At 43.4% G+C, this 65,221-nt stretch overlaps 1 protein-coding gene across 3 annotated transcripts; it reads right to left on the reverse strand.

Annotated features, from left to right (window-relative positions):
- Positions 1 to 12,946: 12,946 nt before the first annotated feature.
- Clspn (claspin) lies at positions 12,947 to 46,756 on the reverse strand. 3 transcript variants are annotated; one of them, XM_076934194.1, is made up of 26 exons: positions 46,599 to 46,756; positions 45,172 to 45,280; positions 44,090 to 44,523; positions 42,412 to 42,573; positions 40,136 to 40,213; positions 39,262 to 39,334; positions 38,305 to 38,413; positions 37,558 to 38,126; positions 31,911 to 32,102; positions 31,039 to 31,256; positions 29,518 to 29,693; positions 29,136 to 29,200; positions 28,194 to 28,390; positions 27,763 to 27,917; positions 26,433 to 26,662; positions 25,838 to 25,949; positions 23,370 to 23,445; positions 22,870 to 22,967; positions 19,182 to 19,346; positions 18,956 to 19,077; positions 17,447 to 17,574; positions 16,093 to 16,195; positions 15,446 to 15,528; positions 15,080 to 15,241; positions 14,057 to 14,206; positions 12,947 to 13,808 (listed from the first exon to the last, which is right to left on the reverse strand). In XM_076934194.1, the coding sequence occupies exons 1-25, from the start codon at positions 46,620 to 46,622 to the stop codon at positions 14,096 to 14,098; spliced, it is 3,951 nt and encodes a 1,316-aa protein (XP_076790309.1). In that variant the 5' UTR covers positions 46,623 to 46,756; the 3' UTR covers positions 12,947 to 13,808; positions 14,057 to 14,095. The 3 variants fall into 3 exon arrangements, with proteins under 3 accessions (XP_076790309.1, XP_076790312.1, XP_076790310.1); XM_076934197.1 differs by having other exon boundaries at positions 46,611 to 46,753; XM_076934195.1 differs by having other exon boundaries at positions 12,948 to 13,805.
- Between the last annotated feature and the right edge of the window lie 18,465 nt (positions 46,757 to 65,221).

Below are 65,221 nucleotides of genomic sequence, written 5' to 3' on the forward strand. Positions count from 1 at the left end.
TCAAGAGTTGGAGACCAGCCTGGGCAACATGGTAAACAGATTTATATATCAAGGCCAGAGAGGTTAAGAGCACGTGCTGTCCCTGCAAGAGGACAATTGTTTGTTCCCAGTACCCATGTGGCAGCACAGAACTGGCTGTCATTCCAGTTCCAGAGGATCAGACCTCTTCTTCTGGCCTCTACATGTACACCATGCAAGCAGTCATGCACATAAAATAAAAGGAAGTATATCTTTTTAAATAAAGAGTATAGATAAGGGCTGGAGAGCTAGCTCAATAGAAAGAGTAAAAGAAAGAGTACTTGTTGATCTCGCAAAGGACCTGGGTTCAATTCCCAGCACCCACATGGGGTTTCATGATATCCATAACTCCTGTTCTAGGGGATGAGACACTGTCTTCTGGTCTCCACGAGCATCAAGCACACATGTGATGCACATGCTTACACACAGGCAAACACTCCTACTCATGAAATAAAATTTAAATTGTGTATTGATTATGATTGTTGATTTGAAGCCTATATTATGCTTTGTATCCTAACACCCCAACCTGGCACAACTCACTCAATAATTCCATTGTTCTCTGTAGACCAAGCTGACCTTCGCAATTCTGCCACAGCCTCTGGAGTAGCTAGGATGACAGCTCTATGTCTCCAGGCCTGGCTTCTACCATCCTTTAAAGCTAGTTAGACTGAGCTTAGCGCCATATACCCTTAATCCCAGCACGCGGAGGCGGAGGCGGAGGCGGAGGCGGAGGCAGATGGATCTCTGTGAGTTCAAGGCCAACCTGGTCCACAAAGCAAGTTCCAGGTCAGCCAGGGCTACAAAGCAAGACTCAGTCTCAAAAAAAAAAAAAAAAAAAAAAAAAGAGTTGCCACCACCACCCCTACCCCTGCACACCAAAACAAACAAACAAACCTCCAAAACAAAACAAAACACAAAACGAAACCAACCAACCAACCAACCAAACAAACAAACAAAATACCCCAAAACCCTGCCAGTTGCTTCCAAATGACATAGTAACACGTAAGTCAAGTGGATTCCAGAAAGTGGAACTTGGTCAAGGGTGATATTGGCAGGAGACACCCCAGCATTGTATAAATAATGCATACAGCGAATCTGGCTGTCCCATAATTTCCAGAAACATGAGACTGTGGAGACAGAAAGGCTCAGGAAGCCATGGCTCTCTGTGTCTGGAAACAGAGAACATAGCTGGTGTTATTCAATCACCAGCCGCTTCTACAGTCAGGACGCTGGGGGATTAGTCACTCCAAATATAGAAGTATCTTTGACTGTGTTCACCCATCTCCCCGTATACGCCAGAGACACAGAAACCACAAGCTAACCAGGACTCAGCTGCAGGCAACTCATCGTGAAGACCTTAGAAGTGAACATCACGAATACTGGCAACAGGATGGGGACCTGGCTCAGCGCATAAAGTGTTTGCTTACCACACAAGTTTGAGGACCTAAGTGTGGGTCCCCAGCACCCACGTAAGAGCTAGGTAATAGTACCATGCACCTCTAACTACTAGCACAAGGGAGGCAGAGGTGATCCCTGGGGCTCACTGCCTAGGCAGGGTAGCTGACATCAGCTAAGTCCAGGTTCTTGAGAAACTCAAAAAATAAGGTGAAGGTAAGGAGAGATGGCTCAGTGGTAAGAGCACTTTTTGCTCTTACAGAGGATTATGGTTTAGTTCCTAGAACCCACATACTGGCTCACAGCCGAATGTATCTCCAGTTCTGGGGGATCCAGTGCCTGCTAATCACCCCAGGCACTAGATATACTTTCAATGTATAAACATACTTACAAGCCAAACATTCATACACATAAAATAAATCTTAAAAAAAAAAAAAAAACAGGATAAAGTGCAGAGAAACATAGGAAGATACTCAAAGTCAATCTCTGGTCTCCATATGTGTATACAAAGATGAACACACCTGCTGGGCGGCCGGGCGGTGGTGGCGCACGCCTTTAATCCCAGCACTTGGGAGGCAGAGACAGGCGGATTTCTGAGTTCGAGGCCAGCCTGGTCTACAGAGTGAGTTCCAGGACTACACGACTACCCAGAGAAACCCTGTCTCGAAAAACCAAAAAAAAAAAAAAAAAAAAAAAAAAAAAGACGAACACACCCACATAGGGACGCACAACACATGCACGCATTAGCAAAGGACAAATGACAGAGGCAAGAGAGGCCAGCAGTGAGTAGCCAGGTTCAGGCCCCAGGGTCTGGGGTATCAGATAAGGAGAAAAGAGGAGAGGAAATTCCCCAGGCAACAGGGACAAAGATGAGGGTTCCTAATGGGCAGGTGATTTCTCAGTGTCAATATGCCCAGGAGGAGAGGGGTGGATGGGATCTAGGCTTCAGCAACCTTGTCCCTTCCCACCTATCTGCTCACAAGCAGTGCCCAGCCACAAAGTGCTCTGTTTAGTACTGTGATAGGATCAGGGCAGAATCAAGCCCAGTCTTGATAAGCTCCCCTTTTAGAAAGGGAAACAGAAGAATAGCCGCCATACTTGGATGGGCCCTGTGGAATGGGCAACAGGAGGGAGGGAAACACTTTCAGAGGCTATTACTGGAGACTGGGCTTGACCGAATAGAAGTCACCAACACACAGAGGTCCTTGGAGACGGCATGTTCTGAGAACACTGAGAAAGTGGAGTTTGCCAGAATGGCTGGAGCTTGGGGGTGAAGTGGAAGTAGGACATTCAGCTGAAGACTCAGCCCAGGCTTCAGCCGGTCACTGCAGGATGGTAATTGGGAAGTCCCCAGTCACTGCACTTCAGAACATTCTAGTCGTGGAGGACATTCTACTTGCGTTTGCTCTCTTCTCATTTCCTATCACCTGTCCATTTTCTCACGGAGCTTTGGGAACTTGGACAAACATGTCAACCTTTTTACAGTAAGTAAGGCTAACGCGCCTTTAGACTAGTTGGAGAGAAGTTATTTATGAACTCTGTCACTTGAGCTTCAATAGGCACAACACACAAGGACCTTTGACTTAAGCCCGAGAGCTCTAGGGCAGATTAGAAGGAAGATTGCACCCCAGAATTGGCTGTTCTTGGGAAAGGAAGGTCCAGAGAGCCTATGGCCTAGTTTTTTCATCTCTTTTCCTCCACCTCTTAAAGGTAAAGGCCACCTTAGACTGTCTCGAAAGGACTGTGTGACTTAGGTTAAAAGGTTGGCTGTTTTCTCAGATAGGAAGTGAGGGTGATGTCCTTCCAAACCAGAAGTTTTACAGTTGGTTGGTTTGTTTGTTGTTTGTTGTCTTAGGGGCAGAAAAAAAGTTTTTAGTGTTGGGAATGAAACTCAGGGCCTCTCCCGGGGCTGGAGAGATGGCTCAGCCATTAAAGGCTAGGGTCACAATAAAAAACTCAGGCCTCTTACATTCTAGGCAGGAACTCTGCCACTGAGCCGTGGTCCCACCCTTGCTGCTGCAGGCTTCCTGAGTACTGAGACTGTAGACGTGAGCCACTGTGATGCCTGGGGATCACTTTCTATTTTCTGTGAACAAAAAATGTATTTCTAGCTGGGGGTGGTGGCACATGCCTTTAATCTCAGCACTCAGAGAGGCAGAGGCAGGTGGATCTCTGAGCTCGAGGTGAGCCTGGTAAAAGAGCAAGTTCCAGGGTTCCAGGACCCAAGACTACACAGAGAAACCTTGTCTCAAACAAACAAACAAACAAACAAACACAAAAGGTAAGTAAATAAATAAATAAATAGTCCTCCCCCCCCCCCTTTTGACAGGGTTCCATTTCATTATGTAGCCCTGGCTATCCTGGAATGCACTATGTATAGACCAGGCTGGCCTCAAACTCACTATGTAGACCAGGCTGGCCTTGCACTCAGAGAGGTTCCCTGCTGGATTAAGGACCAAGTGCCACCACACATCACCTGTTTGAGATCTTCTCTCTTGATTTCTCCACCCTAAACAGCTCCTGAGAGGATGCCGAGGAGGAAACTTATTTTTTTGTATTTTGTGGGTTTGTTTTCACTTGTGCTGAGGATTGATCTGGGGATATCTTATTTGCTAAACCTTTGAGCTACACATCCGTACTAAGGGAAGGTGTCATTCATTCACTCATTCATTCATTCTTGCGGAGAGGGGAATGCAGACACACATGTACATGGGACTTAGAGGACAGCTTGCAGGAGGCGCCTGTTCCACCAGGGATTCCAGGGATTGAATTTAGGACCTCAGTGTTTGTACAGCGAGATTTTTTTTTTTTAAAACTATTATTCCATCTCTCCAGCCCCAAGGAAGGTTTTTGTTTTTCAAGACAGAGTTTCTCTGGGTAGCTTTGGCTGTCCTGGATTCAAAGCCTGAGGAAAGTTTTTAAACTTCAGTGGGACACAGTTTCAAACCCACTACACCACAAGAACCCAGAAGATGGATATTCTTTCTATCCCTACTCCCATACCCCAAGAGGAAAGGAACAAGGTTGCTTGACACCATGGAGACTCTGTAACACCTTCAAGTAGTGAATATCTTCTCCCAACACCTTCCAAGAGATAAGACAAGCCAAATCCACAGCCTGCGGTTGTGGAACAGCCCAGGGCCCACAGCAGGAGTGACTTAGATGAGAGAATTGGAACAGAAGGAGGAATGAGGGAAGCGGGTGCCTGCTCATTCTCCTAAGCATCCCCCTTCCTGGCAGCTGCTTCTGTGGGCTTCGTAATCCCCTTCCCTCACCTCCGCCCCACCCTCTGGCCGCCCACCTCTCCTCCACCCACCCCATTCATCGGTAGGAGGGGACCATATTAGTGCAGCACTTCAGGGCCTGACAGATCCTTTCTGGGTGCCCCCCACATGTAACCACTTAACCCCTAGCACAAAAGGCCACGCTGAATGGGCTTGAAGCCAGTGGCTCGTGCGGAGGGGGAGGTCTCAATAGGATTTGGGGAGCTGGGTGTATAAAGCGCTCTGCTCCAGCGGCCCTCAATGGAGGAGCTGAAGTCAGGCATGTGCCGAGGGGAGGAGCCCGGCAGCTGCATCCCGCCCCTGAACAATGATTTATTCATTCTCTTGGCACGCTCAGAGGAAACAGGCTCCAGGGAACGTGGCCCCACAAATCGCCCTGGGCCTCAGATAATTCCCACCATCATCACTGAAGTTCAGAGACCTCACTCCCCACGCCCATAATTTATTGTCTAAAGCTTGAGGTTCCTCTTCCCTGTTAGGGAGGCTTCTGGAAGTCCCAGGTGGGGGTGGGATGGGTCAGGCAGGCATCTTCCTTTGAGGGGGCTGCACCCAATCAAGTTTCTTCTGGTGCCCATCTCACAGTCTATAGAAACCCATGTACACACCCCTCCCTAAAGTAAAGCAATAAAATTGCAAGGCACATAGGGTAGCTTGGTGTAGAACTGCCTGCACAGGGTAGGTCAGAGGAAGAAGCAGGGTGTTGAGTGGCTTGTTCTAGACCAACTGATAGGCAGTAGGAAAGCCATAAAGGCTTGGTTGCTGGCCAAAAGTATTGCCCTTGCTGTCCCCACTCATCCAAGCCACATTCCTGCAGAGGAATCTCTGGAAATGTTGGGGATTGAGAACCATAATAAAAATAGGTGCCGGGCGGTGGTGGCGCACGCCTTTAATCCCAGCACTTGGGAGGCAGAGGCAGGAGGATTTCTGAGTTCGAGGCCAGCCTGGTCTACAGAGTGAGTTCCAGGATGACCAGGGCTATACAGAGAAACCCTGTCTCGAAAAACAAAACAAAACAAACAAACAAACAAACAAACAAAAAAAATGGGTAAGCTCTAGGTAGGTACAGTGGTGCACACCTAGTAATCCTAGCATTTGGCAAACCGAGGCAGGAGAATCATAAGTTTGAGGATAGCCTGGGGCTCCATGAATAGAACCTATCCAAAGGGGGGGTAAAAAAAGTCAAATGTCAGACAAGTAGTTTCTTTCTTTAAAAAAAAAATTATTTTGCCTACGTGTATGCATACGCCCTATGGGAGTGCCTGATATCCAGCTATAGCTCATAAAATCAAGTACCCTTTGGGTGTGGGTCAGAGGAGGGTGTTAAGTCCCCTTGTACTGGAGTTCTGGATGGTTGTGAGCTGCCCTGTGGATGCTGAGAATCGATCCTGGGTCCTCTGTAAGAGCATCCAATGCTCTCAACCACCAAGCCACCTCTCTAGCCCCAAGGCCAGTAGCTTCAAGAACAAAATTATGACAAGCGATTATGTCTTCCCGCCTCCATAGCTCATGTCACCAGGGCCAGACATTAAAAAAAAAATCATAATAAATAAAACTAAAAAAAAAAAAATCAATGTTAGCGCAACGGGAGTGTCAGGTTGATGTGACCATCCTCAGACTGGCCCCTGGGCCTCCGAGCTCCAAGCTTGTAATTACCTTGTCACACAGAAAACAAATCTACTATGGGCCTTCCCAGTGAGAGGTGGAGATCCCAGGTCGTCCAGTTGGGAAGGGGAGGGAACAGCAGGAAGACTGATAGATACTCAGTGCAGGAGGTGGAGAGCTTGAAACTGACAAGGCAAAGCCTAGAGAGCTCAGAAAGTTTTCTTCCTTCAGAAAGAGGGGGGGACACACCAGGGGAGAGGATACAGTGACTAGGAAGGGGCCTAAGGAGACTGGCTCTAAGCCCCTTCCAGGAAGCCTCAAGGGGGCAATTACTAAGAGGCTGCTGCCCTCTGGTGGACACAAAAAGAACCATCAACGTCGCCAACGCTGAAATCCCTTCTTTTCAGGTGACCTCCATGGCTAACATCCTCGAAGGTTCACAGGTTGAATTCCTCAGGAACGAAGGTGATACAGAGGGTAGCATTCAATCAGAATGTTTATTGAGAAGTTTTTTTATACATGGCACGGTGACACCAACCTTTAATCCTAGAACTCAGGAGGTAGAGCCAGGGGGATCTGTAAGAATATGTGGTCTACATAGTAAAGCTTTGTCTCAAAAAGAAAAAAAAAGTATCCCTGCTCTCTGGCTGGGGGTGTACCACAGCACTGCCTAAGCCATGCATAGTAGTGCATGGTGCAGAGCAGTAATCCCAGCACTCAGAGAGCAGGGGCAAGAGGATCAAAAGTTTATAGTAAGTTCCAAGTCAGCCCGGGCAACATAAGACCCCGTATCAAGCAAGCAAATGAATAACCCCGGTGCCTTTGAGCTCAAAATCCATGGAAACAGGAAAGAAACAGGTCCAGGCAAAGGAAGCTGAGAGGCAACATAAGTCTGTGCCAGTCTCAGGTCCCCACAAGGAGCTGAGCTTAGAGTGGCTCTTCCGAGTTGTCCCTGCCTGATCTGAGCTGGCCATGCCTTTATACACCTGTAACCACTGCAAGGGAGTTGTGCTGGAAAGAGACCTGGCCTTGCAAGGTGCCCTGTGGCTGTGACAAGTCTCAAAGGGGTGAACACAGGAAGCTGTTCTCATAGTGTTCCCAGCAGCTGGGCCAATAAAGCCTTCAGTGATGGGTTCACCCCACACACCAGAGCTGCTCCTCAAACGTGCTAAATGGACCACAGGTTCAGCTTGGACTACAAGCTCTGGGCTCCAGGTTCAGTGGGACAGTGTTACTGTCCAGCCACTGGCTGCTATGCTCTGAGCCTCATGCTCAGGCCAGCTTAATACTTAGACTGTGGACTCATTCACCCAGCTACCATTCATGGAGATTTCCTGGGCCAGGCCTGGAGGCAGACAATTTCCATTTTCTTTATTTAATCCTCACAACTGTGGGGCGAGCATTAAGTCAGATTATTCAGATGAGATCAAGTTATTAAGTGGCTTTCACAGTCCAATGACACTTTAAAAAATGATACTCACAATGGGACAAGTGTTATTTCTGCTGTCAAAGATTCTTCAGGCCACAAAAGGTCTTGGCTCTGTCCTGCCTGTGTGTGCTATCTGAACTGGATGGCTTGAGGTTTGCAGTCAGAGTGCAGTTTCAATTATAGTCAAGAGTTCTGTTCCACAGCCCCAGCTTCAGCTCGTTCCTAACAGTGCTGCTTCCCAGAGGTATGAGAGCCACAGTCTGTAAAGTCCTGGCATAAGCTACCGACAGCCAAGAGGAAGCAGGGGACTGTGTTCCAGAAACCCCTCAGCGCCCTGTATCTCCTGCTGATCTATCTGTTCTGTAGAAGACAAAGATGGGGCAAAGAAAGGCATCAGCTGCTGCTGTGACAGCCCTGACTTGTTCTCAGCCTTGGTCAATTAAGCCTTTCCCGCCCTGGTAGTGTGCATCTGTAAACCTAGAACTTGGGAAGCAGAGACAAGTGTGTGAGTTTGAGGCTAGCCTGGGCTACACAGTGAGACCATCTCAGAAAATAAAACCAGAACCTTTCAGCACATCCAGGCATCAACACGAAGTAGTTTCCTCATTTTAGTTTAAATTAGAAAGAGGGAGGAGGGGTCCTTGGATATTATTTCTTTCTGAGAATGAATGGAGACATTTACTCAATACTCTCCTCTCCTCCTCACTATAACACACACACACACACACACACACACACACACACACACACACACACACACACACACCATCTTACCTCCTGGGCTCCCAGAACCTAATTTTTCACGTTTAGAAAACCCAGATGATTTTTGCCTGGGTCCATCTGGTTTTCCAAATAACCTGTCTTTTTGATAAATAACGTAAGTTAAATTAGACAAGACAAACAAAGAGGGGGTGAACAATCACCTTTTCCCCCCTTCTCTCAGCCTCTGAGAAAAAGAGGGGGCTGAAAAGCCCAAAGCACAGTCCAGTCCCAATTGGGCCCCAGAACTTTCAACCCTTTGGACTGGGCCCAGTGCTTCCCCAGGCTGGAGCCAGGAGCAGCTCTGTCACCCCACTGCTGGCCCACTAACCCACCAGCCATAGAAAACACCACATGCAGCGTTTCATCTGAACATTAGCAAAGAACCCAAGTGTTCAACCCCAAAGCTTCTTCCAATCACCCTAAGGCTGTGGCTACTTCAAACTCCCTCTTCTCATTATGTACCCACCGCAGGGAAGGACGAAATCAATACACTGAAAATGAAAACCCTTTAAGGTGAGAGAAGATAGGAAGAAAGGGGACTGGTGGGCATGGATAAAACTAAGATGCTACAACTAAGGGACCAAGAGATCTGCTGCCTTGTTCTCAAAAGGTTACGAGGCTGACGCCAGCTGCACACAAAGCCAGGCCTACTTCCCTGGTTCACTTCGAGAGTCCTGACAATACCCACAGGCCTCCATTCCTACAACAGTCAAAGTCTCAGAACAGAACTAACTGCCGTTGGCTGCTGGACTAGTCCCATGGGCTGGGAGGCCGCAGAGCTTTGCTGAGGTGCGGCTTCCCCTACCCACCATGCACCCAGGCATCAGCCCTATCCCCTCCTGAGCAGCGTGTTAGATATGCAGTGTTAATTATGTATAATCAGCCACAGTCCATCATACCTTTAGACCAACCATAACCCAGTGAGCTGCATAAAGTTAGTGTCCATGAGCACCTTCCAGTTGAAGGGTAAAGTCTAGAGAGACTGATTTATCACACCACTTGTAAGTGACAGACAGTCTCACAGCCATATCTACTATTCCATCCTACACTGGGAAACTTTATAAACAAGCCAGGCATGGTGGCTCACACCAGCTCTCCTGGCGCTGTGGAGGCTAAGAGAGGACTGCAGTGAATTTAAAGCTAGCCAAGGCTACACAGCAAAGTCTAGGCCAGCTATATTGGACTAACCTGTAAGTTCTTACCTCAAAAATACACAAATAGGAGGCCTGACAGATGGCTGAGGTAGTTCATAGCTCTAGGGGCTCAGTGTAAGGGAGTGGACTGAGGCTGGGAAGCAGGGTTTTGTACTGCAGGGCCTGCTGGGCTCTGAGGAGTTCAAACTTTATTCTGAGTGGGATAAACTAAGTGAAGAGTTTATTTGATGAATTAAAAAAATATATTTGTAGACTCATTTATGTGTATGTATGTACTGCCTGAGTTACAGAAGGTTGTAAACCACCATGTGGGTGCTGGGAATCAAACCCATGAAGTGTTCTTAACTGCCGAGCCACCTCTCTAGCCCCTAGTTGGTTGTTTTTTCTTTTTTAAGAAAGATTTACTTATTTATGTCTATGAGGACTCTATTTCCATGTATTCCTCCATGACAGAAGAGAGATTCAGACTCAGACAGAAGAGGGTATTATCAGATCTCATTACAGATGATTGTGAGTCACCATGTAGTGGCTGGGGATTGAACTCAGGACCCCTGGATGGGCAGCCAATGTTCTTAACCGCTGAGCCGCTGGGCTGGAGAGGTGGCTCAGCGATTAAGATCACTGACTGCTCTGCCAGAGATCCTGAGTTCAATTCCCAGCAACCAACCACATTGTGGCTCACAACCATCTGTAATAGACTTTGATGCCCTCTTCTGGTGTGTCTGAAGACACCTACAGAGTACTCATATACATAAAATAAATAAATCTTAAAAAAAAGAAAAAAAGAGAGAGAGAAAAACAAACAGCCTATTTTACATAGGGTTTCACTATTACAGCCCCCTGCAGGCCTGAACCAGTCACTCAGGCTTACCTCTAACTTAGGATAATTCTCCTGCCTCTGCATATTGAGTGCTAGCATTATAGGCATTCACTACTACACCCAGCTGTGAAAGCTTGCTTTTGTTGGTAGGGATTGAACCCCAAGCCTTGTGCCTGTTAAGCAAACTCCCTGCCAGTGAACAGCAACCCGTCCCGGGGGAAGGTTTAAGTTAGACAGTGCATCCTCCACACATTATATATGTGTAAAGGTCACCTTCTGGCTTCGTGTAGACTGGATGCAAGGGAAGCAAAAGCAGAAGTGGGGACATCAGGAGACTGCTGTGGTACCTTGGAAAGAAGCTGCAATTCAGAGCACAGCACTGGCTGCAGAGCCGGAATAAGCGAGCTGATTCTAGAAACAAGTTATAAGAAAGAAGCCTGGTAACAAAGGAGAATGCTCTTCATTTTTCCTACTTGAGGGACAGGGGAAGGGTTATAACTATTTTTTTAAGGTTTATATTTACTATTTTAAATGTATGTGCTAGTGTGAGTTTGTGCAGTGCATGTGTCTGGGGGAGGCGAGAGGCACTGGGCTCCCCTGAAGCTGGAGTTACAGGCAACTGAGAGCCACATGACATGGATACTGGGACCTGAACTCACGTCCTCTAGAAGAGCAGCCTCTGAGCCATTAGAAATTAACTTTTCAGCAGGGTGTGGTGGCATAGGCCTTTAATCCCAGTACTCAGGAGGCAGAAGCAAGCAGATCTCTGAGTTTGAGGCCAGCCTGGTCTACAGAGCCAAGTTCCAGGACAGCCAGGGCTACACAAAGAAATTTTGTCTCAAAACAAAACAAAACCCAAAACACACCCAACAACAACAAAGGAAAATAAATAAATAAAAATAATCTCAAACCAGAAAGTTTACAGAGAAGTGACAGGGGATCCTATGGAGATCTGAGAGGCTCGGCCTCTAGAGATTTGGGGAATATAATTAGATATTTTATAGGAAGAGACTACACAGTCTATGGAACTGTGGACTGAAGTGGTTAGATAAGATAGAGACTGGTTTAAATGGCTTCAATACTGTCTGCACCTACTTAAAATGAGGAAGAGACAAAGGAGCGACACTGACAAACAGCGTCCCCCAGACTTAGGCTCTCGTTCCCTCTAATAGGTAATTTCCAAGATGGTGGAGCTGAGTCCTACTAGGAGTCAGAACGACAGATGCTGGTGGCTCGATACTCTGGACAAATGGCATGTGGGTCAGGCAGAAACTCTTCAGTCCTGTTAAAAGGTGGAAGCCGAGCATGACTTCTGGAAGGTATTTCATAGTGAAAAGTGACCTATAGTTAAAGACTACATTTTTCTTTCTCTAAAGTGTAGCGAGAACTTCTTGCTCACTGTACAGAAGCACCACCTGTCAATAAAAAAAACTGATGGCCTATTATCTGAGGCAGAAAATAGGAGGGAGAAGGGAACTCTGGGATAGAGTCAAGCGTGGGAACTCTGAAGGAGACAGACACCTGAAACTGAGGCAAGATAACTATGTGGCAGACATAGACTAGAATAAAAGGGTTAGGTAAGTTATGAGAGAGTTGAGGAACAAGCCCAAGCTTATGGCCTAGGCATCGATTCAAACATAAAAAGCCCCCGAGGCATTATTCTGGGAACAAATAGACTGGATAGAAAAGCTTGCAACTGCAAGCTTAAGAATGTTCTTGGGAACCAGCAAAACAGCTCAGCAGGTAAAGGCACTTGCTGCCAAACCTGAGGGGTTCAATCCCCAAGGCTTATATGGTGGAAGGAGAAAACGAACTTTTGCAAATTATCCTCTTATTTCTACATGTGTGTCCACACATACACACAAACATAAATGAAATATAGCAAGATTAAGAAAATAGAATGCATTTACCCAGAGACTCAACGAAAAGCAATTTATTTCCCAGATTTCTCAAGTACTGATTTTCTTCTATTTAGTGGTCAGTTCTTTTTTTCATTTCTCCCAAAAAGAGCATGTGGAAAGGTTGGTGAGACTGCTCAGCCTAGGTAAGGCCCTCAGTTTGCTCCCAAGTAACTTACCACTCACAAGGCGTAAGAAGGGGGCGCAGGAGGGGATCTGTAGCCTCACTTCTCAGCTTTGTTGCTCAGGGGGATGAAGGGTGCCTATATTAGGTGCTTTTTATAACACGCAGAGAGCAGCAATATCCATCACCTTGGATTGAGAGTAACACTGAAGTACATGGAGGCCAGCTAAGGAGAAAGTATCTCTTAGAGGACTGGGGCAGAAGAGGACTGGGGCAGAAGAGGACTGTATGAAATCTCTCCTCAGGACCAGCTCTGAATTCAGACCACTAAGTGGGTTATCTGATCACTTCCTGGGGATGGAGATGCCAGTGAAGGGCAGCTGCGGCACCCTGGACACACAGTCCCTGGGAGGAAACATACTGAAAATGAAATCCTCTCTCAATATAGGCATTGACGGAAGAATCAACACTGAAGCTGGACAGCAAACCCTGCCCTCAAGGCAATGAGATTTATTGAAAACCTACATACATATTAAAACAGCTTTATACACATTTCTCCCATTACAAGATTACAAATATACAAATGTGTGTTCTGTCCAAGTCAGCATCCTGAATATTAAAAAACAAAAACAAAAAGCCCTAGCACCCAACAGAAAACCTACATCTTAATTTCATCAGTTGAATAGGCTGCTTTATGTCTCTCAATAAAAGACAAACATAACCTCATCCAATGTCCCATGCTCAGCTTTCGACCCTGAAGCCCAACATTCACTTGCAATGGTTTTTGCAAAGCAGCAGTGAGTTCAGTTCTGATGGGAGAGAATTGGTCTATGTTTCTGAAAGCCCAGTGGCCGGCAAGAAACTCAGCCCAAGAGCAACAATAAATAGTGGTCGGGTTTCTGCAGAAGGTAGGTTTGCTCTCAAACAAATGCTTTAAGGTGAGACTCTAGTCCCAGGGACAGTTTCTTCTCCATTGATTATCCAGTGTGGATGGGCACTGGGTATAACCCTTTATCTTCTTCCCACACTGCAGACAGTGAGGGATAGCCTCTTTCTGAACTAGGTACCAGCTTAAGTCCTTATTTCAAAGGTGATAAAGGTTAATCAGAGATCAAGTCTAGACACTTACAAGACACAGAAGGAACAGGAAGATGCAGGAGCAGGTGCGTGATTCTTGGCCTGTTACCGTGTTAGGGGTCATGTGGCTCTGGAGGCCTCATCCCAGGGCTGGCTTTCAGTGCTTTCTGTAATTTTCTATAATGCCACACTTTCTTCCTCCTCCGAACACCTCTACTTGAAAGTGGTGTCAACCCAGGAAACTGCTAGGAAAAAATGTCAAGTGCTTAACAGAAGAAGCGAGACTTCAATTATTCCGTAAGTCGATGCTGGGAACTCTGCCGTGCTAAGATTGGTGGCCAAACTGAAAAATAACACTAGGAAAGAAAATGCTGTGGAGAGCTGTGTGGTGGGGAGAAGGGAAGCTCTGCTCATAACGCATTGATTCTGAGGGAAGGAGAGGTCATCGGTGGAAATAGCAGCCCCACCCCTCTGTGCCAGGTGCCAGACCTACTTTGAGTACTTTCGACAGACGCTGGCATCCTGGATGGTGTTAGCTTTCCAAGTATCTGAAGATGCTTCGCTTTGGTCCTGGACTGCTACCGTTCGTCTTTAGCCGCTTAGGAGATGGTGACATCATTGATGATGGTCCCCTTCTTCTCACCTAGAGAGAACACAGAAGGACTCAGAGCCAGCTCAAGACACACACAGGTGCTTTCCCTCAGTGAGTTCCTCAGCACAGTTACACAGACAAAGTTTGAAGGCAAATTTAAAAGCTGATGAGCTGACTGTCCGTTGGAACAGCAACTCCCCTATAAATTCTTGAGACTTGAAACATTCTAATACTATAACAGCTGTCGTTTAATAATTCTTATTTCATTTTATTTTACTTTTTTGGATGTATGTGATGTATGCATGTAGTGCATGGTGCATGCATGAGCACGCACATGGAGGCTGGAGGATGCTGGGATCTTCTGCCATTGCTCTCTGACTTGTTCCTTTAAGACAGTGGCTCTCTCAGAGCAGAAAGTTTGACACTTCAGCTAGGCTAGCTGGCCAGCAGCCTCTCTCTGCCCAATGTTCAGATTACAGAATTGCACAGCCATACAGCTATGCCTGCCATTTATATGGGCTAAGATTCAGACTCAGATCCTCATGCTTGCACAGTAAGTTCTCTTACCTGCTAAATCTCTCTCTCTCTCTCTCTCTCTCTCTCTCTCTCTCTCTCTCTCATGCACACACACACACGTTTTTAAAAAATATAACAAAAATAACTCTGGGACTGAATGGCTTAGTGGTTAAGGTACTTGTTCTTTTTACAGAGGACCAGATTCTGTTTCCAGCACCCACAGTTTAACAGCTATCTGTAACTCCAGTCCCAGGGGATCTGGCACCCTTTTCTGGCCTCCCCAGGTACCAGACACACACGTAGTGCATGCACATACATGTAGGTAAAATACAAACTAATCTTTACAAAGCAAAAGACAAACGCCCACAAATAAACTCTATTTGGGAAGTTCCACATATCAATCCCTACCTGAGGCTTAGATGAGTCCTTTGCTGTCTCTGCCTTGGTGGGAGAAATCGTATGAAAGACAAAGTTTCTTGAGTTTCGGGGAGCGCTAGGGTTGAGGTCAGACAGGGCAGCAAGTTTTTGAAGCACGGCTTTGGGCTGGTTTAGCAGGGAGCCTGTCTTTAGCTGCGGAAAGAAGAGTTACCTGATATCAAACCACAAATGCCAAAAGGACGAAGGGCGTCTGTCTATCCTCATCTGCTTAGCCTGGTACTGAAGGGATGCATTTCTACCTTATGCTTGACCTTCCCACGTCCTGTGTCCACCTCCCTCCTGGATGACAGACTGACCTACAGACCATGATGTCACATTAACATGGTCCCAACTGACCTGGTGAGCACCTCCTGGTCTGATGGCTTCGAAAGGGTCACCGAGCACAGCCTTCGCTTCCTGAGCCACCACGGCACGACCGGCTGCAAAGAAAACACGAAGAGAAGCGCTCTGGGCAAAGCTAGTTACAATTCCTTCTACATTTAAACAAGCCAAGAAGCTTTAAAAGCTGACATAATAAGAACTCTTGTTTATTTTATACTTTAAAACAATAGCAAGTGTCACTAAGGAGACAATGAAGTTGAGCTTGTCAATCAATCATTAACGAAGACTAATATAAGAGAAAACAGTAGTTGGAGCTGTGTAGTACCACATGAGAGAAATGGTTCTGGCCTTCAATACATTGATGTTCAAATGCTAGCCCTAACAATTGAGTGGATAAATCCTGGGCAACTCAGAGAGAAGCCACAGGGCACCAGCCAAGCCTCAAAACATGAGGCAAAACAACTATATAAACCTAAGTACAATTTCTGCTGACCAATAGCTTAAGAGCCAACTTCTGCCTCTCCTCATCTCCATGGCTCCTTTAAGACAGTATTACAGATGGCTTATGTTAGCTGCCACAGTCCCTGAAGGTTAGAGTCCCCTCCAGGGTGCCAGCACTCACAATCCAAGCAGCCAGACTAAAATAAGAAGGAAGCGCTCACCATTCTTCTGCAATGCTTTGGCCGTGACTTTCTTGGCTAGCATCATAAACTGACTATCTTCCCCAACGTCCTCTTCTTCAGCAACAATTTTTCCCTGTTGAGCCTGAACATGGTGATCATACATTATTAGCCAGGTATGGTGGCATATGCCTATAATCCCAGCACTTGGAGAGCTGAGGCAGGAGGATAACCTGGTTTCGAGGCCAGTCTGGAATACATGACAGACCAGCCTCTGCCTCCAAAACAAACAAAACAAACCCATGCAACATTAGATTACCTTCAACTTTTCTAAATAGTGTAAGGGAGTAGGAAACATGGCTCAGTGTTAAGAGCTCTGGCTGCTCTCCCAGAGGATATGGGTTCAACTCCCAGAACCCACACGGCAGCTCACAACTGTCTGTAGCTCCATTTGCAAGGAGTCTGACACCCTCTTCTGGGGTCTGCTGGCACCAGGCACACATGTGGTGCACAGACATATATGTAGGCAAAACACCCATACATACAATAAAATTAAAGGCTGGGCCTTTAATCCTAGCACTCTGGAGGCAGAGGCAGGTGGATGTCTATGAGTTTGAGGCTGCCTGGTATACAGAGTGATTTCTAGGACCGTCAGAAATACACAGTAAGATGGTGTTTCAAAAACAAACACAAAACAAAACAAACAAAAAAATAATATATACAAAAAGAAGATATACAAAAATGTAATATATACAAAAAGAAGATAGGCCGGGTTGTAAAGCCTGGCTACTACCATTTGTTTTCCTTTTTATAAGCTATGCTGCCTTAGACCAAAAACATAGAAGAGCTGGAGAGATATCTGAGTGGTTTGGAGAGGTGGCTGAGTGGTTAGAGATGTGTGCTGATCTCCTAGAGGACCTGAGTTTGGTTCCCAGAATGCACATAGGCAGCTCACAACTGCCTGGAACTCTAGCTCCAAGAGACCTGATGCCCACTTCTGGCCTCCACAGGTACTGTATTCAAATGTACTTCTCCCCCCACCCCACATGCAAAACTTCAAGTATTTCATATTTTCAAGACAAGGTCTCATTATGAACTTTGGGCTGGCCTGCAACTCACAGAGATCCACCTGTCTCTGCCTGCCAAGTGCTTGGATTAAAGGCATGTGACACAACTCCTACCACTAAAATACGTATTTTTTTTAACATTGGACAGTTAGCTGGAGAGTTACTTATGGTAACCTTTTCAGTGTGTGTGTGTAGGGGGGCAAAACCCAAGATTAAAAGGATTAAATATGTTGTTGCTAAGTTTATATGGCAGGTGAAGTAGCTGAATCTCCACCACCCCCACCCCCAAAACTTGGTGAAAACGGGCAATTTTCTTAGACTGTTTCTACCTGTTCCCGAAGCCACTGCTCTCGTTCAATTCGCTCCTTCCTCCACTTGGCTTCGGTCTCGTCAAGCTGTTCTTCAACCTGATCGTCATCGGAATCTCTGTGAAACAGATCCATCTGGGAAGTATCATCTAAAGGAAAGAGGGAAGGCGTTCAGCATTCGGTCATCCTCAGAGGGAGTGGTCAGACAGACACAAAACAAACCCCTATCTGCTGAGCATTTTGATATAAACCTTTTCCAGCCACAAAAGGAAACCAACGGATACAGCTACATCTACCACACAGCCTGGTGTGTAGGTGGCTTTCTGTTTGTGTTTTTTTTTTCCCCCAGAAAGGGTTGCAAGTAGCCAGGTTGGCATTGAACTTGCTATTCAGCTAAGAATGATCTTGTCTCCTGATTGTCCTCCCTCCTCCTCCTCCTCCTCCCAAATCTTGGGTTATAGGCATGTAAGGGACAGTCTGACATAGTTTCCTGCCCCTGAACAGAGCCAGCAGGGTGTGAGCTTCATGAGTGTCGATGGTTCCTGTGGGTGAAAGGCTTGTTTGTATAATAATGTACACATTTCACGTTCTTCCTTTAAGGAATGTCCCCTCTGCCAAGGTTAATGACTCCATGATAATCAGAGACAGCATTAGTCTGGGAGGTGAGGACATGTCTATGTCTCAGCTGTGACCATCAGGACAACCCTTAAGGTGGTAGGACAGAATGCTGAAAACATGAGTTTGAAAATATATACTTTCTCAAAATATAAGGATGCAATATGAATTGTACAAGGAGCTTCACAGATTTAAAGGAGCAGAGGCAGCAGCACTGTGAGCCAACTTATCAGAAGGACACCAAGGAAGGAGATAAAGAGATTGAGGGAGTGGTGGTCACAAGGCAAGATTTAATAGTTTAAATGTAGGATTTTTGCTTATGTTTACAAAGGCAGGTGGACTCCTGAGTGCAGGTCAGCCTGGGAGAGGTACGGTCCCACCCAGCTATCTTATTGTCTGTGTTAGTACTTGCTGTCTCTTTCTAAGAATTAAGGGGCTGGGGAGTCACGGGATAATCAAAATGGAGTAATGATTGAATTCATATGTAAAATAAAAAAAAAAACTGGGCTTTTGATCTGCAAGAGATGAGCTATCCAGAGAGTTTTTAGAATAGCAAGAGAACTGCCTTGAGAGCAGAACACAGAAAGAGAGCAATCTGGAATGCTGTCTCGAGCAGAACATAAGCCCTCAGCTTGGACTCAAGATTTCACTTTTAGTCATTTGTTTCACCGCTCGAGGATACCCGTTTTGTCAGAAGCCCTCCCTAAGCTGAGGCAGGTCCTTGGCACACAGCCATGCCCAGCTGTTTTCTAATGTGTTTCTGGGGATGAAACTCAGAGCACCTGTGTTCTAGGTAAGCATTCTACCAACTAAGCTACATCTCCAGCCTCCTGGTTTAGTTCTGATTGCCATTTACCATCTTAAAGTGGACAAATATGTATACTGGAACCATTTCTTTCTAAAGGACCAAGATACCTATGTGTTTCCATCGGAATTTTCTTGTTCGTCCAGGCCCGTCGCTGTGTAGATCTCCGTCAGCAAGGTACCGCTCTTGATATAGTCGCAGTCTCCGCTTATCGTCATCCAACATGGTTTTCCTACAACAGAAGCAACAAGGCTCTGCACACCAGGAACACTCTGCCTGGTAACATGGCTGCCTTGAGGCTTCTTACTGTGTAGAAGGGCTCATTAGAATACTGACATGTGTATTTTCTTGATCTGACTCTCCAGCTCCTCATCAGACGGAAGCACCTCATCGATGACGTCCTCTTCATATTCATCGATGTCTTCTCCATCATACTCGTCTTCACTTCCCACATCACTGCCCGACACCTCTGCCTCATCTTCCAAGTATTTCTTCAGTCTCCTAGAAAGCAATTTGAAAGATTAGAGACTAGACAGTGGATACATACACAGAATACGGATACAGTAAGAAAAGCAGAAAGCCACTGTGGTTATCCCTGTCCCAGTGGATAGCCCCACATGATGGCCCTCATCAAACCCAGGAAGTCAGAGCGAAAACAGAGCTGAAGGCAGGATGGGCTTAGTGAGGCAAGGGCCACGTGGAGTGATGGCTGTCAGGATTGGGGAGAATGAGAGAGGGCAGAGAAATGTGAGCAGAATGCATTGTATACATGTGTAAATAGCCAAAGGGTTAATAACAAAGAAAAGCAGAATGTAGAACCATTAATAGTTTAAATGTATAACACATTTTGATATCTCAAGTATTCTTTTGATATTTAAACGCTGGACACTTAACCCAGACCGTGTGCCAGTTGCAGTACTTTACAGATGGTACCATTACCCTATTATCTCTTGTCACTTGATAGTTAAGAAAGAGAATGCCTGAGAATCAAGGAGAGTAGAAGCTACAACCCTAAAATGCCACTTGTTTGTTCTGGAAGGAACTAGAGATGTTTGTATAGAATTTGTGAAAGGAGGCTCAGAGAGACCAACAGGTTCCCACATAGGAGATGACCTCAACCTAGCTTGGGCAACCCTACAGCCAGAAAACTTTAAAAATGTATTTTGTGTGAGTGCCTCATGTAGACACCCTTGTAGGTGATAGCTCTGGCTTCCACTGTGTTATGGGATTTCTGTTTCAGCTGCTTCATTGTATAGTCCAGGCCAGCTGACCCACAGGCTCCCAGGTCATTCTGACTCTGTTTAAAAAACAATCAAACAAACAAGAAAACCCAAACCAACCAACCAACCAAAAACATTTAAAATGACTTGATTATTTTATGAATGTTTTGTCTGAGTATATATCTGTGCACCACATGCCTCTAGAAGATAAAAGGGGATGTCAGATCCCATGTAACTAGGGTGACAGTTTGTTGTGAGCCATCATGTGGGTGCTAAGAATTTGTTGGGGGCCGACTTTTAGCAGAAAGCGGCTATCAGCTTTGCAGCCATCTTGAGCCATATACCCTGACATGAGACTTGGATTACAATAGCCTACAACAGCTGAGAACACTCCGATAATCTTGGTTTAGATACCTTGAGATTAAAGGTGTGTGAGATTAAAGGTGTGTGAGATTAAAGGTGTGTGACTTAGAATTATAGAGATCAGAGTTAGAGACAAGACCTAAGGGCATGATTAAAGGTGTAACTTAGAGGCGTGGCTTAGAATCAGACTATAGAAGACAGAACCAGACATCAGACCAGAGAGAGAGATTCATACACATCAGACATTAGGTAGAATCTGCCCTCACCCTCGGTCTTGCTGAACTCCGACCCGCAGACCGGAGCAGCAGCTTGTGCCGGGATACAGTGGCCACCCAAACGTGGGTCGGCCCGGGCCTCAACATTTTGCTCAGGCCGAGACATTTTTTTAGCCGCCCCAACGTGGCACTAGTGCGGTCCCCAACATTATTTTGGCGCCCAATGTGGGGCTAGTGCGGTCCCCAACAAGAATTGAACCTGAGTCCTCTGGAAGTACAATAATAGCCACTGAGCCATCTCTCCAGGGCCCCATTCTCCTATCTCTTATGGTGCTGGGAATTATAAAGCACACCGACACACCCAGCTGGCTTGCTTCCTACCTTCCAATATGTGGGGTCTGGGGATTGAACTCAGGTCACCAGCCTTGCACAGCTACCAGTTTCACCCAGAGCCATCACCCGGTCCCAGAACTCTTAATATTTACTACATATTTAGGAGTACCTGCTAGAAGGTTCATACTAGTTTGTTTTGTATTTAAGCTCATCAGTGCTAGAGAATAGTATGATACAGTAAGACCAGAATTCCCTGTTGCTGGAAACCATTACAGTTTGTCTTTTCTATTTTCTTTTTTGGTGAGGTGCTGGAGACTGAGTCTACAGCCTTGAGCATGCTAGGCTGTTCTCTAAACCCCTCTAAACGTCAGCTCTACTCTTATATTGTATCCTCCCTCTAAATCCTAGGCTTCCTGGAGAGTTGCTTCAAGGGTCATTAGTCACCAGGCTTCCCAGGCTTCTCAGTAATGTCGCTGAGCAGTTCAACTTTGGCTGCCATTCTTTAAGGACTGATTTGAAGACTTTTGCAGTTTAATAAAGTTTAACAATTACTACCTCTAGGGGGAAAAAGATCTAGTTATATCCTAAAGCTGTACAAAAAAGTTAAAGTGACAGGTGACAAATGAGAACCCCAGCTGGATCCTAAGAGAATGAAATGACAGGCCAAAAGAAACAATATAAATCTAATAGAGATCAATATGACGTCCTGGACATGAATCTAAAAGTCATACACATGGTATACGTTACTGAATTTTTATTAAATTATGTTTGTGAAATCCTTTAAAATTACAATACTATGGATGTGCTATGAGGAAAAGTCAAGATGCAAAATTAAATACATAGGGAAATTATTTAAATCTCAGATGTATAAGAATAGTTGCATGAAAAGTTATGAGGAAATTTATTATCAACGCTTTCACATACATCCTGGTCAATGGTTATGAACAACTCCCTCCCCTTTCTCCTCCCTCCCTAGCCCTCATTCTTCCCTTCGTGTTTGTGGTGCTGGGGATGAACCCAGGGCTTTGTGTTCACTGTGCAGTGCTTTACTATTGGGCTATACTTCCAACCCCTGTCCGTCTGTCCATCCCTCCAATAGCCTCGCTACCACCCACCTACCTACTTGTTTTGGGGGGTATGTGGCAGAGATTAAGCTCAGGGCCTCATTCATACAAGGCCAGCACTCTACCAAATGACCTATATCCCCAGCTCATATATTCTTTTGAATACCCTAAAATAAAAAGATTTACTCTCATGACCAGAGCGACAAATATTTTAAAAATAAGAAAATTAAGCAGGCCATTTGCCCAAGATGAGAATCAAGAAAACCAGGAATTACAGACTTCATAGGCGCATAGGGAGTGGCTCAGCTCACCTGATCTTGGGTCACATGACTAACACCCATCTAGCAAACAGCCAGAGCACACCTGAGTAGAAAGAGACTATTCCAGGACGAGAGTAGGAAGCAACGCTCCTGGGAAAGTCATTAGGTCTGGGAGGAATCCAGAGATATGTCATATTGGCGCCACTTAAGGAAACCACAACCATCTCTGAGGATTCAAGAAGTGGCCACAGAAGGATTTTTAAAACAAATTCATCTGTGTGCATATGCATGCTCTGGCATAGGCCTGGAGGTCAGAGGACAACTTTTGGAAGTTGGTTCTCTGCTTTCATCGTGGGATCTAGAGAGACTGGCAGTCAGGGTTGCATAAGAAGCACTTTTACCTGCTGAGTTATCTCATTTGCCTCAAGGCCACGAAGGAATTATTTAATTTATGTTAATAACAAAAAGCAGAAACCAAACCAACAAGTTTACGTAAAAAGGTAACAGACAAGCTATACCTCAGCTTAGGAGAACTGTCTAGAAGCTGAAGGCATGGACAGAACACCTACATTTGGCGTTTCATCTTCTCAGACTGCTTCAGGAGCTCTTCCTCATCGTCCTCCAGGTCCAGGGCCAGCTCCTCGTCACCGGAGTCACTACGGTCATCCTGCAATGTCAGAGCAGCAAACCCAGTTACACAGACAACAGGGATCACAGGAAAGGAGTGCTGCCATGCCTCGAGCATATAACAAAGAGTTGTGTGCTCTTTCCCCTGATCTTAAACTTGTTTATTTTTGTAGACAGAGTCTTGTTGTGTGGATAGGCTGGTCTCGAACTCATAAACCTACCTCAGCCTCCCAAGTACTGGGATTACAGGCACATACATGGTCCTGGCTTTGAGCTCCAGCATCATGTGACAAAACAAGAAGGCAACAAGAGGATTTATAAAGTTCTGTCCCCATGCCTCATTACAGGACATTGCTTCTGGTAAGACTCTAAGCTCAGAATTCTCAAGAACCGATGCAGGGGAGTACCTTGTGGAGCTTGGCTGTGCTCTCTCTGCACTTACCTCGTCACTAGCAAATCCATTCTCTTTTGAAACAAGCTGAAAGTCTCCAAATTCATCCTCTTCACCCTCTTCCTCCCTAGAAGATAAAACACTGAGTTATTTAAAGCACATCACAAGCAGCCAGCCAAGCTAAGGACTTAAGACACTTATTAGCACCAGTAATTGCTGTTAAGAAGCATAAAATGAGGTATTTTGTCTTTTTAAAAAGATATTTTTGAGCTTGATGGCTAAAGCATTTACTCTGCAACTGTGAAAACTGGAGGTCTGATCCACAGAACCCATGCCAATGCCAGAGTGGCCCACTTGTAATTGCAGCCTCACAAGGCAGAGGTAGGAGTGCTCAGGAGGGACTGACCAGAAAGACTGGTCATCCCTGGGTGTAGTGGTCCAGGCCTTTAATTCCAGCACTTGGGAGACAGAAGCAGATAGAGCTCTGTGAGTTTGAGGCCAGCGTGGTCTACAGAGTGAGTTCCAGGCCAGCCAGGGCTACAGAATGAGACTCAATCTCAAAAAAACAAACAAACAAACAAACAAAAAAAACAACAAACAAAACAACAACAACAACAAAACCCCCGGGAAAAATTATGTTGATAGTATCATATAATCAACTTCCGAAGTCCTTCAGCTGGCAAAACCTCCACACCTATTAAACAAATCTTCCCCTCTCCCCATCCACCATCTAATTTTGCTGTCTCTGTAAAACCGCTTATTCCAAAGACTATAACATATGTGGACTAATACAGTATTTGTCCTTCAGTGACAAGTATTTCTTGGTTCCTCCATGTTGAAGCATGTGTCATAATTTCCTTTCTATTTGGCTGGGTATGATGGTACATACTTAGCGGATGAAGCAAAAGGATTACCAGTTTGAGGTCAGCCTGAACTAACAGTAATTTCCAGGCCAGTATGGGCTGCATAGGAAGACCTGATCTCAAACAACAAAAACAAATTTTCTTTCTTTTACAGCCATTTAATGCATATAAATTTTATTTAGCAGATGTGCTGGCTACTTTTATCAACTTGACACAAGCTATAATCACAGAGCAGGGAGCTTCAATTGAAAAAAAAAAAATGGCTCCATAAGATAGAGTAGTATGCAAGCGTATAGGACATTTTCTTTTTCTTTTCATTTTTTTTTTTTTTTTATACTCATTGGTGTTTTGCCTGCATGTATATCTATATGAAGATGTCAGATCCAAAAACTCTGCTATGTGGTTGCTGGGAATTGAACCCAGGTTGTGTGGAAGAACAGCCAGTGCTCTTAACCACTGAGCCATCTCTCCAGCCCCCTTTCCTAATGAACAATTGATGGGAGAGGGCCCAGCCCACTGTGGTCATCCTGGACTGGTGGTCCTGGTTTCTACAAGAAAGCAGGCTGAGCTAGCCAGTACACAGCACTCCTCCACGGCCTCTGTGTCAGCTCCTGTCCAGATTCCTGCACTGCTTCAGCTCCTGTCCTGACTTCTGATGACGATGAACAGTGATGAGGAAGAGTAAGCTAAATAAACCCTTTCCTCCCCAATTTTTTTTTGTCATGGTGTTTTATCACAGAAACAACCTTAACCAAGACAGCAGTCCATTACACTCCCTCTTCATTTTGGCTATTATCAAATAATGTTAAACACAAATTATAAAAGCCTGTTTTATTCATTTATCTATAAGAAAGGAGTTCGTTTAGTGGGTCTGGCCTTAACTTTCTTGCCTTTATTTATTTATATATGTATTTATTTAATGTGTGTGCATGTACAGGCATGTGCAACTATAACTACACACGTTATAGGACTACTGGATTCCAAGCATATACCACACTAGGCTATCCGAGGTTTTTTGTTTGTTTGTTTTTTGTCTCAGGCATGTGCCACCACTCAGACTTCTTTGGAGCCAAAGAGGAACTGCTGGATCAGATGGTAATTCTATTATCAATTCTGAGAAACCACTGCACTGTTTTTCCTAGCAGGTCACCAAGAACAAACAGAGGTTCCCCTTATTTTCGTCAATACTTAGTTTATACAAAACTGTAGTCATGGGGCTAGAGAGATGGCTCAGTGGTTAAGAGCACTGACTTCTTTTCCAGAGGTCCTGAGTTCAATTCCCAGCACCCACATGGTGGCTCACAACCATCTGTAATGGGATCTGATGCTCTCTTCTGGTGTGTCTGAATCGTGTACTCATAAACATTAAAAAACAAACAAACAAACAAACAACAAAAAAACTCTTAGTTTTTTTTGTTGTTAAAGGATGTGAAGTAGTATCTCAGATTTGCCTTTCTCAAAGTTATTTAGTTCATTGCTAAACACAGAGAACAGGGTCTTAAAACTGTTTGGTTAATTGTAACCTTGGCTGTCCTGGAACTCAGAGATCCGCCTGCCTCTGCCTCCTGGGTGCTGGGATTAAAGGTGTGTGCCACCATGCCTGGCGGATCCTAGATTTTTAACCTTTCCGAGTTCCTGCCAACCCTTGAGACTCACCTGTCTGTTGGGAAGGAGCCTGAGCAAAGAGCAAGTGCCTCTTCCATTGGATCTTCTGGGCTGCTCTCCTTCTCCTGCTTCCTCAGCTCCAGTGGAGCCACCAGGGAGACATCTACCTCAACAAGGAAAGACCAGTAAGGAAGGAAACAACACCTTTGCTCTCCCTGGCCATCTAAATATTGACCAGCTCAATTCCGTTCTTAGGTAGGATGTGGAACAGTTCAGCATCCGTTCTTTCAACAAATCCTTATTCACACTTACTGTGTGCCAATCCCCAGGAAGGCAGTCATGAACAAAACGAACCTCCAATTACTTCATAGAGCCTACTTCCTGTTCCAGCAAGCGTGCAATATTTACTGTACAGCAGACACTGTTCTAACCTCTGTATATAGATTAAGTTATACACTATGATGCTGAAACTGAAGCAGTCCTAAATTGACACTGTCATTGTGAAGGTGAGACACCGAGGGAATTCCATCACATCCCTGTTTTCTGTGCACTTACACAGAGGGGCAAGAGCTTCTTTTCAGGACACTGACGTAAAGCTGACTGAAGTCTAGCTGTGGTAAACTGGACACTCTCACTGAATATTTACCTTGAGAAGGAAATTTGCCCGAGCAGAGATTCAGAAGTTCTTCCATGTTTTCTTTCTTGTCATTCTTCCTAGGCTGACATTTCTCCTCAGACTGAGATGTAAACTGCCCAGTGCACAAATCCAGCAGCTCGTCCATGTTGGCATCCATGGCATTCTCGTCCATGCTAGCCAGCGGCAACTGGGGCTTCAAAGCCTGATATCGATTCCGGTGATTTCTAATGTTTAAAAATCTATAAGAAGAGTGAAGTGTCAGAAATTACCCAGAGAAGAGACAAAAGTACAGGTTTAGAAGCTGAACGTGGCCAGCAAGATGGCTGAGTGGGTAAAGGCGCTTGCTGCAAACTCTGATAAGCTGAGTTCCATCCCCAGGATCCACATGGTGGAGGGAACTAGCTTCAGCAAGGTGTCCTATGACCTTCTCATGTGTACTGTGGCACATCTGTGCTCACACATGTACACACAAGATAAACAAAATGTAATTTTGAAAAATTATAAAAAGAAAAACAAGAAGCTAAATGTGATGAGAATTATGAATTTCAAGGTTAAGGGATTTAAAATCACCATGGAAACACATCTCTGAGTGTGTCTTCAAGGGGTTAGCTAGATTAGGTTAAAAGAGGCAGGAAGACCCACCCTATCTGTGGGTGGTACCATTCCATGGGCCTGGGTCCAGGACTGACTAAAAAGGATAAAAGAAGTGAACATCATTCATCTCTTTCTTCTTCCTGACTATAGAGATGATGTGCCCCATGCCCGTGCTCCTGCTGCTGTGACTGTCCCACTGTGACACACAGTATGCACTGGAACTGGAACTCAAAATAAACCTCCTTCTTTAGGGGCTTTCTCAGGTATCTTGTCAGAGCCACAAGACCAGTCACTAACACTGCGTCTCAACTCAGGCAACAAGATCTAAAGGTTAGCCTCATGCTAGCCTAGGCAGGGAGGATGGGCAAGGTCTGTCAAAAGGTGAGGTATAAAGGCTAACCTCTAGGGTCTAACAGTGGCTTCTAATGATCCATCAGGGATGGCTGCCATATCCCAATCTTAGCCAACAACCAGAACACAAGGGGATGAACAGAGAAAGACCTTACAATTCAAGGTCTGTGTATTTGAAATAAGATCAGAGAATAGGAATGTCATCAGGGGGTATTTACATTTTATTTTCTGGAGACTTCGTTCAAATTCGTGGAATATAAGACTAATGGTTGGGACACCTTCTCTTTCTCAGAAGAGAAAGCGCAGATGGAGTGGCAGAAGCTCATTTTATTTTTAAACAAAATTAAGCAGCACCCAGCCTTATTCCCACCCACAGAAACACAAAACTACCTACCCATCTGCATCCAACAGTTGGCTCTGAGTGTCATCTTCCAAACAGAACTGGAAGTCTCCTGCTCCTAGGAAAAGTGTCTTAGGCTCTGGGGAGGCGGTGTACAAATCCTGGGAATCCTCTATGGGAAGTGAAGGCTCAGACAGCTTTCCTGAACTCTGGCACCAAAACAAAAACAAAAGCAAAACATTTCACAAATGCCATCCAGTGTCATGACAACAACAGAAGTTGCTACTTGCACTATGTCATCTGCTCTCAGGCAATCACAGTTGAGGAGGACAATGCATAGTCAATGGAACCTAAGGAAAACTACTTGTAAGCAAGAAGAACGCCTGCTAATACATGAAGCCGGTGGGAGTTGGCTGGCTCGGATGCACTCTGTTTAGCAATGTGGGAAGTGAACAGAGGAGATGAGAACAACTCTCCCGCCTTACCTTAGAAGCAGAGCTGATCAAACTGCCTCGGAACAGCCCAGGGGACGGTGATCTGAATCCTGCTGTAGGGAGAAAACTTGCCCCACGGCCTGTCTGTCTGTTGCAAGGCTGATACGATGGAATCGTGGAGCCAATCAGCTCGAAGCTGCTATTGTGGCTGCTCTCCTTTGTTAGCAGTGAACTCGAGTCATCTTCATCTAACGAGGAGGAGAGAAATAGCATTGTGAATACAGAAACGAGATGCACTTGCTTAGGAAAGAGTTGCAAATCGAACAGGTAAAATTCACTGGCAAACCACTTAAGTTCTAGGCTCCAAGTCATTCTGTTAAAGGTAAACTGATTTACAACAGCATTGTACACTTAGGGCTCATTACTCTGAGCTAAGTGACACATGAAAGTTCTCTTCCTTCTCTTCTGTTTAAATACATACCTTTCCTTGATCTTTGCATAGAAATATTTCATGTTTCACTCAATCAACAAATCAACATACACCTATTCAGGACCTACCATATGTCCATGGTCAACTATAAATACATAGCCCAGGGGCTGGAAAGATGGCTCAGCAGTTAAGGGCCTTTGCTGCTCTTGCAGATGACCCAGGGTCAATTCTCAGCACCCACATGACAGCTCACAACCATCTGTAAGTCCAGGTCCATGGGACCCAGAACCTTCTCCGACCTCTGTGAGCACCAGGTACACACATTCACACAGGTGCAACCCTCATGTTCACAGAGTAAAAATAAGTCAATTTAAAGAAAATAAATAAAAGTAGCCCAAAAAATGGGCCAGGAAAAATATTTAAAGTCATAAATCCCTGTCATTGCTACATGTAAGAATGTGCTATCAATAGAATAAAAAAGAAAGGAAGAAACGTTTGTGAGATTATGGCCTTTACATACCAGAACTAAGAAACATTCTACATACGTAAGAATCACTGCTTACCTAGTTTGTCAGACTGCTTGGCCATGTGTTCATCTGTTTCTGATTTTTCTTCAGTAGGAAAGTAACTGCAAAATAAAATAATAAACTGCTTGAGTATCTGTTCTTACTTCCTACTCTCTTATAAGAAATTCAAGGATGGGCTGGAGAAACAGCCCCATAGTTAAGAGTGCACACTGCTCTTCTAGAGGTCCCAAGACTGGTTTCCAGCTGCAGGGGATCCAGCACCCTCTTCTGCCCCCCTCAGGCACCTGCACTCACATGCACATACCCGTCCGTATACAGACAGATGCATGTGCGCGTGAGCACACACATGCACACACCTTTTAAAAAGACAAGTCTTCAGAAATCCAAAAGAATTTTCTATTTCCTTAGAAGAACTTACCCCATCTTAGAAGAGCTGTCTTTAAACAGAAGTAAGGTGGAGTCTGAGGAGATGGGCTTGGGGACACAGAGGGCAACAGACTTGCCAATGTCACTACTGGCATCTGTATTTTCTTTATCTGTTTCTTTTTCATCTTTGGTTTCCATATCTTCACTACCAAGAAGATATTCTGTAGTCTAAGCCAATCATGTAAAAATAATAATAATAATAATACAAGTCAAAAAATGTTAAAAGTAGGTCCACCCTTAGCCTGAAATATGGATTCTTGGTTATAGGTTATATATCAAGCATGAAAAGGTGAACTTAAAACAAACTAAGTCCAAGTACTATCAGTAACATCACTCCCCTGACAGGTTTTTTTTTCTTCTTCCTCTTCCTCCTCCTCCTTCCTCCTCTTTCTACTCTTCCTCTTCCTCTTCTTCTTCTGTTTGTTTCTTCACACAGCATCTCACCATGTGGGCCTGGGTCCCTGACTAGTCTGAACTCACTCTGTAGACCAGGCTACCCTTGAATTCAGAGACCCACTTGCCTCTGCTTCCTAGATGTTAAGATTAAATGTGTGTGCCACCACACCTGGCTAGCTTTTAGAGCTTTTCACACTCCTCAAATTGCTACAAAATTATGAAAGATTAGATTAGCATGCTACTAAGGCAGTAAGAGTAGTCAGTGTAGAGGAAGGATGACTGCACATCACAATCGGGCAGACTATATATAATGTGCTGCCCAGCTCAGACACTCCCTGCTCTTTCTTTACTCAGGGTTAAGGACTTACAATGTCTTTCAACCAAAAAGAAAGCTCTTTTCATACCGAACAGCCATATAATAAATACCTGCCTTCCCTGGGCTGCAAAACTACTATGGGACAGGGCCAGAGGTTCTTCTATAAACACCCCCCTTAACTAAGAATGAGGTGAATTTAGAAAGACTTCTTGTCTGAGAACTTATTCCCGACCTCAGCCTAAATAAGAACAATTGCTTTTCAATCTCAATCAATGACAAACAAAAAAGGTCTTATTAGCACGGTTATTTTCAATATAACACTATATTAAAATACATAAACTAACAGGAGAAACAGGGACACACACACAGCTGTGAACTGCAGGTATTCAATAATGCCAACAGAACTGTATGTGCTGAGTTTAGAGCACATACACAGATAGCTATTTTCATCCATCTGCCAAGCACACACATGATATACACACATACATACAAGCAAAACATGCATATACATTACACACACACACACACACACACACACACACACACACACACACACACACGGGCCTGGAGAGGTGTAGTACTTAAAAGCACTTTTTGCTCTTCCAGAGAACTCTGTTTCAGTTCCCAGCACCTAGCTAACAACTGCCTGTGGCTACAGTTCCAGAGGATCCAGCACCCTCTTCTGGCCTCTGCAGGCACTGCAGGCACAACACTCTTACACATAAATACTAAGTAAATCTTAACTCTAATCTTTCTCATATTCATCATAGCCAAGTATCAAAATTATATAATTTCCCTAACCTCCTGAATGTCTTGATCCTCCTCCTCCTCCTCTTCCTCTTCTACCTCCTCTTCTCCATCTTCCTCAGACTCATCTGTCATTTCTTCCTCTTCCTCCTCCTCTTCAAATCCATCTTCATTATCTAATTTAAATAATGCTTGGCGCTTCTGCCGCTCCTCAAGCCTTCGGAGTTTCATTGCCTCCTGCAACTTAGCTTTTAGCATCTGCAGTTTTTCACCTGAACAAAAAAATAGTGGCATGCTTTGGATATGACAGACTACAAGGCACAAGAAATAACCATGGAATTTAAGCAACTCAATACAAATGTAAGCAATTTAATACAAACTCTATTTGGCTTTTACTTATTTCGATGTGGGAGAATGTCTGTACCCAGGTGATTATAAGTAACTGTTAAAAGGAAGGGAAGGGAACAAAGCTTCAGAAGTCTCTAACTCAAAGCAATAGGGATGTAGCTCAGTAGGAAAACACGGTTAGCATGCAAGGGTTCCTGGGTCTGAGTCTCAGCACTGGAAAAGTCTCTGGCTCAGAAGTCATGAGGTAAACAGTGATACACTTACTTACATAAAAACAAACAGTTAAAAAGTAACATGCTAAAGTGATAAGCCTTCTGCCTCAGCTTCTCAAACGCTGGGATATGCACTTATGTGCACCAGCATACTTGGCTTCTCTCTATATTTTTCTACAGTGAATATTTATTACCTTTTATAATTAGGTAAGTACTATTTTAAAAAATAAAGCTATCCTGCCCACCCTTATCTCTCTCAGTGCCACCTTCGAATCATCCTGAAAGCATGGTCCAATCTCTAAAGTCTCCAAGGAGAAAAGGTCCTATAACCTTTTATCATAGGCTTTTCATAGCAAAGGCAAATACCTGGTTTTGTGTGACTTGTTCCTTCCAGCTTCTCTGCTGCCAACGTGACAGGCACTACTTCTGCTTTTAGCTCCTCCTTCCCATCAGTGCCCAAGTCCTTCACGATGATGTTCACATTCACCGTCTGACGAGCCCTGGGACTGGCTGCTGGATTAGCGTGCCTCCAGAAACGCTGTTTCAAGGCTTCCAATTCTAAACCCAAATGTGAACCAATGTGTCAATGTGCCATGCCCATTCGAAGATTTCAGTTAAGAATGATAAGTTTTCCAACTTAACACCAGCAAGAAAAATAACAGAGAAACCAAACCCGCCTTGCTACTAAGATCTGCACAAAATTCGTGCGCTATAGTCTATAATTGTTCTCTCTCCGGTTTAAAAACCAGACTTTTAAAAGTAAAATTTTATTACTTATTTATTGTGTGTATGTAGGAAGGTATGCCATGGTCCTGTGTGGATGTCAGGAGACAAGCTTTATTCTTTCTTTCCATCTTGTGGGTACAGGGACACCAGGCCAACAGGCTTGATGACAAGTACTTTTATTCTCTGAGACTGTTGCAGCCCTCAGTTTCCTTTTTAGTATCAAATCAGTAGGGAAAAAAAAAAAAAAACTGCCTTCATTTCAGCTATTAAAAAGGTTAATTGGGCCAGGCAGTGGTGGCACACACCTTTAATCCCAGCACTTGGGAGGCGGAAGCAGGTGGATTTCCAAATTCAAGGCCAACCTGGTTTACACTGAGTTCCAGGACAGCCAGAGCTACACAGAGAAACCCTGTCTTGAAAAACCAAAAACAAGAAAAAAAAGAAAAAAAAAAAAAGTTAATTGGGACTAAAGAGACAGGTGGACTCTTTGAGTTTAAGGCCATGTTGGTCTACACAGCAAGTTCCAAGCCACCCAGTGCTACACAGTGAGACACTGTCTCAAAAACAGGTGTAATTTGGGGCTAGGGAGGTGGCTCAGCGGTTAGGAGCACTGGTTGTTCTTGCAGAGGACCTTGGTTTGTTTCAGTTCCCAGCACCCACATAGTAGCTAACAACTCCTGTAACATTTCAGGGGACCCAATGCTTTCTTTTGACCTCCAGGGGCTCCTGCACACACATGGTGCACACTCATAGACTCAGAAACATACACATAAAATGAAACAAATAATAACTTTTTTAAAAGAGGCAAGACTATTTTAAAAATATAAAATAAAGTTTATTTTTTTGCTGGGTCTTATTATTTTGTTTACTTTTTAGAGATGGGGTCTCACATTGCCCAGGCTCATCTTGAAGCATGGATCTTCCTGCCTCCTCTGTCTAAGAGCTGAGACTCTAAGTGCACACCATCACACCAGTCAACAGTCCATCTCTTAAAAACATGCACTCAAACCCATGTTATCTGCAGTTTGGTTATTGTCTACATGAGTTCTTTACTCTCCCTAGAGAAGGAAACAAAATCTTTTTGTTGTGCCTCTAACAATTACTAGCAGTAAAAACCCAACTCTAAAAGATGGTATAGCTACTTACAGACAAAAGAACAGTGAGAGAAAGCCTGCGCCTGCCTCCTATTAATAGTGACTCGGTAAAGTTGGAAGCAACAGGTGGACCAGCAGAGAGGGAACAGAAACAGGCATCACCATTGACGCTAATAAAATAAAACAGCTGAGTAGGAAGATCTCACCGAGGCCCTAAAATAACATCCAGGAAGTATCTTCATTCATGATAAGAGAATCTGACGACTCTCAAGCTCTCCATCCTGGAAGCAGGTGAGGCAGCCACTTTCCTTGCCTTCATTGCCTGACTCACCTATCCCTTACTCTCTTTCCCCCTGTCTTCCTAGTATCTCTCATCTCTTCAACAGCTCAAGTCTATGCCCGTAGCGCCGGTCCATATTCTCATTCCCACTTGGTTCACGTGCCTTCATAAAGAATGGAAATAACATATTTAAATCTACATTTTCTCATGGACATTTACTCTATGAGATAAAGAAATTGAGATATATCATTGTTTTCTTTCTTGTCTCAACTTCTTGAAATCTATTTTAAAAAGTTTTAATTACATACACGTGTGTATGTATGTGTGCCTGTGTATGTGCACATGACTACAGGTGCCCCTAGAGGCCTAAAGGCATCAGATCCCCTGGTGTTGGAGTTACAGGTGGATATGAGCCACCAGACGTGGGTGCAGGAACTGAACTTGGATCCTCTGTAAGAGCAGCATATGCTCTTTACTGAGCCATCTCTTCAACTCCTTTTTCTGTTTCTTTGGTTTTTGAAACAGAATCTTGACCATGTAGCCTTGGCTAGCCTAGAGTACTTGCTACTTAGCCCAGGGTAGCCTTGAACTTTCAATAATCCTGCTTCAGCCTTCTAAGTGCTAGATGCACTTCTAAGTGCACATGGTATCATGCCCAGCTCTCTAATTTTAATCTTAAATCCTTACAAGGCATCAACTATGCTAGTTATCAGCTTGAACTTTCTAAAATTAGTGAGTGAGCCATTTCCCTGCTTAAAACAAGATTTCAACAGTTCTTTACTAGAAAAAGCTCAGCTGAAGCTCGACCGCTCTAGCATGCACCAAAGCCCTTCTGGATCCAGGCTATCATCACTACCCCTACAACCTCGACATCCACCAGCCAGCACTCGTGCTTTCTATTATCTGTGTCTTTTGCAGTTGTCTCTACCAGAAAAGCTGTCTTTCCCCACTTGCTTTGGTATCTCCTCCTCAGGTTTCAGGACTCTGTGTAGCCAAACTTTTGTTACTTTGTGGGTTCCTTTTTCTTCCACCTTTCTCCACTCCTCTTCTTCTACCCTTTCAAGCCCCTAACACTAGGTAGGAGAGAATAAAGGACAGAGAGGAAAGGAGATGACACTGTTGTTAGGCTGCTTCCTGCTGATCGGGGCTGTCGAGTTCTTGGAGCAAGTTTGATCTTTACTACCATCAGGATATCTAATTTCTTCTTCTTGTTTCTTCTTCAAGAACAACTATTTAACAAACTGTAAGCAACACCAACCCACCACCACTTGGTGCTCTAGCATTTATACACCCTCTGAAGAGCCCCCAAAATTCCAAACGTCACAGTCACAGACACTATCTGCAGCAGGCGAAACCATGCCCCTGCTAGAGCATGAAGCAGCAGATCATGGTCAGCTGCTGTGGACAATCTGAAGCAGCCCCATATCCCATACCTGGGATTAAAATGAAAACACATTCTTATAATATTTCTGTGTTTTTAAAAAAAACCAAAATTCTCATTACAACTCTTTTTTTTAATTCCCCCTCTCTTTCTTTCCAAAATGTCCCCGAATCTCCAACCCAGGTAAGTGCCATGTGCTGTAGGGCTTCTATGCACCTTCTCCAGTGACACAGACTGCCCACTTTGCTTACCATCCAGTCTGATAATGGTCTGCTTGCCTATCTCTATTATATTTTCATTTCCTGAGAATAGGGATTGTGTCTTACTTGTACACATAGTATCCAACCAAATGCTAAATCAGTTTTCTGCATGAATAGACTACAAGGTAATGTATAGAATACAATAAAAAAGACTGATCTGAAAACTGAGCTTACATGTCAGTCATATTTAAAGGAAAAAACTATTTTTTTTTTTTTTTGAGTCAGGGTCTTGCTCTGTATCTCTGGCTGGCCTAGAACTCTCTATGTAGACCAAGCTAGCATTGGACTCCCAGAGATCAGCCTGCCTTTACCTCCCAAATGTTCAGATTAAAGGTGTAAGCTATCACACCCAGCTGGAAAGCGTGCTGAGTTAAAAGAAAGTGTGTATCATGTAGCAGGTATTATGCTAAGTTCTGTATAAGCTAAGTGTCATGCTGGAAAAATTACTCAAATCCCCAGCCTCAATTTCATTTTACAAAATAATCTCCCAGGGCTATAAGAATCAAGAAAGATAATAAAGAATCTACCAGTATTTAATATAGTAGGTCCTCAAAATGTTTTCCTCCTGTATCTCAGCCCAGAACATCCTTAGATAATTCCTAGAGTCACTTAGCAACAGGTTTCCTCAGTCCTGTGGGCAGCAGCTCCTTCTTGTCCTCTGCTGATGAATCTATGCTGTGTTACATAACCTGTAACTGTACATCTAGTTCCAATCAAACTCTCATCTTCTCCCAATATGTACTGTGCAGAGCCTTTTCTGTCCTTCCTAAAAATGTCATTCTTAGGCATGCTCGGAGTAAACACCTATAACTCCAGGACTTGGGAGGCAGAGGTGGAGGAATGCTGAAAGTTTGAGGCCAGCTTGATGTATACTACGAGTTCTAGGATAGTCAAGGTTACATACTGAAACCCTGACTCAAAAAAAAAAAAAAAAAGTTAAAAAATAAATAGTAAATATATCTCTAAAATATCCTTCTCTCACTTCTACAAAGTCTACAAAGTCCATCTATTCAACAAAGCCACCAAGCATATTTTATACACCAGACCCTGTGGCTGACACAGCACCTGCCAACAAGTTGTTGACTGGAACAGTCTTGATATAAACAATTTTAGTTACCACCATGTGAATGTTTCCTTATTCTATTTATTTGAATACATTATTTCAATATAACTTTAGTATAGCGCCTGAGCCATACAGTGTAATTTTCTTTTTTCTTTCTAAGATGGGTTGGAAAGAGCCCAGGCCTGAGTGCTGGCACATACCAAATCCTACCAGTATGACAGAGAGGCAGGAGGACTAGGAGTTTAAAGCTAGCCTGGACTACACAGAGAGGGCCTGTTTCAACAACTAAATACCTTATACTCAGTTAAACATTTTGTAATATATTCTAGGGAAGGAATGGGGTTCAACTGGCATAGTGCTCACCTAGCATGCATGAAGTCCTAGGTTCAATCCCCAGCACCCACCAACCAGGCATGCCTTCAATCCCAGGACTCAGAAGGTCAAGGTCATCCATGGCTATACAGTGAGTTTGAGACTAGCCAGAGAAACATGAGACATGAGAACGTCAGGGTCCCTGGAGTTGTAGTTATAGGTAGTTATGAGCTATCAGAAAAGCATGCTGGGACTCAAACTCCCTCTGGTCCTCTGGTAGAGTAACAACTGCTCTTAGCCAGTGAGCTATCTTCCCAGGTCTTACAGTGAAAGTACCATAAGTGAGGGATTGATATCTGATTTACCTGGGTGTGTGATAGAGTGCCTTGATTGTAAACAAAATTCTTACAAGGTGACCCTGCTCTTCCAGCCCAGAAAGGAGTAGAGCATCTTAAAAATGCAGCAGATAGTTTAGTATCTGTTGAGTGTGGGTTGGAGGAAGAAATTCAGTTTTGCAGACAATTTAAGTGGATCAAAGTGTTTCTCTCTGGCTATCAAAAATGGGAATGTTTTTATGAATGATTTAATAAAATCTGACACAGGGTCATAGAAAAATTTAGGTGTTTAAGTCAAAAAGGCAGAAATAAACTCCTAAATACCAAACAGCAGTATGCCTCCTCGGTATGTTAATTATCACCAGGTTTCCATTTGAAAAAAGACTTAAAAGATCATCCTGACATTCTGCCAACCTCATCTGAACAGGATTCTGCCCACTTCTAGTGCATCTAAAAGATGATCATGTGCACTCACTGGCTTCTCCCACGCTCCCCGTCTTCCACAGCACAAAAGTGGCAGGTAGGAACCACCCCAGAGAATCCTCCCTGTTTCAAGGGTTACCTCTGTTGGTTTCAGGCTCATCAAGTATCACAAAGGAGTCTTCATCAGCACCCAGCCGAGGCTGACTGGAAACATCCACTCCCAGCTGTCTAAGTCGGTCCACGGTGAATCGTCTCACCTTTTCAGGTGGGGCAGCTGCTGATTTAGTTTTCTGCTCAGGCATGTCAGTTTCTTCTGCTGTTTTCAGTTCTTTGCCCTCCAGGGAATGAGGGTCAGATTCTGTGAGTTCTCCAGCCTGCTGCCCCTTATGGTCTTTGATCCTGGAGATGGAGGGTTCCTGCTGTGACAAGGATCTGTCCCCTGGAGAAGAAGGTCTGTCATCACTGTGCTTCTCAGTCTCCTCAATTTCTAGCTCTCCTCGTCTTATCAGATCCTTCCCACAAGCCTCAGCTGATCCAGCAGTGATCCTGGCTTCTTCTGAGACCTCAGGGAGAATGTTAGTTTCCGTTGCAATTCCTGCCCCTGTTCTCTGCTCAGAAGAACCTTTGCTGGGGTCATCAGCATTCACTCCAGCTGCATCTGCTGTGTTTATGGTTTCCTTGTAATGACCCGACTGATACTTACATGACCTAGAAGAAGAGACATGAGCTAGAATTGAAAATTCTCGCAGTGAAACACTCTCATCTCTCAACACGGAATGAATGGTTTAAATCAGTTTTAAGGGACTAAGGAGTCTAAACTTTATACCAGATGCTACAAAGCTGAACATTCACTAAGACTGTAACCACAAGGAAAGTAGGTTCTTACTTCAGCAGGGCCATGGCACTGCCCTGGCAAGTGGGCCGGGGCTTACGTTTGAAGAAATCGTGAATAGTTTTACTCTCAGGCATATGATATGGAAGATTAAGTGCAGATTCTAAAAAAAATGGAACAAAACAAGGAAATACTCATGTGCATATTCTGAAATGTCACTTCATATTCAGTTAACCAAATAATATAAAACCAAGCTACCATGAGACAGAAAACAGTCCTATGTTTACCAAGGACAAGAGCCAAACACCAGCAAGCTCCTTAAAGATAACTGGCATTTGTGTTTCTTCTGTTATGAAACAAGGACATGCTGGGTGACACGGGCTGGCCTGGAACTTGCTGCATCATCCATATGGACCTCAAACTTTCAATCCTCCCAGCTTCAAACACCATTAGGGTCTTGGGCCAGATGCCAGGCAAAATAAATCAGAGTGCTTTTAACAAATATATATTCTTAGATCCCATTGCAGACCTATTGACTCAGAATCTTTTATATATCTCAAATAATTTCATGTATTACAAAACTTCCTACAGAGATCTGGATATGGTCAGTCCATAGACAACAGTTTCCTCTCTAGGAACTAGAACACTCATGTTCTGACAGAGGATCAGAGTTCAGTTCCCAGAACCCTTCTGACTTCTTTTGGCCTCTTTGGGCAATTACACTCACATATATACCACCCCACACATATACACATAACTTAAAATATTTTTAAAAACAGTTCTCCCTTTAGCTCTACCACAGTTCTACAAATTTTCTATTTATATTAATGGCCCAAGGGCTTGGGAACAAAGGACATTTATCAAGTTTAACTCTAAATTTCATATCACACTTGTGATATGAATTCACATTGTGAGTACTAGCAAACCAACTCCCCAACATCCAAGATGAGCTGACAAAAACCCACAAAACAAAACAAACCCCATCAGGATGCATCTCATGGTTTGTATTACCTCGGATTAGACGCTGAGTCTCACTATGTAGTTTTTTTAATGCTTCCTTACTTAACTTTGCTGCCTTTCTTTCCTTAAAAACAAAACAAAGTGAAACTACATTAATGGTGTTTTCCAGGAAAATATTTATTCCTGAAGAGTTGTTGTCTCCAAGAAAACAGGAAGAAGGAATAGGCATCAAACACTCAATACAAGAATAAAGAATATATTTATTAGCAAGTCTCAGAAAACAAATTTATCCTAACGAACGATATTTCTGTTCCTACTGTGTACAGAGAAACACCTTGGATAAGGAGATGGCTCCATGAGCACCTGCTTCTCTCTCAGAGGAGGAGGCTCAGTTCCCAACACCTATGTGGTGGCTCACAACCATCTATAACTCCAGGTCCAGGGGCTGTGATGCCTTTTCCTGGCCACTAGACACTGCATGCATATGGTATACATACATACATACATACATACATACATACATACATACAGGCAAAACACATGCGATACGCAGACATACATACTGGCAAAACACACATAAAAGGAAACGTGGTGCACACACACCATAAAGGTAAGACACATACACAAAAAATAGACACACATACAGACACATTCACAGGCAAAACACATGTGGTACGTACACACACACACACACACACGCAGGCAAAACACATACACGTAAAAATAAATACATGGTGCACAGACAGACATACAGACAGGTACATATACAGGCAAAACACATACATATAAAAATAAAGCAAATCTTTATAAAAGAAAGAAGTAAATAAAAAAGAAAGAAGAAAGACGTTGGTTACCAAGGAAATCAAGTAAGATACAATATCTACCTTGAGAAACACACTCTTCTGTGGGCAGGAGTCTGCCTTACCTTCCTCACACTGCCTTTGGGTAACTCATTTTCATCTTCTAATGAAAAGGTCTCACTCTCCAGAGATGGTTCCTTTTTCTAAAAAGATTGCAAATTGATTAAAGACAAAACCAAACTCAGATAAGATATTTTTCTCTTGTTGTTCAGGAGTAGAACTCAGGGCCTAGTACATGCTAGGCAAGTGTTCTGCCACTGAGATAAATCCCCAGGCCTCAACTTTCACTTGGAGATAGGGTTTCATTAAGTTTCCCAGACTGGTTTTGTACTTGCAATTCTCCTGCCTCCCAAGGATCTTGGATATTACAACCACCAGAGCTGGTAAAAATGATGTTCATACTACTTTACTCTTAAATTAATAATTACTGGATAATAAGTTTTTCTACTGTGCTAAAAATAAATAAAAAATAAAAAGGGGTTAGATACAAATGGAATTATAGCCCTAATTTTCCTGTTTATGTATTTCCTAAGAAGGAAAATGACCTCTAGGGAACTTCTCTTGGATTTTGCTTTTCCTTCAGCTCCTTCTCTGTGGAGTGTTTTGGAGCACTTTCTGTTGGCAGTGAAGTCCACAAAGCTTCCTGACTGGTGGATCTAGGAAACTTTAAAAAAAAAAAAAAAAAAAAAAAAAAAATCCCTCTCATATGGGCGCTGGAAATGTTAACTAGGATTATAAGAGCCCTTGTTTTCCCAGAGGACCTAATGCCTGTATCATAGTTCACAGAAGTTTATAACTCAACTTCCAGGGAATCCAATGCCCTCTTTTGGCTTCCCCATGCACTGAATGCATACAAGTATATACATACATGCAGCGTATTCACTCATACACATAAAATATAATCAAAAAAAAAAAAAAAAAAAGAAAAAGAAACACAGAGAGAAAATCCTTTCTGCTGGTTGATTTTTGTCAATTTGACACGAATGTAGACATATCGGGGAAGAGGGGACCTTGAGAAAAGGCCTCTGTAAGATTGGTCTGAGGACAAGTCTGTGTGGGTACTGTCTTATTAATGTTTAATGGAGGAGAAGCCCAGCCCACTGTGGAAGGTGCTATCCCTGGACAGATGGTCCCAACTTGTATAAAAAGGTAGGCTGCTCATGGAAAAGGGGGAAGGATTGAGAGCCCCAAAGGAGATAGGAACTGCACAGGAAGACCAACAGAGTCAACTAACGTTGACCCCTGAGGGCTTCCAGAGACTAACCAAAGAGCATACACAGGCTGGATCTAGCCCCCCACCCTGCACATATGTAACAGATGTCCAGCTCCATCTTCATGGGAGTCCCCCAACAACTGGAGTGGGAAATGTCCCTAAAGCTGTTGCCAGTCTATGGAATCCGCTCCTCTAACCAAGGTGCCTTGTCTGGCCTTAGTAGGAGAGGATGCTCCTAGCCCTGCAGAGACTTTATGTGGGAGAAATATCCAGGGGGGTCCTCTACCCTCTTAGAGGGAAGCAGGAGATGGGGGGAGGAACTGTTGGGGGGAGCTGGGAGGCAGCGATTGAGATGTAAAGTGAGTAAATAAATTAATGGTAAAAAAGAAAAAAAAAAAAAAAGGCAGGCGGAGCAAGATCTGTTAAGTAAGCAGCACTCCTCCATGGCTTCTGCTTCAGTTCTTGCCCTCACGTCTCTTCATGTTGGACTACAAAACTATAAGCTGAAATAAACCCTTTCCTCCCCAGCTTGCTTCTGGCCATGGTGTGTTTACTATAGCAATAGAAACCTAACTAAAATACTTTTTTGTTTAGGTTTTATTGTGTGTATATATAAATGCACGTTTGCTGGATTTGTTTATTTGTGCACTGGTATACACATGGAAGCCAGAGAAGGCTATCAGGTGTCCTACTCTCGTACCCTCCCCACTCTCCTACTCCCTTGGCACAGGGTTTCTTCACCAAGTCCTAGCAACCCAGTCCTGGACGACAGCTCATGACCACATGGCTTTGTGACCTTGGCTCTGAAGATTTGAACTTTGGTTCTCAGGCTTGCACAGCAAACCATCTTACCCACAGAACCAAGTACCAAGGACCAAGGCTCATTCCCAGCACCCACAAGACAGCTTACAACTATCTGTAACTCCTGTTCCAAGGAATTTAATGCCCTCTTCTGGCCTCCATGGGCACCATATGCACATGTGGCACACAGACATACATGCAAGCAAAACACCCACATACATAAAAATAAATATTTTAAAAATTAAGTTTAAAAACTGCAAGCTATAACAATAAAAGCAACAATGAAACAAAGACTGAAGCAGAGGGCTGGGTCGGCTCTTGACTTGCCTTGTGATTCTTCACCTTGTTTTTTACAGCAGCCCTTATTGACTCTAACGACTCTTCATCTTCCAGTGGAGAGTCATTTTCTTCCTCCAAACCTGTTTCAAAAAGATCACTATCTTCAAGGAGACAGCCACTGTCATTAAGCGGCCGGTCTGCATCACTTTCCTAGACAATAAAGAAAATGTACAATCAAGTCATTTTGAAGCCTAGCATCTCACAATAGCACATGGTAATTCGAAACAGAACAGAAAGTCCACCTTTCATTAACACACAACTGTCTTGCATCTAGAACATTCTCACTAACTTACACTTATCCTTTGAAACCCAAGCTGTAATTTTTATGTAACTACCCAATATTTACTTAGCAAACAGTAAAAATATCCTGAAAAGTCAATTAAATATTTATGGAGCAATTATTCTATAAAATGTGAGGATGGGCTAGAGAGATGGCTCAGTGCTTAAGAGCACTGACTGTTTTTCCAGAGATCCTGAGTTCAATTCCCAGCAACCACATGGTGGCTCACAACCATATGTAATGAAATCTGATGCCATCTTCTGGTGTGTCTGAAGAGAGCAACAGTGTACTCACATAAAATAAATAAATCTTTTTTAAAAAATCAAATAAAATTTGAAGATAATCTTTCTAGTTAACAAATGAACTTTTGGTGGTGGTGGCGTACGCCTTTAATCCCAGCACTTGGGAGGCAGAGGCAGGAGGATTTCTGAGTTCAAGGCCAGCCTGGTCTACAGAGTGAGTATCAGGACAGCCAGGACTATGCAGAGAAACACTGTCTCGAAAACCCCCAAAAAACCAACCAACCAAACAAACAAACAAAAAAATGAACTTTTGATTGATACATGTGTTTTTAAAAATTCTCCCCTCAAAGTCAGTTTCATCAGAGGAACAGTAACAAAGAATTACTACACAAACACACCAAGAAACCAGTACCCCATTTATTTGGAAATATCCTTAATGCATCTACAATGGCAAAGATCAATAATTGTAAACTACATAACCATCATTCTTTATGCAAAGCAGCCAATTTAAAGCTATATTTTGAGTACAGAAACAATTATCAGGAATTAAAACCTATGTTTCTAAAATACCAACCTACTTGAAAAATAAAAACTAATTATTTTTTGGAATGTACCTCAACAAGTAGATACATAAAATACTCATCCATACTCATGGGTATATTGTGCACCCATAAAAAAAAATAAAATAAAATTGTGTCATTTGCAGCAATGTTGATAGAATTAGAACATTATGTCAAGCTAGAAAGAGAAACATTATATGTTCTCACATGAGGAATTAAAAAGTTTATCTTGGGCTGTTTCCGAGAACCTGAGTTCTGTTCCCAGCACTCTCACTTGGTGGCTCCCAACTGCCTATAAGTCTAGTTCCAGAGGATCTAACACCTCTGATCTCCAAGGGCACCTACACTACACCATCCACATAGTGCACAGACATAAGCACAGACATATTAAAAAAAAAAAAAAAAAAGGGCTAGGCAGTAGTGGTGCATGCCTCTAATCCCAGCATTTGGGAGGCAGAGGCAGGCGGATCACTGTGAGTTCGAGGCCAGCCTGGTCTACAGAGTGAGTTCCAGGCCAGCCAAGGCGACATGGTGAGACCCTGATCAAAAATAACAATTACAAAGGTCAGAACACTTCAGCATACCTCACGTCTTGTTTCCTTCCTTTTCAGTCTCCTGATTTTCTCCATTGTTCTCTCCTCTTTCCTGAGTCTTCTCTTGGATTTTGCTTTTCCTTCAGTTCCTTCTCTGTGGAGTGTCTTGGAGAGCTTTTTGTTGATGGTGAAGTCCACAGAGCTTCCTGTGTGGTAGCTTGGCTCCAAGGAGGGAGTCTCTTGAGTCTCAAGACTCTCTTGACACAGAGTTCCCTCCATGTCACTCTCGTCACTGTCAGCCAGAGCTTTGGAAATGCTTCTGATCTGCTGACTCTTCCCTGAGTGTAAGTTCTCCTTATTCTCCTCTGTGCTATCATAGGTGGGTTTCTCCGGTGCATCATTTCTGTCCTCAGCCTCAGAATCGCTGTCATGTAACACGTTCCTGCTCTTCAGTTTCTTACTCACAAATATCTCTTCATCAGAATCTGGAGGAAAAGAAAGTACCCAGTCACCCAATGCTTTGTCCTTCTTCCTAGCTACTTAATATTTAATTATATTTAATTACACATGTGATATATCACCTTGTGGGATTACACAACTACCATTAAGAACTCACTGTAGTAAAGCATATCTAAAAATATATTTAAAAAAAAAAACCTTCTGTGGCAAAACCTCTCTTGCTAAGAAATGTAATTACATACATTTATAATGTGTAAAGTTGTTCTAATCATCCTGGCAGGTGTTAGAAATCCTGTTTTATAATAAATGTGTTTAACCAGGCAATGAAGTAACTATTAGACATTTTATCTATTTTTATCTAAAAAATAACATATTATTTATTCCTGTTATATAACAGGAATGGAAGTTCTTTAAAAATATATGTAAGTGGAATGGGATAGGGGTTTTTTAGGGAGGGGAAATGGGAAAAGGGGAGGACATCTAAAATGTAAATAAATAAAATATCCAATTAAAAAATATATATGTAAACACTATTATTTTTTATGTTATAAAGAAGAAAATAATTACTAAAGTTGGGGCACTAACAATAAGAAAATAATGAGATTAACTGAAATCACTCAAAGCCCAGGACCCCACACTCCATTCCTAAAATTAACATAACATATATTACAAACCTCTATCACTCAAGGGCTCGAGTGTTTCAAAGCTGCCCTGTCCACTGTCTACAGGACTGTCTGCTGCTTCTTGCGAAATGAGTTTTAGATCACTGCCTTCCAGGTTAACCTAGAAAATGAGAATAAACTTAGCATTAACAAGGAGATGGAGCTGAGTACACATGGGTGCACAAAGCGTGGTCTTGTCCAGCTGCAACTGGAAAGAACCACCAGGTTTTATGAAGGGATGACATTTAAAATCGTGGGCCAAAACCAAACAAACACAAACAATGACTAATTGCTACAGGAAACTAACTGAACAGCTCCATTTACTTTTATTAAGCTCGTTAATTGCACAAATTAGATTCACTTGGTTTTTCTTTTTTCCATCGAAAAGATCTTATTTATTTTATGTGTATAGATGTTTCATCTGCATATATGTCTGTGCACAATATTCAAGAGGTGCCTGTGGAGGTCAAAAGCGGGCATGAGACCGCCCCTCCCCCCCAGCTGTTGTTACAGTCATGATGTGGACACTGGGAATTAAACACATACTATTCTTCTAACGTTGCCTCCCTGTCTTCTGTCTCCTACTTTTATGTTTTGTTTCTTTGTCTCTTTCTTTAAGTAAGAGTCAGCGAAAGTGTGGCTTATGAAGTCAGCCACCTTTTGTAAATAATGTTACTGAAATTAAGGCTTTTTTTTTTTATCAGAGTGAGGCAAGAAGGCAGGTTGGTACACAATGAGATCTTGATTTTTTTAAGTCTGATATTTTGTTCAATATCTAATCATGAAAACTTCAATGTCAAAATAAGGCTTTCCTTTGGTGATTAGGTTTTCTGTTCCCAAGACAACTAACTATTTGGTGGTCCTAGTCCTGGCTCCAGAAAAAAAGAACACAGATCCCGGAAAAAGTTTTGTATAGCCAAATTCCACTAGTGAGCCATCAGCTAGTAGAAGGACGCTTCAAGCCAGACCAATGAAGTACTGTGGGCAAAGTCAGTGGGCCCACGCGCGACACCCTCAGAAGTCCCTTCCAGAACCAGAGTTCCAACTGTGTACAACCCTCACCCTGTGTTTAAATCCCACCCCACAACCTCCAGGCCAGACTGGCCAAGGCCTCTATTTTTTTCCTGGGGATGCTGTAAAAGGAGCTTGCGCGGCAGGAAACGCGCCAAAGAGCAGGGCGGGCTGCAGTGACAAGCTGAGGACCGGCTGGGCGGATAGCACAGCGCGCCGCCGAACCAGAAGCTGTGGGGACCGAGCGCGGGAAGCCAGATGGAGACCCTCAAAATAAAGAGGCACCTAGACCCAGTCCAGTGGCCTCGGAGCGGTGCACGCCGGGAATTGTAGTCCTCCCGGCTCGGTGCTGCGGCCCTGCTGGGTCGCCTGTCCCACCCGACCCTCAGGGAGAGGCCTCCACAGCCCGGATCAGAGCCTAAACTCACCTCAGAACCCACCTCGCCGGTCATGATTCCGGCCTTCCCACCGCGCGGCTCCAGGAGAACCTGTCCCCAGTAACCTCAACTGGCGGGCGACAGCTCCCGCCGTCTCCAGCTCAGCAGCGAAGTTCGAGCTTTCGCGCCCAGAAGTGGTACAGCGCTCAACCTCAATGGTTGCACCAATCCGAGGGAGGATTTTCCTCCGAGGCCCCACCCCTATCGCCCTGCCAATCAGGAAGCGCCTTCTGCCGGCCCGGCGAATGTAATTTGGGTTGGTTTGGCGGGTTGTAGCTGCTCTTGTCAACCAGATCTTGGAGTAGTTTTGGGGTGGCTGGGGGTTCTCCGGTGCGAAGAGGTCCGGCGCTATGACTTGGAACGAAGGTATTTTGCGAATGGTGTTCTTTAGACTTTTGACCGTTGTCTTAGTTCGATGGGTTGTACCGTATGTAATTAGAGGAGAGAAATTTCGATGCAGGAAGTGACCTGGGAAAAAGTCCCCAGGTATCTGGGCGTGTCCCACACCTGAATTTTTGCTGAGGGAGTCTGAGACCCCATTGGAGGCTTTCTCCATCAGTTCATCCCTGGAGCAATCCTAACCTACAGAGTTAATGTTTTTACCTCCTTGGGTCGATTCTCTGTCCTTTCTTTCCCGTGTTCCATAAGCAGGCAAAACTGATCTCTCTGGACTGCCTTGCCTTTTGTCTTCTGTATGGTCAAGCCAGTGGTAAAACTCTTTACAAACGTATTGTAAAGAGATCAGTTGGCACAGGGAAAGAAAATATCTGAGTATTTATTATCCTCCGCCCACCCAACCCCCTACCCTTCACCTATTCTGGTATGGTGACCAACTCCTTTCCCAGGTTTAGCATGGGAAGCCTCACATCCCTAGAACCTCCTCAGAGGATATCGGGGATGACGGTCACCTCTGACACTGGCCTCCCCTTTAAAGTTTCCAACCTTATCTGAATACACAATCAGATAAAAAGCCAGCTGCATTTCTTCACGTCTCAGCCAACTTCTACACTCCTAAGGGTCTCGAGCTGGGGGTGTAGCTCAGTAGTAGAGCTGTTGCTTGGCTTTTGTGAGGCCCTCCCTGGTAGTAATCTCCAGGCTTCCAATAAATACAAAAAGAGTCCCATCCTTATATTTCACCTTTTTTAAAAAAAAAAAACAAAAAACTGTTTTACTATGACCATATAATCAATGATTCGTAAATATGCATCTATCTGTAGCACTTCCTCCAGCATTTGGAGAACCGACTTTTATTGGCCATACAGTTTGTGACAGAAACAATGGGCAGAATTTTATAATCATCATTTTCTTAATCTTCAGAGTAAGCCTGTAAGGGAAGTAAGTGATATGGTCATCTCCATTTTAGCAAATGAGAAGAACAGACTTTTAAAAAGCTAGAAACTGTGGGATCCCATTGTCACCTGATTTCGGGGCTCACAGAAGCATCCTCCAAAATTCCCCTTCTCCTGTTCTGTTACCCCAATTACACTTCTGCCTAAAAAAAAAAAAATATTTCCAAGGGCTGGAGCAAGGTTAAGATCACTGGCTGCTTTTCCGGAGGACCCTGGTTCAATTCCTATCACCAACATGGTCACTCACAACTATTTGTAACTCCAGTTCCAGGGGATCTGATACCCTTTTTTGGCCTCCATGGGTAACAGGCACGAATGTGGAAAACAGACATACATTCACGCAAAACACCCATATGCACCAAAGTAAGTAAAAATTACTTTCATCTGTTAGTCTATACTCAAATTTGGCACTTTGGATTTTGACATAGCACACAGAATCAATATTTACAAATCAGTTCTAGGCCAGAAAGATGGATCAGCAGGTGAAGGTACTTGTTGCAGAAGTCTCTACCACCCTAAAGCCTAGGCTAGTTCTATCCCTAGTACTCACAGTGGAAGGGAAGAAGTGATTCCTCCAAGTTATCCTCTGACTTTCACACATATGTCAAATGCAGCTCCAGCATATGTCAGATACACACACACACACACACACACACACACACACACACACACACAAATAAATAAATAAATAAATATTTTGAGATTACAAGTACATGAGAAAAATGGAACTTAACACATTCATGGCATTTTCTAGTGTTCTGTTATGATTTGTTCCATGGAAATGAACAAACACACATACTCAAGATTAAGAAAAGTTTGAAGAGACGCCTAAATTCTCTTTTTGACTCTTTTGGTTTGTGGCTGCCATGCTGAGAATCAAAGCCAGGGCCTCATCTATGCTAAATAAATGCTCTCCCTTCCTGCTATGTCTCTAGTTTTTTCTTATTTTTATGAAAGAGAGCCTATCACATTACAGTTTTACTACAATTCTGTAGAGTGTATGAACTGGTTTAATTTAAAGGCCTAGGCCTGTGACACCTCATTTACGGAGAAGGACTGCCACCCAGTGGTAGGTTTCAGTAATGTTAGTCTACTTTTTTTTTTTTTTTCTTTTGACCTAACTTCCCCTCACCACCACACGCACTTATTTTTTTTTTTTTTTTTTTTTTTTAATTGGGTGAAGGGTGGACATGCCCTGGCCCATGTGGGGGACAACCTGTAGGAATCAGTATTCTTCTTCTGGCATGTGGGGTCTGGGACTCGAACCCTCTGAAGCTGGAGTTACGAGTGACTGTAAATGTCCAGGCAGAAGTAAGAGCAGCAAGCGCTCTTAGCCTCTAAGCCATCTTTTCAGCATCTTTCCCATTCCTTCACTCTTCTTCTTATCTGAAGCCACATACAGAAGGCTTGGGTTGTGTTTGAGTAGGAGAGGCTCTGTAAGATTGTTCGAAGAGTTATTCAAACTGGTCTTTCGTAGAATGAAGTATCACCATGCACTAAACTTCCAAAAAATTTTTCATAATTTAATTTCAAACAACTTTAAAGCTTTTACAGAATATCCTTTGAGGCCACATCTGGCTTTCTTAACACAATTATCTCCTAATTCTTTAAAAAAAAAGAAAAAAGAAAAGAAGGAAGGAAAAAAGAAGAGAAAAGAAAAGAAAAAAAGAAAGAGCTGGAGAGATGGCTCAGCAGTTAAGATCACTGACTGTTCTTCCAGAGGTCCTGAGTTCAAATTCCAGCAACCACATGGTGGCTCAGAACCATTTTTAATGGGATCTGATGCCCTCTTCTGGCGTGTCTGAAGACAGCAACAGTGTGCTCATATGCCTAAAATAAATAAATAAATATTTTTTAAAAAAGTCATGCGAGACCTGAAACATAGAGTAGGTGCTTAATTGTTGAATGAATGATCAAAATATCATACAAAAAGCAAAAAATGAGCAGGGCCTTTCTCCAAGGTAAATCAACATACAAACTGGCTGTTTTCTATGTAGAGGCTCCTGTGCCACAACTTTGTCCAACCTAAAATACTTATAAAAGAGTCACCTGTTCATTCAATAGCACCTATTTTAAGCCTACGATAGACATGAAGCATGCAAAGACACATAAGAATCAGTGTGTTCTCAGAGAGCCTCCCACTGCCAGTTGGAGACAGGCGCGAGCAAGCAAGTATATGCAATATGTAAATGTGTGCAAGAAATTGTGGAGAGCTGGAGGGAGAAGCAACTATAGCTGGCGACAGACTATGGCTGGGGCAAGTCAGGGAAAATGACTCACTCACTGAATTTCCAAGATGAATTAATCCCTCCGGCTGGCACAGAAAGCATTTCATGTATGTGCAGGGGCTTGATAAAGCATGTTGTGTTTGGGGAACTGAAAGTAGGTCACTATGGCTTGAGCACAGGGTGTGGATGTGGGGTTGGAGGAGGGACCAAAATGAAGGCTGCTAGTTACACAAGGAACAAAATGTCTGGAATGTTCTACTCTGAATGTAAACAGAATAAGCGGGGCAGTTGAGGAGTCGGGGGTAGACATGGTTAAGAAGAGTGATATAGTCATATATATATATATATATATATATATATATATATATATATATATATATATGAAAGATTACTCTAGCAGTGTGTGAAAGGTGAATTGAAAGGGGATTAACAAGAGGCAGAGAGACCAGTTGTCTCTGGGAGATTATGGGAACTTGAACTAGGTCAATGATAGCAACCATGGAAGAGAGATGGACTGGAAAAAAGAGGCAGAATCGATAGTGCTTGTTGGATGTTTAACTTTGAGGGGTGAGAGTCGGGGTGACTCCAGTAACAGACCATAGTACTACCCATCAAAACTTAGAAATGAATGTCACCAAGTAAAACTTTGCTCACAGGGGCTGGAGAGATGTCTCAGCAGTTAAGAGCACTGGCTGTCTTCTAGAGATCCTGAATTCCATTCCCAGCAACCACATGATGGCTCACAACCATCTGTAATGGGATCTAATGCCCTCTTCTGGGGTGTCTGAAGACAGCTACAGTGTACTCATTTACATAAAATAAATTTAAAAAGCTTTTTAAAAATTTGCTTATCACTCAGGAGGTCTATGGGAGGAAGATTGTGGGTCTGAGGCCAGGGGAGGAGGGGAAATAGAGACAGAAGGACAGAGAAAGCAAAGGAGGATTTGAAACATAGCTCCGGGCACTAGAATGCTTGCCGAGCAAGCCCAAGGCCACAGAAACGGGATGGTGCACACATCTGTTATCCTAGCACCAAGAAGAGCCTAACTCAGCAGCTTTTTGAGCCCTACTCACTTATTGCCTCCACTAATCCATTTCTTCCCTTGTTCCCTATCCAAGAGCACATATAACAGAAGTTCCTGTGCTCCAGATGGATTCAGCTTTCTCTGGTGTTTTTATATCAGGACAAAGATTTATTGAGACATTAGTATCCTGAGCACTCGATCGACTAATATTTATTAGTCTGGGCTTGAGAGAGGGCTTAGCAGTTAAGAGCGCATGCTGCCCTTGTAGAACAGAATTCAGTCCCCAGCTCCTACATCAGGTGGCACATAACTCCAGTTTTAGGTGATCTGACACTCTCTTTTGTCTTCCAAGGGCACCTGCATACACACACACACACACACACACACACACAGAGAGAGAGAGAGAGAGAGAGAGAGAGAGAGAGAGAGAGAGAGAGAGACTACAGCTTTTAAATGTAAATATGTATATAGGTCACATATTCTATACATATTCATATATAATGTATATAATAGCTAATCATATAAGTCTTAACCAATGTAGGGAGACTTATCTAGGTATATATGCTTGAGGAAAAGGATTTTACCACAGAAGGAAGAGGGGTGCTGGTCCATTTGTACCTCCCGTTCAATTTTAGCACCTATAGGTTGATTAATGCCTGAGCCCTTTCAGATATGTAAGATAGCCAAAGTCTAACTTGAAAGTTATAGCTAGCAAGGGGTAGATCCTACTGGACAGACTAATGTTGTGCCCACCATCGGCCCAAAGGATGGTTTTACTAGAGGATCAACCAGAAATTTCTCATGCCTGTCATCATGATGCAGACGTGGCTGGCCTTTGGTTGGGGGGTGGGGGGTGGGACAAGTTTGTGAAATGTCAGTGAGAAACATTCAAATAGGCAAAGAGGAAGAGGAGAGGGATAATTTAGGCAGGGAAAGTAGAATGAGCAAAGGCGTGGAGGTAGGAAGGAGCCAGAGGTTTAAGGAACTATTCAAGGAGTGAGAAGAGTGGGTGATTATGATGGGGAAGGACACAGCGAATGAGACAGAAAGGTTAAATCCAACTCACTAGCACTCTGCAGTGCTGTTGGAACCTGAACATCTGCTAGAACCAACTCGCCTTTATTGTGGATGGAATTCACACACAACTCTGTAGATTATGGAACATCCAATGGGCGGGGCCACGGTGGATGTTTTTGGATCATCCAGACTCAGCCCCCAGATGAATGAACAAAACAAAACACGAAAGAGAGAGAGAAAGAGAGGGAGAGAGAGAGAGAGAGGGAGAGAGAGAGAGAGAGAGAGAAATCAGCTTGTCCTCTTTCATCACATAACAGAACTCCAGAGAAAGTGTTATCATTTCTAGCATTTGTTTAAATAGTATAATACATTACACACAACATAAAACATCACATATTTATACATGTTTTTGTATATGTGCAAATCATAAGTGTTTTAATGTACATTAAAATTTGACATATATGTGGGTTAACTATTTTTAATACTCCAGGGCCATATTTAACATTTGAAGATTCTAGTAAGAACTATACACATGGCAGAATGTGTGTCTAGCATTCACGAAGCCCTGGATTCAATTCTCAGCAACACATAAAGCCAGGTGTGGTGGTGGATGCCTGTAATCACAGAACATGGGAAGTGGAGGCTGGAGGGAGGATCCAACAGCCTGGCCTCTATGAAACCTAGTCTCAAAAAAGAAAAAAGAAGAGAGAGAGAGAGAGAGAGAGAGAGAGAGAGAGAGAGAGAGAGAGAGAGAGAGAGAGGAAAACAGGAAGGAAATGCTTTTACACTCTAGGAGTGGTTAGACATATCTGAGAAATTCCAAGCCTAAGCCTGCATTCCAGTAGCAATGAAAAGATCTTTCCTTCCAGTCATTGCTACAAAGTCCTTAAATGTGTCTCAGCATCGGCCAGAGTTTTTCCTGAGTGAAATGGATGGAAAGAAGTTGTGTGATTTTGTTCAAAGCATTGCTCTTTACAACTTTCTCCACGCTTGAATGTTTGGAAAGAAGAATCTAGTGAGCCCAGAAATTAGATTCTCCAGAGAGATGTATAGACTAGCTCTTTATTCAGGCCTTTGCCCCCCTTTCAGCCAAGAATCCTCTTTGCTATTTCTAATCCAAGATGAATCCTGTCACAATGTCTTATTTACCTAAAGTAAGGCTTGCGTGAAAGGTTTTTGACAGAGTACGTAAAATGCCTGTGGTGGTTTGCGTATGCTTAGCCCAGGGGAAGTGGATTAGGAGGTGTGGCCTTGTTGGAATAGGCGTGGCCTTGTTGGAATAGGTGTGGCCTGTTGGAAGAAGTGTGTCCCTGTGTAGTGGGCTTTAGGGCTCCTATGCTCAGGCTGTACACAGTGCAGAGAAGAGAGCTTCTTCCTAGCTGTCTGCTAGAGCAAATCTCCTTCAGTCTGCCTTTGGATCAAGATACAGAAGTCTTGGCTCCTTCTGAACCATGTCTGCCTGCATGCTGCCATGCTTCCCACCATAATGATAATGGACTGAACCTCTGAATCTGTAAGGCAGCCCCAGTTAAATTCTTGCCCTTATAAGAATTGCCTTGGTCATGGTGTCTCTTCACATCAATGAAACCCTAAGACAATGACCAAGAGCTGAGACTTTATTGAGCGTACGAATTGTATGAATGATTTTACCTGATTGTGAATAAGTATTTGAATCTGTGTCAGTTTCAGTCTGAGATTTGGTGTCACCATAACACATGACCTGGTAGTAAGATGGAAGAACATGGAACCTATCTCTCCATGTTGAGGTGATGTCTGCCCTCCACTTTTGCAACAATAAAATCCAGCCCGATAATAAATTCATATAATATATTTGCATAAGATTAATAGTGATCAAATTGGTTTGAATCAACTTGAAACAGAAGATAGCTTAATTCACATAACAAGTTGGATCTCAGTGGCATTAAATGCCCAACCAAATTAAACCCATCTGACCAAAGAGAAGTCAGGTTGAGTCAAGTTGAATAATGCAACATTTTATGAAGTTGAATTTGCTTCAGTCTGGAGAATGGGTCAGAAAAAAACACACTGGATCCAGGGACATGGGAGAGGAAAATGTCACTGTGATAGACCCAGGTAAAGCAGCCCAGGTAAAGGTGCACTGGGACAAGGCAGGCACCAGCATCAGAGACATCCTTATCCAGATGCCAGATCTACCACTCAGCCGTGCAACTGAAGAGAAGTTGTTTTTCTTTTCTTGGATTTAACATGCATGCATGTGTGAGCATGCATACACATACTATTATTATATATTATTAATATGTAATATATTAATATATAAGATTATAATATATAACAGTGGATATAATATTAATATATAATAATAGTATGTTGGTACAGATTAAGTTCTGTAACTCACTGATTGGTAATGTGGCAAATAGAAAATTAACGTCAGTTCCCTCAGCCACCATCACCATTGTACAATGCTATGGTGGTGTGAAAGCTGAAATGAGTGTAGAGTCTGGCCATTCCTCTGTCACTGAACATTACAAGAAATGCTTGGTTAAAACTTGCTCCAATGCTCTTGCTCTTCTCTCATGGCAAAGTCATGTTAACAATGCATAGTTATGCTGGAAGTAGAGAGGATAAGTAAGATGTTGTCTGCTTTCAGAGAACTCCTGTGTTATTGTTCTGGGCCAATGTCTAGCCCCCATTCTGAGTTAAAACTAGCTTTCTGAATAGTGTAGCATCAAATTCAGCTGCTTTGTTTCTGCAGCGCTGAAGATCAAACCCAGGGCCTCATACATGCTAGACAAACCATGCTACCACTGAACTCTGTTCTCAGACACACCCCACCTCCAGATTCAATTGTCATCACTATTTTATTTTTTTTATTTTGTATGTATGAGTAAATATCTTGGCTGCATATATGTCTGTACACTCCTTGTGTGCCCGGTGCCAGCAGAGGTCAGAAGAGGGCATCAGATTCTCTAGAACTGGAGTTACAAATAGTTGTAAGTTGCCATGTGGGTGCTGGGAACCCACCCAGGTCCTCTGGAAGAGCAGCCAGTGCTCTTAAACACTGAACCATCTGGTTTTGATTTTTCAGTAGTTAGGCGAAAATATGTCTAGGTATGATTTCATACATGCTTATCTTGCCTAGGGTTTTCTTGGCTTCTTGGATCTGAGTATTTTTTTTTGTTTGTTTGTTTCATTTGTTTTGGGGAAATGCATGTTAGGCTTAGGTTTGTCTCCTTTGTGCTTTGATGTCTGTCTGTCTGTGTGTTTGTCTATCTGTCTGTCTGTCTGTCTGACTCTCTCTCTTGTGTGTGTGTGTGTGTGTGTGTGTGTGTGTAGGAAAGAGAGAGAGAGAGAGAGAGAGAGAGAGAGAGAGAGAGAGAGAGAGAGAGAGAGAGAGAATGAATAGAGGTCATCATACAGTCTCTTCCTCAATTACTCCCTACCTTATATTTTTAGTCAGGGTCCCTTGTTGAGCCCGGAGCTCACCGGTTTGGCTAGACTAGCTGGCCAGGCAGCCCAGGGGTCCCCTGTGTCTGCCTCCTGAAAGCTAGGATGTCGTGCATACACCATGGTATCTATCTTTTCACACAGGTGCTGCAGATACAAATTCATGTCCTCATGCTGTAAGGCAAGTGTTTTACCAACTGAGTCATCTTCTCTGTCCCTGCCTTGTTTTTTTTTGTTTTTTTGTTTGTTTGTTTTGTTTGTGTTTTTTTGCAGCAAACTGGAGACGATGGTAATAACTACATCATAGCATCATTGAAGATTATATAGTTAGTATGCAATTACTTTATTTTACAAGTTGATATTAAGTATTTAGAGCTGGGTATGGTGGCACATAATCTGCGCACTCAGGAGATGGAGGCAGGAGAATTGGGAGTTCAAGGTCATGCTCAGCTTCGTACCCACTTTGAAGCCATCATAGGCTATGTGAAACCCTGTTCTAAGAAAACAAAAACCAGCCGGGCGCTCGCCTTTAATCCTAGCACTTGGGAGGCAGAGGCAGGCGGATTTCTGAGTTTGAGGCCAGCCTGGTCTACAGAGTGAGTTCCAGGACAGCCAGGGCTACACAGAGAAACCCTGTCTCCAAAACCAAAAAAAAAAAAGAAAACAAAAACCAGTGCAACAGGGTATGTAGCTCAGTTGGTAGAGTGCCTGCCTATCATACACAAGTCACCATGTTCAAAACCTCAGTACACCTTAAAAAAAAATCTGAAAAGGCCTGGTAGGTTGAGCCATTGAGCATGCATGTTAACTGGGGAGTGGGAAACAGAGACAAGTAAATCCAGACCAGTGAAAGGCTCTTTAAAAGCAAGATGAACATCTCCTGAGAAACAATACTCGAGGTTGCCCTCTGGCCTCCATATGCGCATGTGATTGTACAAGCAGGGTACTTGCACATGTGTGTGCACACACATACACATTAAGTACTTAGTACTGTTTTACAACGAAAGCGTTTTCAGGTATTCTTAGCATCAGCTTTGTAAGAAACACTAGGATTGGATGGCACATTCTGGGGACCCCTCTGTGCTATAGAGACCCTATTCTGTTCAGTAAAATCTTGCTTGCTTGTCCTTTAGAGAGGGAGGGAAGAAGGGAGAGAGAGAGATACGGAAAGAAACTAGTACAAATTTGTGAACAAAATCACCCTTACCCATGCCACAAGGATGCACTCGGTCCAAAGTGCATCCTAATTTTTGAGGACTTAATATAGTTGTGCATATTGTTCAACATTAAGTACCATGTGACACACAAGGCTTGACAGCATGGAGTCAGCTCGAGTTGGCTCCTTGGAAAGAAGGAGATGCCTGTGTAGTCAGATATCTGGAAAAGAGCACAAGTTCTATGCAGAAATACTTCTGACTCACTTTTAGCATTTGGGGTGGGGGTGGGGGTGGGGGTGGGGGTGGGGGTGGGGAGGAGAGGAACTCCAGGCATACCAGGATCTCTAAGGGGTCTTGGAGAAGACTACAGAGAAAATTATCTCCCCTGAAATTCTGTTCCCAGAGCTGATAAATTGGCTAAGTGGAGACCATATGCTGGATAAGGAGGAAAGCGGTGACTTTGAACACAAACACATATTTCCTCTTCTTCCCAGAGCTTCATAAAAGTGAGAGCAGGCAAATAACACCAGAATAAACCCACGAGGATGGCGAGTGGGAGAGGAGCATCAGAGGGACGGTGGGAAGCCCTGCTGAGAAAGCTGTACAGCAAGCGTACAGAGGAGATGCTGATGGCAGGCAAGCTCCCCCCGCCCCAGAACTACAGCTCAGTTCAGATACCAGAAGAAGGCGTAGAAACCCAAGTAGAAAGACCCAGGGAAAAGGATGGGTTGAAGACAAGAGCATTAGTAGAAAGCACCTTTGTGCTTTGTGACTCTGAAGGTTTATTTAGAACAATGAAAAGTGGGGAATTGGAAACATGACCTCAGTTCTTTGCCTTTCCCAGTTCAACTCCCACAGACTCCTTATGCCTTGGTGAGATATGGAAATGGTACATGTTCTGTAGAACTGAACATCCTTAGAGAAACGAAGCTCTTATTATGAAAGACCATCAACTGGCAACATATAAAAACGGATAGAAGATTCCAATCAATTCCCCCCCCCCCGTGCCCACCTCCCATTTTAAGATAGTATCTTACTATGTATTACAAGCTGGCCTTGAACTCATCATCCTCCGTCTCAGCCTCCAGGCCAATTTCCAGTCAACTTTTATTTTTTTATTTTTAATTATGAATATGCATGTGTCTAGGTGTGGCTTTGTGCACATTCATGCAATACCCAAAGAGGCCAGAAGATGGCAACAGATTCCCCCTGGAGTTGGAGTTAGAGGCTTGAATGTGCACACCTGTAATTGCAGCCCTGGGAAGGGAGAGCCAGGTTTGAGGCAGTCCTGGGCTACAGTGCACATCACTGTCTGTCGTGAAGGAGGAAGGAGGTGGGCTATTTATATACAGACTCCACGGAGGGTTTTTTTTTTGGTTGTTTTTTTTGTTTTTTTTTGTTTGTTTGTTTGTTTTGTTTTTTTACATATATACACTTTAATCTCTGGTCCTTCAGGTCTAAGGTTGGAACTGCTGGAGTGGCTTCTTTTTATCCTTCTGGGAAAGCCCTCAGGCACAGAAAGGCAAATCCCTGGAGCACTGACAGCACTGAAAAAAATGAAATCATTCTTAATGTCTCTCTTTTTTCATATGCCAAACTCAGCTCCTCAGCAAATCCCATCAGCTCTGTTTTCAAAACACAGCCGGGACTCACAGGTATACCCCTTCACCCAGGCCACTGTGACCATTTTCCTGGGTCATCTTGTGACTTGCTTCTTCAGCTTCCTGGTCTTCCTCCTGCATCATATTGGTTTATTAGAGCTGCCATAGCAGGATGGTACAAGCAGCAGAAGTGAACTACCTCACCGTGCTGGAGGCTAGAGGGCTGAGCCTCCAGCATACTTCCTTAGAGAACAGGAGAGCACGCCTCCCATACCTCTACAAAGTTTGTGGGCTTGCCTGTGTAGTCTGTTTCTAGAGTTGTCATCGTGTTCTTCTTCTCCTTTTTATTTATTTATTTTTGTTTGTTTTGAGACAGGGTCTCACTATATAGCTCATGCCGCCCTACCTGTCCCTGAACTCACTATATATAGACCAGGCTGGTCTCAAACTCACAGAGATCCACCTGCCTCTGCCTTCTGAATGCCGGGATTAAAAGTGTGTGCCAACACACCTGGAAATTTTTCTTCTTTTTATAAGGATGTCAGTCATACTGGATTAGGATTCATCCTAACGATGCTACATTCTTATGATTGGCTGTCTCTGCAAAGACTATTTCCAGATAAAATTTTGTTTGGTGCTTCTTGGGCCTAGGAGTTTAACTTATCAGGAATACTAGGCAACCCATTACATTCCTGCCCATTTCTGTAGTCTCTCTCTCTCTCTCTCTCTCTCTCTCTCTCTCTCTCTTTCTCTCTCTCTCTCTCTCTCTCCTTTCTTCCTTCCTTCTTTCCTTCCTTTCTTCTTTCTTTCTTCATTCTATGTGTGTATGTGTGTGAATGCACAAGTTTATGTATACCACATGCATGTAAGCTCCCCTGGAAATCAGAGGGCATCAGATCCCCTGCCTGAAGTTACAAACAGTTGTGAGTCACCTGATTTGGGTGCTGGGGCCCAAGCCCAGGTTTTCTGCAAGAGCAATTAGCTCTTAACTGAAGAGCCATCTTGCCAACACTTCATACTGTTTTTGTTTGTTTTGAGACAGGTTTCATGTAGCTTAGTCTAATTCTCAACTGACTATATGTTCATGTTGACTTTGAACTTCAGATCTTCCTGCCTCTGCCTCCCAAGTGCTGGGATTGCAGGCTTGCACCCCAACATACCCACTCTTGGCAGTTCTGGAAGTCAAACCCAAAGCTTTGAGCATGACAGGCAAACACTCTACCAACTAAACCACACCCTCAGCCCCTATTTTGATCATTTCAAAAACAAGTGGTGTCTTGCCTTGTTTTGTTTTGGATTTCTTTTAAATAGTCCCAATGATTCAGAGGGAAAAATCTAGATTCCCAAATTAGTCTACATCTCCCTTATTGTCTGCCTACCTATCATCTCTTCTCTGACTTTGTCTCTCACTCTCCTCGCTTAGTCAGGTTCAGTCCACAGCTTTGTTGCTCCCCGCAGCCCTGTGGTGATGCTCTCAGAGGACTGAGTGTGTGCACTGAGTGAGGACACTCTCAGTCTTTTCCCTCCTTTTCCACATCAGTGAGCAGCCAAGCTCATATTTCCCATTTTGGAGACTTGAAGATAATCCTCAGGGAAATTAACTAGCCCACAAGGGTAGCTCAGTTGGTAGAGTTCTTGCCTAGCATGCACAGTGCCCAGGGTTTGATCTCCAGCATGGAATAAATTGGGTGTAGCAGTGGTATATAGTTATAATGTACCAGCAGTGTAGAGGCAGAGACAAGAGGGTTTAAAAAAATGCTGGTGAGATGGTTCAGTGGTTAAGAGCACTGACTGCTCTTCCGGGGATCCTGAGTTCAAATCCATGGTGGCTCACAACCATCTGTAATGAGATCTGATGCCCTCTTATGGGGTTTCTGAAGACAGCTACAGTGTACTTATATTAAATAAATAAATAAATAAATAAATAAATAAATAAATAAATACCTTTGGGCCAGAGCAAGCAGGGCCAAGCCGGAGCGAGCAGGGCCAGAGCAAGAGGGAGAATGGAAGAGGAAAAATAAAATAAAATAAAATAAAATAATAAAAAATGTAAGGTCATCCTTAACCACATAGTGAGTTCCAAACCACCCCGTATTACATGTATTACATGCCTCAAAAATAAAAGAAAATAAAAATAAATGAATTAAAATAAAAAAACTGCAGGACTTAAGATTTCTTTTTTAGCATAAAAGAGTTCACCAAGTGCATGATGACTAAAAAAAGAAGTCTACGTACAGGTACATTGTTTTGAAATTCCAGCATACCAGATATAAAGAGAAGCTTCTATAAAAAGTTCCAGGGAGAAAAATAGGTCACATACAAAGCATCAAGAACCAGGGTGCATTTAGTTTTCTCTGCAGGTAACCTAGGACATAAAGGAACAGTATTCTTAAGAAGATTTATGTTAACCTAGAATTCTATATCCAAATAACTATTGACCAAGCGTGAAAATAGAATCAAAATTCTGAAACAAAGACTCTGAAACATCCTAACTTTAATTACCAGGGTTGAAGGATGAAGAGGAGGAAAAGTGACAAAGGTCCACAAGCTGATGACCCTGAGGCAGGGAACAAACACACATCTTGGGAGTGATGGCTCAGTGGTTAGGAGCAAGGCTGCTCTTTCTGAGGTCCCGGGTTCAATTCCCAGCACCTGCATGATGGCTTACATCCATCTGTAACTCCTGCCCAAGGGAGCTGATGCCCTTTAATAACCTCTGTAGGCACTAGGCAGGTGCATGAGTCAGACATATGAAAGCAAAACAGACATGTACATAAAATAGGTACATCTTGAAAAATATTAAAGATTTCACATTCTTGAATGTGTGTCAAAACCAGAACTGAAATCCCACCTTGATCCCCTTGGTGCACCACAACCCAGCCAATCTAGAAACAACAGTTCCTTCTGGTGAACTACAGTCCTGTCCCATAATGTCCCCTGCTTAGTGTGGCCTCTCTAAATCAACAATGTAGAGGCTATATGCACAGTTTATGCTTTCTTTCCACAGATTTTCATTTAAAAATGCTTTTAGTTCTGACCTAGAAGATGATTTTTGGACTGTTCAACTGGCCCTGATGCTGGCACCTGTGGGCTGGTTTCCCAGGGAATGGTCTTTCTGTCAAACATCTGCAATAGCAAACAAAACAAAACAAACCCCCAATCCCTTTAATTCAGGAGTCCTGCAGTCTCAAGAGCTTTGACTTAATGTCCAAACAAAACCCCACTCATCGTGTACCTGCCTGTGCTACCACAACGCTCATGCGGAAGTCAAAGGACAACTTGAAGTCCATTCACTTCTACTGTGTGGGTTTGGGGGATCAAACTCCACTTGCAAGGCTTGGCAGCAAGCCCCTTTACCCTCTGAATCATCTTGCCAGCCCAAGTAGTAAAAGACGTAGTGATATAAAAGATAGAGTCTTCTGAGACAGGCGATAAGAAAGAAAAAAGTCATTTCTCTGATACGTTTGGTGAATGGAAAAAAAAAAGTATTTTAAAGAGTGTGAGTTTACCAAATGATACCAAAAATGGCTAATTTTTCTGTTAAATGGAATTTCACCTCAATATATTTCCACTAGCTGGGTCAAGGTCAGGAGTTTCCAGGTTCTTGGTCTCTTTTTCAAAGAGTTGAAATAAATTTGCAATGCTCAGAAGGAAACATTATTTAAAGCAAGGTACCTGGGCTTGGTGACATATGACTTTAATCCGATCGCTTGAGAGCCAATGACAAGCAGATCTCTGTGAGTTAGAGACCAGCTATGTGATGACATCCTGTCTCAGATAGCGAGAGAGACAGACATCCCCCCCCCACACACACACACAGAGAGAGAGAGAGAGAGAGAGAGAGAGAGAGAGAGAGAGAGAGAGAGAGAGAGAACAGAAAAGACCAGAATACACTTTAAGGGAGCAATGGGTCACATGAGTAAGGAAAGATTCAAAGCCCTGATTCAGGGCTTCCTTTTATAGGATTTAAGAGCTTAAGAGAAGGAGGAAGTTGGGACATGGTGAGTTGTTCTCTGTTTTGGTTGATAGAGTCAGTTATATAATCATTTTCTGCTGCACCTGTCCCTTCCCACAATGCATTTTATTTTAATCATATGAATGCTTGGCTATGTATAGGCGTCAAGTGCTAAATAGGGGATTCTCCCTAAAAGTTTACTTGAGGTCAGAATCAGCTCAGGCTAGGCTGACTTTTCCCTTTTTCCTACTGGATGCAGTCATCATAGGCTACACAGAGCATGATGGTTTATATATGCTTGGTTCAGGGAGTGGCACTATTAGGAGGTGTAGCCTTTTTGGAATAGGTGTGTCACTGTGGTCATGGGCTTATGGGCTTTAATATCCTTGTCCTAGCTGCTTGGAAGCCAATCTTCTGCTAGCTGCCTTCAGAACAAGAGGTGGAACTCTCAGCTCCTCCAGCCTCACATCTGCCTGGACACTGCCATGCTCTTGCCTTGATGATAATGGACTGAACCCCTGAACCTGTAAGCCAGCCTCAATTAAATTTTGTCCCTTATAAGAGTTGCCTTGGTCATGGTTTCTGTTCACAGCAGTAAAACTCTAACTAAGACAGTGAGTTTGAAGCCAGTTCCGGCTACATAAGATCTTGTCTTAAAAAAAAAGAAAAGAAGGGGCCAGAGACAGCTCAGTCAGCAAAGTGTTAAACATGAGGACACAGGTCTGATCCTTATAGTGTACATTAAAAAAATACATGGTAGCACACATTTGTTATCTCAGTCCTGGGAAGGCACTGAGAGCCAATCCCTGGGACTCACCAGCCAGCCCACCTAGTTTAATTGGCAAGTCCCAAACCAGTGTAAGACCTTCTCTCAAAATACCAATAAATGACACCAGAGGAATGACACCTGTAGTTATTCTCTGACTATACACTCACTCACACACACACACACACACACACACACACACACACACACACACACACAGAGGCACACATGGATACGCATACCATAAGAAAAAAAAAGAAATTGTAAAATTAGAGCCTTATAAATTGCCAGTGGTCACTAAGGAAAATTCAACAAATTTAACATAGAATGATCATATATAAGTCAGCAGCAATTTCACCTCTAGCTATACATCCAAAAAGAACTGAGAATTTGTGATCACACACACACACAAAAATGTGTATGAATGTTCTCCACTGTGTTATAGCCAAAATGTGTACAACTCAAGTGTTAATGACCAGTGGACCTTTAATCCCAGCACTTGGGAGGCAGAGGCAGGCGGATTTCTGAGTTCAAGGCCAGCCTGGTCTACAGAGTGAGTTCCAGGACAGCCAGGGCTACACAGAGAAACCCTGTCTTGAAAAACAAAACAAAAAACAAAACAAACAAAAAAAACCAAAACAAACAAACAAACAAACAAAAAACGACCAGTGGATAAATAAAATGTGGTAGTAGAAGGCTGGCAAGTTTGCTCCGTGGTTTAAGCCACCTGCCAGCAAAGTTGATGATCTGAGTTGGATCCCTGGAACCTATCTGGTCAAAGGAGAGAACCAATTCCCTCAGGTTGTTCTTTGACCTGCATATGTGTGATGTGGCATGTGTGCATACCCAAATCACTCCCAAATAAATTAATGTTTATCTTGGGCCCCTTCTTTTTTTTTTTTTTTTAGATTTATTTTATTTCTATGAGTACACTGTAGCTGTCAGACACACCAGGAGAGGGCATCAGATCTCATTACAGATAGTTGTGAGCCACCATGTGGTTGCTGGAAATTGAACTGAGGATCACTAAATGAGCAACCAGTGCTCTTAACCTCTGAGCCATCTCTCCAGCCCCCTCCACTTCTTTTCTTTTTTAAAGACAAGGTCTTATGTAGCCTAAACTGGCATCAAACTCACTGTCTTAGTTAGAGTTTTACTGCTGTGAGCAGAAAACATCTGTTTTATTTATGTGCCTGTCCCTGTGTCTGTGTAAGTGTATGCCACGTGCATGTGGGTGTCCACAAGGAACCAGAAGATTGGATTCCTGGGAGCTGGAGTTATAGGTGATTGTGAAGCAGCCCACATGGATGCTGGGAACTAAACTTCAGTCCTCTGGAAGAGCAGCAATTGCTGCTCAATTGCTCTCAATTGCTGAACCATCTCTTCAGCTGCTGTAATAAAGTTTTAAATGTGGTATATCTATATCCATAGCTATAAAAAAAACAGTAAAGTATTCATACATGCTACTGCATAGATAAACTTTGAAAATATGCTGAGTGAAAGAAATCAGATATGAAAGGCCACATACTGTATGATTTCATTTATATGAAATGTCCAGAATATGAAAGCCCATGGAGACAGAAGGTAGAGTGATGGTTTCCAGGGGCTACGTGGAGGAATGTACAGTGAGTACCCATGAAGCGTCCTTTTGGGGCAATGAAAACATCCTGGAATTCTACAGTAGAGATGACTATATCTCATGAGTATACAAAAGGCCTTTGAATTGTAAGTTTTAGCCAGGCATGGTAGCACACGCCTTTAATCCCAGAGGCAGAGGCACATCTCGGTGAGATCCAGGCTAGTCTGGTCTATATAGTGACTTCCGTGACTTCCAGGATAGCCAGAGGCCCATTATAGTGAGACTCTGTCTCAAGACAGAAACAAACACTTTAATTTCTACTTAAGTTTGTTTGTTTGAAAGTTGGACATTGTGGTGCGTGTCTGTAATCCTAGCACCCTGGAAGCTGAGGATGGTGCAGCCTGGGCTATAGAGAGGCCGTGTCTTAAAAAATAAATAAAATAAATAAAAATAAATAAATAAAGTAAAATAAAATATTTTGTTTGAATTGAGAGGTTCCCCAGCTAAAAGA

The sequence above is a fragment of the Arvicanthis niloticus genome, chromosome 5 (assembly GCF_011762505.2).
Source record: "Arvicanthis niloticus isolate mArvNil1 chromosome 5, mArvNil1.pat.X, whole genome shotgun sequence".
NCBI classification, from domain to species: Eukaryota; Metazoa; Chordata; class Mammalia; order Rodentia; family Muridae; genus Arvicanthis; species Arvicanthis niloticus.

Excerpts from the sequence above, each read along its gene's own strand:
- Clspn (XM_076934194.1), bottom strand. The coding sequence starts at position 46,622 with ATGACCGGCGAGGTGGGTTCTGAG. Across the intron at positions 44,524-45,171 it reads CGAGCCCTTGAGTGATAGAG|ATTCTGATGAAGAGATATTT; the intron begins GTTTGTAATATA and ends CTTTTCCTCCAG. Across the intron at positions 19,078-19,181 it reads CAGATCAAGAAAATACACAT|GAAAACCATGTTGGATGACG; the intron begins GTCAGTATTCTA and ends CTTCTGTTGTAG.